This window comes from Octopus bimaculoides, chromosome 6 (assembly GCF_046866305.1).
Source record: "Octopus bimaculoides isolate indiv1 chromosome 6, ASM4686630v1, whole genome shotgun sequence".
In the NCBI taxonomy this organism is placed as follows: Eukaryota; Metazoa; Mollusca; class Cephalopoda; order Octopoda; family Octopodidae; genus Octopus; species Octopus bimaculoides.
In genome coordinates this window covers 113,264,923-113,334,956 of record NC_142933.1, presented here as the reverse complement: position 1 = coordinate 113,334,956, position 70,034 = coordinate 113,264,923, and the positions used below count along the sequence as shown (strand labels likewise).

At 37.0% G+C, this 70,034-nt stretch overlaps 1 protein-coding gene and 1 non-coding gene across 5 annotated transcripts; both read right to left on the bottom strand.

Moving 5' to 3' along the window:
• Nucleotides 1–9,316: 9,316 nt before the first annotated feature.
• Nucleotides 9,317–57,540, bottom strand: LOC106882300 (uncharacterized). Of its 4 annotated transcripts, none has more exons than XM_014932922.3 (13): nt 57,434–57,540; nt 45,919–46,099; nt 44,290–44,628; nt 33,240–34,705; nt 22,864–22,963; nt 22,312–22,533; nt 19,026–19,129; nt 17,274–17,407; nt 15,256–15,433; nt 14,268–14,483; nt 13,063–13,218; nt 11,692–11,796; nt 9,317–11,548 (listed from the first exon to the last, which is right to left on the bottom strand). In XM_014932922.3, exons 3-13 carry the CDS (start codon nt 44,607–44,609, stop codon nt 10,290–10,292), a joined length of 4,260 nt encoding a protein of 1,419 aa, XP_014788408.2. In that variant the 5' UTR covers nt 44,610–44,628; nt 45,919–46,099; nt 57,434–57,540; the 3' UTR covers nt 9,317–10,289. The 4 variants fall into 4 exon arrangements, with proteins under 4 accessions (XP_014788408.2, XP_089210571.1, XP_014788407.2 ...); XM_089354445.1 differs by having other exon boundaries at nt 45,919–46,009; XM_014932921.3 differs by lacking the exon at nt 45,919–46,099.
• Nucleotides 42,317–42,421, bottom strand: LOC128248215 (U6 spliceosomal RNA). The gene has a single exon (XR_008264504.1). It is a non-coding gene; the product is annotated as a U6 spliceosomal RNA (small nuclear RNA).
• Nucleotides 57,541–70,034: the final 12,494 nt, after the last annotated feature.

The following is a 70,034-nucleotide window of genomic DNA, read 5'->3' as shown; positions in this document are numbered from 1 at the left end:
AGTTGATAGGCCAGATAAGTCTAAGAGACAGGCTTGGAAAGCCTGTTGGCCAAGGAAGCTAATGACTTAATGAGTATCAAAATGATAGGTGTTCTCAGCTAAAAGTGAGTTAGCAAGAAAGAGATTTGCATGTATCCTGCAACAGAAGGGTCAGAGGTATGAAGTGTTCAGAAATATAAGATAATGTACGAGAAAGAACTGAGATGTTATTGGTGAGAAGTGTATTCGGAATGATGATGACATACTGCTGGTGTGGAACAAAAGAAACTGGCATGGAAATGCTATTAGGAAAGTCTGATGAAGTGTGAAGAATCCTTGGGATAAACAGGGATTACCCTAAGCTGATCCAAAACAGTGACCTGCAATTCATGTTGACATCAGTATGTTAAATAAAATAATAAAAGACATGAAAAGCAGGGGCTGATTAGGGAGAGTTGCAGACGTGCTTAAGAAAACTTCTCACACAACAAACCAAACTACATCTCTTCCTCACATTTCCACTTCATGCACTATGCTTATCAATCCTGTCCTCTTGGCCCCATCTCACTGTATCATTGCTATCCGCTAGACCCCCCACCCTCGACCTGTGTGTTCCACTCACACGTAATAAGAAAACTTTTCATACACCCTAACCCTAACAAACCACTCTACATCTCTTCTCTTCCTCACATTTCCTCCTTCATGCACTTTACCTACCTCTCACTCCCCACAGCCCTGCTTTGCAATCTGGTAGCCCCACCCAGCTTTTCCTGGATATACTACTCATTTCCCCTACCCACTCCCTAATCATGCTTCTTTGACAATATCCTGCCATTTATATTATAACATTCAAACCTCAAGAGTCTACCCTGACACTTGCCATCATTTCTCTCTCTCTCTCTCTCTCTCTCTCTGACTTTACTTGATAATCCCATTTATGTTCTGATCCCTGTCCCTTGTGTGTCCAGCACTTTGCCACCATCACTATCCTGCTGTCTCCCACTCTCTCCTTTTCCTGCACTTCCTTCTGACTGGGCAACCATGTAGCTCCTTTGTGGTAGCACACCTGTTTCTGTCCTCATTCCTGATCCCCCCGACCCCCCACCAGCTGGGTAACCTTGTACCTCCTCTACAACAAGACACCTGTTTTTGTCTTACTACCTTTCATCGTCAGACACAAGATCACCTCCCCACTCAAAAGATTTTTGCCTTGCAAGTTACCAGGTGACCCTGTGAGTGCAGGTGCCACTTAAAAAGCATCGAGTCCACACAATAAAGTGGTTAGTATTTGGAAGGGCATCCAGCAGTAAAAACCTTGCCAAAACTGACCTTGCTTGTGTTTATGTACTAAGCACTAAGTTCACTCTGTTGGGTGGTTGGTGTTAGGAAGGGCATCCAGCTGTAAAACCCCTACCAAAACAGAAGTCTGGTGCAGGCTCCTGCCAAATCGTCCCACCCATGCCAGCATCAAAGGTGGATGTTAAACGATGATGATGATGATATATATATATATATATATACAGAGAGAGAGAGAGGTGTGTTGGATTGTTGGTAAGGCTGTTATTGTATGTGCAGAATAGTTTTATAAGCCATCCATTTGATATATATGGTCGTTGCCAGTGCCATCTGACTAGCTCCTGTGCCGGTGGCACATAAAAAGCACCATTCAAGCATGGTTGATGCCAGTACCGCATGACTAGCTGCCATACCAGTGGCATGTAAAAAGCACCATTCGAGTGTGGTCGATGCCAGTACCACCTGACTGGCCCCAGTGCCAGTGGCATGTAAAAAGCACCCACTACACCCTCTGAATGGTTGGCGTTATGAAGGGCATCCAGCTGTAGAAACCTTGCCAGATCAGATTGGAGCCTGGAGCAGCCTTCTGGTTTGTCAGTCCTCAGTCAAACCGTCCAACCCATGCCAACATGGAAAGCGGACATTAGACGATGATGATGATAAAGAGTTGGTTGAATCAAGTCCAACATTAACCTCAGACAAGATATTTTAGAAAACTGAAAGATCAAAAAAAAAGTAAAGCTTTGAGTTTCCTCTTCTCTTTTACTTGTTTCAGTCATCTGACTGCAGCCATGCTGGAGCACCACCTTTAGTCGAGAAAATCGACCCCAGGACTTATTCTTTGGATGTCTAGTACTTATTCTATCGATCTCTTTTGCCAAACCACTAAGTTACGGGGACCTAAACACACCACCATCGGTTGTCAAGCGATGTTGGGGGGACAAACACAGACACACGAACACATACATATATATGTATATATACATATATATGACAGGCTTCTTTCAGTTTCCGTCTACCAAATCCACTCACAAGGCTTTGGTCGGCCCGAGGCTATAGTAGAAGACACTTGCCCAAGGTGCCACACAGTGGGAATGAACCCGGAACCATGTGGTTCGTAAGCAAGCTACTTACCACACAGCCACTCCTATGCCTATTCTTGTGAATATTCTCTGTAAAGGTCTTATGAAAATAAAATAATTTCAATGAATGCCCTTTCACATAATATGAAGCAAAGCTGTTATACTAACTAACTAAAGATATCTACATACATTTGTTTTTGACTATGGCTTATGCTAATGGAAGTTAATATTGAAAAACTTAATATTGAAAAACTTAAGATGAAGTCCTGAAAATAAAAATACACAACAGCAAAGATTTAGTGGCATAACTGTTTAACTCTTAAAACCAACCCGTTTCAGACCAACTTTAATTTTATCATACTATACTGCCTGTTTGGAATTTTTATTAAATTAAACCTTCCCCTCATTTTATCTAAGAACTTTTTTCTTAAGTCACACTATCAAAACATCATCATCATCATCATTTAACATCCCCCTTTCCATGGTGGCATGGGTTGGACAGCTCAATAAGAACAAATGCGCTAGAGAGCTCTAACTAGGTTTTATCTCTGTTTTGGCATAGTTTCTACAGTTGGATGCCTTTCCTAATCACTTTACAGAGTATACTGGGTACTTTTTATGTGGGATGAGCAATGGTAAGACAGCTATGTACCCACAAGATAAGACTCTCTCAAATGAGCGGGGTATACACTGAAGAAAAAAAAACTATAGGAGTGGCTGTGTGGTAAGTAGCTAGCTTACCAACCACATGGTCCCGGGTTCAGTCCTACTGCGTGGCATCTTGGGCAAGTGTCTTCTACTATAGCCTCGGGCCGACCAAAGCTTTGTGAGTGGATTTGGTAGACGGAAACTGAAAGAAGCCCGTCGTATATATGTATATATATATATATATATATATATATATATATGTATGTGTGTGTATATGTTTGTGTGTCTGTGTTTGTCCCCCTAGCATCGCTTGACAACCGATGCTGGTGTGTTTATGTCCCCGTAACTTAGCGGTTCGGCAAAAGAGACCGATAGAATAAGTACTAGGCTTCTAAAGAATAAGTCCTGGGGTCGATTTGCTCGACTAAAGGCGGTGCTCCAGCATGGCCACAGTCAAAAGACTGAAACAAATAAAAGAATAGACGGAAAGGAGCAGGTGTCTTGCTGAAGAGGTGAATGCATGGCTTGCACTCTTTTCTATTTCCATTCCATGCTGTACAACAGGTCGGGACAGTTCCAGTAGTTTATTAGCTTTTCTGTTGAATATTGTCGCTAGGTCCTCTAAATTTTGCCAGTGATCCCTTATAAAGATTTCTCATGGTATAAACCATATCTGAGAGAAACAGATAGCATTGGCTCATTATGTGTCTGGGATCTTTTTTTCCTTCTTTTGAATCCTTCAATATGTAAGCCAATGTTGCCACTGGTAGGATTTAGACTGTGAGTGAAAAGAGCTGGAAAATATTCAGCTAGGCAATAATAATTCCTTACAAAGTTTTGATTATTTTCAAAATCCATTGTAACATACTATATTTTATTAATAAGGATCGTGAAATGGTCAAAATGACTGAGCGCCACTTTACTGATAGCAGTCATCAATCACTAAGAGACAATGGTTAATTAGAACTCTCCTACAAGATAGTTTAATATTAATTAACTACAATTGTTAATAAAACTGCATCTCAAACATCTAAGAAAATGAAATGTTTGACAGGTCAACTGATTTTGAAAAGAAAAAAGAAACTTAGGCCTAAATGAGAAAAGCTGCAGTAGGAATGGAAGAGATTGAGTCAAATAACTTGAGTAAAATATAACTTACATGCAAGGCAACCAAAAGAAAATGATCCAACACTAGCAAAAGGTGAAATGAATCAGATCCAACAGCTGCTGTTGCTGTTAGTAGATAAAAAATATGATCATAACAAAAAACAATGCTTTGTATAGTAACAATAATTTTTATACATAAGTAAACTACAATGAGCCACTGTTTTCGTAAAAGTAGTCAACAATTCACTTTGCTGCACATTGGTCAATGGTTAAGAGTATAAATTGGTAAACAATGAACATTTTCCACTCAACAGTAGACAGAAGCAGGTAGTTTTATTTGGCTTCATAACTTTTAAAACAAACTTTTTCTTCCAGTAAATATCAGCTAATAGGATTCCATAAGTAAATGGAAGCATTGGAATGTCATAACTAACATTTCTTTCCAAAAAGTTTTGACTTATATAATATCTGCTTAAAGAAAACCATCAAGAAGACAGGAACCAAAAGTTTGAGAAAATCTTCATAGAGCAGGATAATGAAAATAAAAGGTAATAAAAAACACAAAAAAAAAACACCCTAATTGCCAAACTTAGTTGATCCAGTATAAAGAAGCAAACAAGATATAAACTGGGATCCAAACACAGGCAGTTGTTGTTGTTGTTGTTGTTTGGTGAAAGCCTATGAAAAGTACAACAAGCTGTACCAGTTTACAATCACAAGTGAATGGGGGAAATCTAATTCACATTTTAATTGTTTATTTATCCTTTTTATTTTGTTTATTTTTTACAAGAATATACATCATTACAGGCCAGCTAATTCACTTTGTAAACATTCATTATTGAGGATTCTGGAAGTGTCTAAATATTTACAAATTAGCTAAAAACAATATTGTTGAGATATCCTCAAGTGTATACAGTGCAGAGAGCTGCATTGTATAGACATTAAAGTTAGTCTTGCAAAGAACTTGTGAAACAGACAATTTGACATTAAAAAAAAAAAAGACACTTCAAACAGTCAACACTATAAAAAAATGGAGTAAAATTTTAGAAGAGACAAAATTCTATGTCCTGCCTACAGTAGATTAAAAAATAAAGAATAAATAAAATAGAAAGACAAAAAAATTCAGAGAAACAAAGATACAAAAAGATAATCTGGAAAAATACATAAATTGATATAAGCATATGGATATCAGAAGTATACAAACATCATCATCATCATCATCATAGAAAATGTTAAACTCTTATAATGAAAAGAAAAGACAAATAAATAGAACACTAATTCTAAGAAACAACCTGATATAAAAAGAGTATATTACTTTATGTTTGGGTTCATAGAAATATGTTCGATGTCCTAGCAAAACTATTTCTTACAAGGGTTAGAGTCTACAATATAGATGGTTATTAGCTAAAATTTGAAATTTCTGTGCAAAATTTCTTTTTATCACCTCCAAAAAAGCAGAGAAATTGACAACATCTGAAAGAACCAGTTGGCATTAATCTGCTCTAACTAGGCATCTGTCTTACTACAGAGTTTGCCAACGAAAGCATTTAATATAACATGCCAGTTTGTTTCAATCACAAAAACCCAACTGGACAAGCTATTTTGAAATCTAATCCTTTAATGCGTCATTAAAAAACTTTTGTATTTATAAATTAAATGCTAACAATATTACTTAAATCTTTTCCCATTGCATTTTATGAAAAACTGCATAAAATGTCAAGAAAAAAACTTAAACACCATATCTTTTTTACAGAGAAAATAAACAGGGTAATTATGCATTCTTTATCGAGAAGTTACATTTTCATATTAATGCATAATTTAAAATAAACTCCATTTAGCTGTTACAAAAAAAAAAAAAAAAAAATTACAACGAAATAAACGAAGCATGCAAAATATCTAGGAATAAAGTTTGATCTCATTATAGAAGAGTGACTTTATTCAAAATATTCTTACCTCTTGAAATTTCACTTTTAAAATATGAGTAAAACTGAAATGATTTTCTCTGACTATCAACCATTAGATGATGTGTTTTTTTAAAATCATGTGTGTGAGTGATGAGTGATGTTAAGATGCTCTGGTTGATTTATAAAGACATTATTGCATTTTCTTAATTAGTTATTTAATAATAATAATATCATCATCATCAGAATTATTATTATTATTATTATTATGCAAGACTGAAAGTGGTTTTAAAAAATGTTATGTAGTAAGAAAGAACTACATAACATTTCCAGTAAGGAATTATAACATCAATATGGTGACTAGAATCTAAAAACCAAGAAAAACTGAACTGAAGTATTTGAAGTTTAAGGTGATCTTCGATTAAAAAGCATCCTTCAAATCTGCTAAATAACTAAATTTACAATTATTAAATATAAAATAAATCTAAAAGGATTTGTTTGTTTCATTTTATCTTTAAGCCACAGGAAAAGTCTAATGATTTAAAAACTTGGAATGATCAAAGAGGTTGAATTGCTAAGAAGATATCTGATTGAAAAGAAAGTTTTCCTAAACTCTTATTATAATAAAGGTTGTTTAAATTATGAAATTTAATTATCATAAATTGACAGTTTTCAGGAAATATTTTTTCTAATTAATTTATGTTATGCAAGAGAGAAAAACAAATAAAATGAAAATAGTATTTTGATGAAGTTTTAAACAGTAATAAAGTAACATTTTGAAATAAAAAATAAATTAGTAACTACAGCATTAATTATGATTGATAAAACTAAGCAAGTTAAAGCAGTGATTAACTATTTGCAATAATAATAATAATGATAATAATAATTCATATAACACATTTCATTTGGTGAGACAAGAGACAAGGAGGGTATGGGAGAACAACTCACAAATAGCAAAAGCTCTTGCAGCAAGTTTTTAGTCTTTCATCGTCAGTTTTAAAATGAAAAGTTCATCACCTTAAAATGGGAAAGAAAAACATGCAGAGAAAATGGAAATGATTTATTTATGACATTAAACAAATGACAATTTCGAAATAGTTTGTCAGTTAAAAACAATAATTAACTGTGCTTCTGAAAACATTAGTTATTTAATGGCAGATTTACAACTAGATAACAGAGACTGAAGAAGCAACAAAAGGGATTTAATAAACTTTGTAACCTATTTATTGCATCTCCACTATCCCTCATACAAAAACAAATAAAATAAAATAATTATGAAAAAAAAAAAAGCTGTAGTATAAAGTACACTAAAGGGCTATGTTTGTAACAGTGCAATAATAATTGGCAGGAAGTTTTTTTTTGTTTTTGTTTCTTTTTTGTTTTGTTTTTTTTTTTTTTGCAAATAATAAAATGTGAAGAAATATATTAGAAACACAAGACAGTGAGGAAAAATAAATGTGACCAAAAAATAATTCTGTTAAGATATTTAATGTCAATAAGGTGATAATCATTAGGAACAGAAGCTGGGAGAAGAGTGTGGGGCACAGAAAAACATATATTAATGAAGCTGATGCCGAAAACTGACATTAAAAGTTTCCTTTCAGATACAAACATCTACTTGGAAAATGTTACTGATTTTGCCCCTCTAATATTTATTAAGAAAATAAATTATTTTTATTCAATTTGTGTAGAAGGAAGAAAGAATATCATAATATTACGGCAATCAAGGGATGCATTACATTTATGAATTAATTATATAACTAGAAATACAATATTAAAAATATTTTTAAATATATAGATATCAATATGGAATATTAAAAATATTTTTTTGCATTATTTCCATTATTTTAGCCAAAAAAAAAATTCATTGAATGATAAAAGCTGAATGTATTATATATTATGTCACATTATTTAAAAATTCATAATTTGTCCATTGGTGCTGAAAAGTAATTACTCCATCACTAAGTACTTTGATAAATAAGATGAAAAGAAAAGATATGGGCTTAGAGATCCATTGACATAATTACGTAATAAAAAAAAAATGGAACTAACTTATTAGAGAGTAAATTAATATTGAAATAAATTTTTCAGAAAAAAAATGTTAATCAAAATAAAAAATTTACAATGATATTAACTGAAATTATTCAGTAAATAAGTGTGTATGAAAACAATGGAAATTACAGTACTTTAATTTAAAAAAAAACAAATAATAATAATGGTTTCTAATTTAGGAAGAAGGCCAGTAATTTTGAGGGAACGGGGATTAGTCAATACTGTTGACCCCAGCACTTAGCTGGTCCTTTATTTTATCAACCCTGGAAGGATGAAAGGCAAAGTCAGCCATGGCAAGATTCAAACTCAGAATGAAAAGAGCCACAATAAACTACAGCAAACATTTTCCCCCCCTGGTGCTCTAACAACAACTCTACTAGTTCACTGCCTTCTTAATAATGGTTTCTAATTTAGATTAAGGCCAGCAATTCTGAGGAGAAAGGGCTAGTGGGTATCTTTGACTTCTTTATCAACCATGGAAAGATGAAAGGCAAAGTTGACCTTGGCAGGATTTGAAACCAAAATGTAAAGAGCTCTAACTAAATACCACAACGTATTTTGTTTGATGCTCTACCAATTCTGCCAATCTATATAATAAGTGTGTCTGATTTAGGTGCAAGGCCAACAACTTTAGGGAAAGAGGATTAGTCGATTAAATCAATCCTAGTACTTGACTGATGGTGGTGGTAGTAGTAGTAGTAGTAAAAGTTGAAGTTAGAAATTAATTTTAAAATGCTTACAAATCTTATTTTAAAGAATAAAATGAAAGAAAATACCTAAGAAATAGCATTTATTCCTAATTTAATAGCTAAGCAGTGATGACAACTGATGATGATGGTGATGATGAATAGATAGATAGACAGACAGATTAAATAGAAACATTTTCCAGTAGTGTCTCACAGCCTAACGGTGACTGTCAGAAAGCCCCAAACCTCCATTTTGAATAGAAGTTGTATTAAATGACAATTTGAGGGCTTTGCTTTTCTCAAGAGAAAATATGTCGACAAATACTAACATCAGTTCCAATGCAGCTCATGACAAAACACTGAGGTACTGTGAGTAATGAAAGAAGGTCACAAACGGTGAGAAAGAAAGTTGCCAAATAAATTATTGAATTCAATTTTTCTTTACACTATGATAAATACATAAATAGGGGTGGGATTATTTTTTGTATTTTGTATTTTTTTTATACTTCTTTTTTTCTTCTTTTTTCTTTTTTCATTTTTTTTTTTTTTCATTTTTGTTTTTTGCAAATTAGTTTATTACAGTATCCATATACCCAGTAAATTTGGATAAAAGGAGCAGAGGTTAGCAAGAAGAGACAGAGGGGAAGGGGTCAATATGTGCTACACTTGGTTTTAGTCATCTTATGCTCCCTGTGAAATACAGTAAGAATGAACTGAGCTACTGATGAAATAGCTTGTTTTCTTCAACCTTTCATGATATGATAATACATTTAAACACAAACCACAATAACAGAGTCCCCTCAGTGTATTATTCCAGTCGCTTCAAACATAGCAGATATTAGCAAAATAGGTTGTATTTAATTGATTTGCTTTGAAGGGCCCAAACCACCTGGAATATATATATACATATATGCACAATCATGAATGTGTATGTATTACATGTCTGTATGCATTTAAATACTCACACACATATACACACACAGTTCACACACGCAGTTCACACACACACAGTTCACACACACACACATATATGTGTATGTGTGTATACATAGAAAGTGTCTATGTGCAGTATGTAAAGATATGAAAAAATGTGAAGATATTTACAATGATGAAAAATGATGTGGTGAAGCATTTCTTAATTGTTAAGTTTGTCTTTTTATTCTTTTCTGATTAAACACTTTTCTCCATTTTGTTTCCTTTAAATATATTCATTGTGTTACTTATATATTTCCTCTGCTCAGTTTGGGTTTGTAGTTTTTACTTTTATCAATTAAAGATCTCAAATATTGATAGTAAGACTAGAAGTTAAGGATAGTCGTCTTCTTTGTTCTTTAGAACTAAAGAAAAGTTATGTGTGAATATCAATAAATTTATCATGGCTGTCTCCTGTAGTCTTACACATTAACTAAGATTGAGAAAGAAATAGTGGGGAGATGAAAAGTTACAACAGATAAAACTGCATGATATAGGCACCTGGAGGTGGATGATGGTGTTGACCAATCGGACACAGCACTGAAATACAAATATCACATTCACTGCTATGTATTTTCCCCAGATGAGTTCAATTGTGTTATAGAGCCAGGTTTTGCTCCTTGCTTCTTTTCAGTCCGTGTTCTTTGGGCTCCCCCATGGGAAGTCCCCATGGAATGTGGTAATGAAGTAAATGTCAAATCTTGTTTATATTCCCCTGAATCTAAGTGTGAATTTAACTGAAATTTAGCAGAGCTGCCAGGCGGTGGTCCAGAATCCATGTTCTGAACAAATGGTATTCTTCCTGATGAAGGCAAGCCATTGTAATAGTGAATAGGGATTCCAGCAGTCACTCCACCAGAGGACCAGATTCCAGGCCGAATAGAGCCACTTTGCATTGACAATAATGTTGGAAGAATGGCAGTTTGAGAAGATGGCATCTGAATACTAGTGGTAGTCAACTGAGTTGAGGTTTGGGAGTTGATGTTTACATGAACTGGCAAACCAGTTTGAGCTGATGTGACTGCTGCAGCATGAGCAGAAATGGTTCGCGTTCCTTCTTGGCAATTAGCTTGTTGTGATGTTGCAGCTGCTAATGAAGATTCAGATGAAGACAAAGGTTTTGGCTCAACAGAAACCTGCTGAGGTGCCATGCCTCCAAGTGAAGTATTTCCTTCTATGGCTGTTTCTTTAGAAGTGGTAGTCAAAACAGTTCGATTGTTTGAAGCAGACCTGTATATTGAAGAGGAAAGGTGTGAAACATTTGTTGAAAGTTGAGAAGATGTTAAGGCCAAATCTGAAGCTATAGATTGAGTAGATGCTAATGGTACATGCTTACTATTAATAAAGAGGTTGTTACAATTTGATAATGGTTGATCTGAAAGTGATGATGGCACTGAGGCCATGTTGAAATTAATCCAACCATATGGCAAAACTGAAGTTCCTCCATTTGATGTAGCAGTTGTAATGGAACCAACTGGCTGGTTGATCACTTGACCAGACATAGGCAGAGAATTAGCTGTTAAATCAGAACTATCAAGAACATTCAAATTATCTTTCATAAGCTCTGAAGCTAGACCATTCCCAGTAGTCAAAGTAGTGGCAGTGACAGGAACTGTATTAGGCTGGACAGAATTCAAAAGTGAATCTGCAATATGTTTGGTCCATTCTTCATCATTAACATCCATCAACTGGGAAGATTGATCACCAACTCTGGACAATTTATCAAGCTTTTCTTTAGCATCCCGAATATCTTTATAAGCTGCTGCTAATGCACGTTCAAGATCTTCAGATTCTTCCTTTGTAGGATCATATTCTCCATTTCGGCCTGTTGTAAAGAAAGCAGAAAAAGAGAGAAAATTCAAGTTTTTTTCTTTTCATGATTTACTTTGAAGGAAATATAAAACTTTTATTGAATATCAGCTTCAAAAATCATGATGACAGAACAATGGAATTATTGCTAATATTTACCTGAAAATATGTCAAATGTATCATTGTTGAAAACCTCTTGTAAATCTTGTTCTAGGAGCTTGGATGCTTGATCAAGTGGCAATTCAAAGGATTTATCTATGGAGTCTACAAAAAGAAAGAATAACGTTTATTCATTAAAAATTTCCAAAGTAACTTTACTTTAAACATGCTGAGACCCCCCCCCCCTTCGGTCATGACTGATTGCACCTAGGAAGTTCCCCTCCCAGGCACAAGTCCGGGCAAGGTTGTTTATGGAAGACCAGCAGTCACCCATGCATACCAGCCTCCCCTCTCCATGCCACCGATGTTATCCAAGGGAAAGGCAAAATGCGATACAGCTTGGCACCTGTGACGTCACAACTCATTTCTACAGCTGAGTGAACAGGAGCAACGTGAAATAAAGCGTCTTACTCAAAAACACAACATGTAGCCCAGTCTGGGATTCGAACTCACAACCTCACATCGTAAGCTCAACGCTCTAACCACTGAGCCATGCGCCTTCACACTTTAAACATAAACTTCAAATAAATATATTCAACCCATTTGTAAAAATAAGATTAAGATTGGTTTTTCAAGAATAATTGCAAAAGTGTTAAAAGCATATATTATATAGGGTTTACAGTGGTTATACTGGTGACTGTATGATGCAGCAATGTTGTTGTTGTTGGCACTCCGTCACTTACAACGTCGAGGGTTCCAGTTGATCCGATCAACGTGCAAGTGGCTGAGCACTCCACAGACACGTGTACCCTTAACGTAGTTCTCGGGGATATACAGCGTGACACAATGTGACATGGCTGACCCTTTGAATTACAGGCACAACAGAAACAGGAAGTAAGGGTGAGAGAAAGTTGTGGCGAAAGAGTACAGCAGGGTTCGCCACCATCCCCTGCCGGAGCCTCGTGGAGCTTTAGGTGTTTTCACTCAATAAACACTCACAATGCCCGGTCTGGGAATCGAAACCGCGATCCTATGACCGCAAGTCTGCTGTCCTAACCACTGGGCCATTGCGCCTCCACATGATGCAGCAATAATGTTAAATGTAAAGGAGATAAGGAGTGGAATGGGTGAACATAGAAAATGAAGTTAATTAGAGGAATAATTAGAACAAAATTAATACAAATAAAGTCAAGCTGGAAAGAATAAATACAGTCATGTCAAAAGTAATTAGACTATAAGGGAGAACTCACTGAAAAAATATTTTCTCTGTTTAAACTCCAAAATAAAGGAGTTCAAAAAACTAAATATTATAAAAACACAAAATTTCTTTGTACAAATATAGACGATACAAAAACAACCCCAAAAAGCTAGGAAATAGCTTTTTTTCTTTCTAAATTTAATTAAACTGAAATATAGAGAAGGATTGATCACCTGGAGAAAATCCACCATCTAGAACAGATCCAAGGTCCTGGAAATTTTTACTTAATTTAGCAAAGTCAATATGATTAAGCTCTGCACTGGAACCAACAGCTGAACTACTTGTGACAGGAGGAAGATCCATAGGGAGGTGTAGAGAAATAGATGTCCCTGAAAAATATTTAATTACTCATATACAGTGGCTATTACATCATCAAAATATCATTTTAACTCAAACAATAAAACATACTTTTTGAATGCCATTCTCACAAAAAAAAAAAAAAAATGCCCTTCCTAATGCCAACCCTCATACATTTCCAAATAAGGAAATGGGTGAGACATGTCTCAGAAGATTAGAAACAAAGAACATTGCTTATGTGATGTTGACATTCACAACTACCATGTAATGTCAAAACAAGGAGACAGTGACACATACACACACAGATGAGTGTGTGTATATGCATGCGTATACACAACATACAGATCATCATTGTTATTATGTCCATATCCTTTGTTTCATTTAACATTTGTATTTCTATGCAAGCAAGACTTTGATAGATTTTGATGGTTGGATGCTCTTCTTGTGAGTCCTTAACTGTTTTCCAAGTAATGGTGGTGGTGGTGTGAGAACAAAAGTAGATAGACAGAAACAATAGATTTGTAAGAGGAAATAGGGTTCTATAGAACACTTTAAAGAATGTAGAGAGACATACTTTTATACAAATATACATACATTACATCATAAACACAGACTTTCCCCACATATATTATACCCACGCAACATAGATATCCATGTATGTATGACAGAGAGGGAGAGATAACTAGAAAATAACACAGAGTACAAAGAAAATGTTGGTTAAATAACATTAAAAATCCTTTCTACTGAAATTTTAGGGGAGCAGATAAGTCAATTACATTAATCTCAGTATTCAACTGGTACTTATGAAAGACAAAATTGACTTCAGTAAAATTTGAACCCAGAACCAAGTCAGAAGAAATGAACCAAAGCATTTTGTTTGGCATGGTAACAATTCTGTCAGCTTACTGCCTTTAAATAACATTAATAACACAATGTGGTAAAACAACAGAGAGCATACAAGTGATGTGCATCTTACTTTCTATTTATGGTTTGCCTTGTACTCTGTGAAAAAAAGTGAAAAAAATACACATTGGAAATTATAAGAGATAATAAAAAGCAATAATTTATGACTATTTCTTACGTTTTGGGGGAGGTAAGTTTGGTAATAAATTACCAGTCTTTTCTGGTGCACTTAGAAGAGAATCCTGAAGTATACTAGATGTGTCAAGTACAGCGGTAGTAATTGGTGGAATTGAAGACTGGCTTGTAGTAACTACAGTTTTAGCTGCAGCAGTAGCATTATTGGCAGTTGCACTAGATGCAGAGGCAACAATATTTGGTGACTCATCCACTGAAACTGAACAAAACATTAATCCTAAAATGCAATTTCCATTTAATATAAAAATAACTCATGCATAACTTTATTTTTTTTAAATTTCAACTTGTAAACATTCTAATCTACTATCAAAAAGCTTTGTCTTCCTCTCTACAATACATGCTGCAGTTGACAGAGATAATTTTCTTAGCTAATTTGCTTTAAGTCCAATGACCCCTTATATTATTAAAACAGTGTGACCATCAAACAATATTTTTTACAGAAATCTAAAAATCTTTCTCATGTATTTGGAAATATTTTCTGAAACCAATTATTTTTTAATTAGTGTTAAATTTAACAATCACAATGATCTTTACTTTATACACATAATACATTCTATATTCCTTGACTTCTACTGGTTTTTGAAAGAGGTTCAACTACCTACAGCAAGAAAACAGCTCTTAATTCTATAAGACAACCTCTATGTTATTGGTGAAAATGAAACACACCATAATACTTGTGCATTTTTTAAAAATTACTGTTTAGAAAGAGGAATAGGCACAATACAGTTCCTTGTTCTTTGCTAATTATGAAGGGGTTCTCTAAGCAATATTTCTGTAGAAAAAGTTTCATCTGAAAATGGTGCTTTGAATCCAAAGGACAATGTATTTTGCTATTCAACTCTAAAGCCATGCATAGCAATTGACAAAATTCACACGTAAAGATTTAGGCAAAAGTTTTAAGTAGTAAACTGAACAATTCTCTCTTTTAAGAATACTAGAAACTCTAAGACTAAAAGATTGCAAATACTCACCTGGTTCAGTGTTCTCTAGCCTCTCAGCACGACGAACAGATTCTTGTGGACGGACATTGCAACGTTGATTTTTCTTCTTCTTCTTTTTACTCTTTGTCTTTGTGAGAGCAGCTGGTTTAGGTTTCTTCCTTGGTCTTTTGTGTTTAGATTCATTGCTTTGAACTTTTTGATAGTTGTCCTAAATGATAATTAAAAATCATTATTATTGAATAATTTTCAAGTATTATATCAAATTAGTAAAGATTGACTAAGACACCATTTCGAGCGTGGCCGTTTTCGTGCGGGTGACACGTAAAAGCACCCACTACACTCTCAGAGTGGTTGGCATTAGGAAGGGCATCCAGCTGTAGAAACTCTGCCAAATCAGATTGGAACCTGGTGTTGCCATCCGGTTTCACCAGTCCTCAGTCAAATCGTCCAACCCATGCTAGCATGGAAAGTAGACGTTAAACGATGATGATGATGATGATGATGATGATGATGATGACTAAATCAATGTGAACAAATATCAGACAATTGTAATGAGTTTAAAATGATATCAAAAAAAGCAATCTACATGACAGTGGCTATAGAACATAACCCTAAAAGAATTTTAAATCATTTGCTGGCTTTATTGCTAATGGCTCATATGTCTATTTGCTCTTTTATTCAATTGCTATCAGCTTAGTAGATGAGGAGGCTGATGATGACAGATGATGAAAACAAGTATCACAGAGTAGCCATATGAAAGTTATAGAGAAAGATATCTACCTAGGTGGACAAATGACTATAAAATTGGGTGGTGGGGAGGGATGAGTGTTACACTGGATTTTCCACTGTTGATTGTCATAGATGTTTGCATAAAAAATGAGATTTTATTTATTTGTTTGTTAATATTTTTATTAGCTTGTGATTGTGTGATGTGATCTTTAGAAGAGATGGGCATGTAATGTTTATGGGCAAATACAGAAAGATGAGAGAAGAAAACAATATGAGGTGAGATAAGGAGGTCAATGGATTTATCCATATTCTGGTGATTAGCACAATTATGTAGTGACTAACACTAGAGTGGGTAACAATTAAGAGTAAATGAAAATGTTTCTCTTCACACACTGCCAGAAATTCTTGCAGAAGAACAATAACAAGGCTTAACCTTGTTATTATTTACCAATTCAATTACACAAAATTACAATAAATTTATTTAAAATGTTTAATACAAACTGAGGAAGCATAGCAAAGATATGCTCCTGTTTCGATGAGAAAGCAATAGGTTTTTATTATACTTCAAAGATTGATGAGACCTCAAGAAAACGAATTAGAACAACTGGAACCATCTTCCCCTTCATGAGTGAGATAATCAAACCCCACAAAGCTTAAGTATTTAATGGGGATTTAGTGGGTTACTGAATGTGAACACACTAATTCCAATAAGCCTTGGCAACGTGTCACAGAGATGTTAAAAACTGTTTTAACAATAGCATTTAACAAAAACTGTTCAAGAGTTTCTAGTTTGAGGTCTAAGGACCAAAAGAGAACATTTCAAAATCCATTCTATTTAATAGAAGCAGAATTGAATGAATATAGCTATCTCCATATCATACTTAATGTAAATATATTGGTGTATTAACACTAAGTATGATGCACCAATGAGTTTTATAATTTAATTTGGTTTCTATTGCAAATACTGGATCTTTATTCAGCTAAGTGGCTATCCACAATACCAGTAAAAGTTTATTCATTATTTTCATATATATATATATATATATATATATATATATACATATACAATGGAGGTAGCAAATATTGTTTAAACATGTGACTGACCATGTTTATATGCCACTGACAAGGGCCAAATGCATCTAGTGCTCTCACTAGCCACTGCTGGAACGATTTTCGTCTTGCTCTGATATATATCGTATTTTTAAGCACAGCACATCCATAAGATACATAATCTCTGGACAAATGCTGCAGCAAGTTTGCCTTTCAACAATCATCATCATGTGTAATAATAATTAATTAAGAAACCATCAAATACTCACAGCTTTTGCAGCATGCTCTTGACAAAGAGGTAAATCATGTTTGATGTCAAAAACTGGAACACAGCATTGCGTATTGTCTGCAAATTTTGCTGTACAATAATCAAACAATTGCTGATCGACATTATACATGATATCTGTAGTACAATAAGGAAACAAAAGTGTTTAATATTCAGAAAGAACTTCATACATCAATGTATCTCTTGTAGCTTTATAGTCATTATTAGCTGCTTCAAAACTGGCACAGTCTGACATCACAATTTATTTAACCCCTTTGATACCAACTTGCCCAAGACTTCCACTGATTCTATAGTACAAATTTCATGATTTAAAGCAATTTAAATTAAAACCTGTTGAAATTTCATTTTAATCTAGGTTCACCCACATTGTACTTTGTGAGTATGTCCCCCAACACATCTCCACCATCATCTCTCTCTCCCTCTACCTTTCTCTGTAATTCTAGCTCTTTTCTCTTCTTTCTTTTCTTACTGGGTTAGCTAAGTATCTTCTCTTCTATAGTAAGACACCTCTCTCTATCCCTCTGTCATACTTTAACCTCACAACTGGCACAAAGCAAACTACCTCAATACTACTCATCCTCACAATTGAAGGGCCTTTGCCTTGCAAGTTACTTGGTTGACTCCTACCAGAGCTGGTGCCACATAAAAAGCACCCAGTACACTCTATGAAGTAGTTGGCATTAGGAAGGGCATCCAGCCATAGAAACTATGCCAAAACAGACAATGAAGCTTGGTCTAGCTGTCCATCTTACCAATTCCTGTCGAACTATCCAGCCCATGCCAGCATGGAAAATGGATGTTAAATGATAATGATATTCCAAACAGTAGCTTAATAAAGGTAAAGTTATTTTTTTAAATTTTTCTTTTATTCAAAATTCACTGAAATAAGGACATTGTTTTTTAAAAGAAATATAGTAAGAAAAGGCTAATCAAAGGATGCTAAAAGCATTAAGTGAGCTTATTTCTGTTTTACAGCTTCGGCTATTGTGGACTCAATGTTAATTCTATGTATACATAATGGACACAACATACTAAAAATGTAAAATTCCTGTAGAACCCAAACAAATCTCCTTTGTTAACAACTTGATATAATTATTGCCAGCTAACATCTGTTCAAAGAATGGTATATTAACTCTTTAGCATTCAGATTTTTCTACCAAATGTATTCTTATTTATTCGCATTGAATTAATCATGCATTATCTCATAGCTTTGAGATTTCAATAATGTGATTGTATATTTTCAGAATGACACTGTAGAGGAGGTGGGAGAAGCCAGATCTGGCCAGTTTGAGTATAAAGCAAAAAGAATATTTAGGCTAGATATGGCTGGTTTAAATGCTAAAGGATTAATGCACACCATTCAGCCTACTGTATAATAAAATGTAAAAACTTTTCATATATCGTGATTAACAGTAATATTTCCCAACAAACAATAAGCATGATTAACTTCATCTGTAAAAAGCCCACCCTTGCAGAATGGATTCAATATGATAAAAACAAAAACTTGGCTTCCTCATCTAAACACTTCTGTTTGCATCTCAACCATCCTTCTCTAGTCTCCACTCACTCTCCTTCAGTCGCCTATCACTGCAACGAGTTCCAAAATGCATGCTGGGGTTCATCAGAATGAGATGAATCACAATTAAGTATCACATAAAATTGAAAGAAATAAATTATACTGATAAATCAAAATGTCTTATAAAAAAAAAAAAGATTATTATTATTAAAAGGATACGTTTAATACAATGGTTTGTGCAAGGGAGAGCTTTCTTATTGCATTTACCATCATCTTCATTTCGATAGCAACAGAATCTCTTCCTTAAACCAGACATTTTGTGCCTGAAAGGAAAACTGAAATTAGTACAAAATCTACAGAAATATTCTGAAAAATAGTCATAGGGCTAGTTTCCTTGTTTCTGTGGTGTATATATTCCCCACTGTACAGGATGGAATGGACTTCAAAAATTTACATATCTAAATAATTTTTGTGCAAATTTTAAAAAAAAACTCCTACAAAAATTACCCATTACAAAGGGTGCTGCAAAGTTCCTGGCTTCAAGGGTAGAGCAGTTACCTTTACAGGGGAGGTAGGGCAACTAATATATATATATATATATATATATATATATGGCGAGACCAATCCTTATGACATGTCTGTTATCAAACACTCATTGAAACCATTTTTTTTTTCAGATGCTGAATAACTTTCCCCTCTCCATATCCCTTTCCAAGTTTTCAGAGTTGGCACTGCCAATGTAGGCACATTGAAAGGTAGGTCTTGAGATTGTTGGGATGCTTGAATGGAGAGCAGCATCAGCCAGGTTACTCACAGGCAAGACACAAAGGTATAAACACTTCAAGGTAACAGTGACGGGGGGGTAGGTGGTGTGGGCATATTCCTTGCAGATGAATGGGTGGGGGAGGCCACAGAGTATGTGATAGAGTACTTAAGCTCAGGTTACTTTTGCAGAATAGTACAGTGGCAATTATCTCTGCCTGTGCCCCACACGTGGATCTACCAAATGAACAAAAGGACCACTGTTACGATATCCTTCTACAGGCTACCTCAAAGATGAATAACAATGATCACATCTTCGTGGCTGGGGAGTTCAATGGGCACGTCGGGCAGCAGCCCAGTATCTTTCATGGTGTACATGGGGGCCATGGAATTGGTTCTCAGAACGAAGAGGGGAACAAAACTGCTGGAGTTTTGTGATGCAAATAACCTATCAATTTTTAACACCTACTTCAGGAAACCAACCAGCCACCTAATTACCTATGAATCGAGTGACCACACTAGCCAGATCAATTACATTCTCACCAGATAACAAGATACATGGTTGTTCATAAATGCAAAGATCTTCTCTGGTGAAGAATGTACCTCGCAACATAGACTAGTCATAAGTGACTTTAAACTTCAAGCCAGAAGGGTGCCACAAAGACCAATCTGGAACCTTAAGGATTCTCTGTATGATCAAAAATTTAGGGACATCCTAATTGAGAAATTTGATGAAGAGGAGGAGGAACTACAGATTTGTAACATAGAGGGTAGCTGGGAATTCCTTGGAGACAGCTTGCCATAGACAAAAATCTGTTGCTGGTGTAAAGTCTGATTCGACCTAGGGTGATGTGGTGGTGGAACAATGCTGTAGACAAGGCCATTAGAGTAAAGAAACAGGCCTGGAAGAGTGGAAGTAGCAGAAAGCTAGGAGGCAAGTATATTTAGCTAGAGAAGTAACAGAAAAGAAGAAGTTTGCTAATGTTCTGTGACATGAAGGCCAAAGACATAAAATGTTTTGGATTGAAAGACAGCATGTGAGAGAAAATCATGATGTGGTAGGAGAGAAATGTGTCCACATGGAAGATGGTTCACTTGCATTTAATGATTCCACAAAGAAAGAAGTTTAGAAACGCCGTTATGAAAGGCTGCTAAATGTGGAGAATGAGAGTCTGCCAAATGTTGACCCAATTGAGGGACAAGCTACCCGAATTGACAGTACCGTGGTAGATAAAGCAATTCAGGATATGAAGACAGGGAAAGCCCCTGGCTTATCAGGAATCACCACTGAGATGCTTAAAATATTTGGTGGGGTAGGTTATGGGCTAGCCATCTGTATAGTTAACCAGGTAGCAGCACCATAGTCAACTGTTACAAAGGTAAAGATGACACTTTAGACACAAATAAATACAGAAGTATCAAATTGTTGGATCAAATGATGAATGTCACGGAGAGGGTCATAGCCCAACTAATTGAAGAGAGAGTTAGTCTAGATGAGATGCAGTTTGGTTTCGTGCCAGGGAGAAACACTACTGAGGCTATATTTCTGTAAGGGCAGCTGCAGGAGAAATACATAGCCAAAGATAAACCTCTGTACTTGGCTTTTGTTGACTTGGAGAAAGCTTTGAACAGGGTTCCCTGCTCCCTTATCTGGTGGTCAATGCAGAAACTAAGGATACATGAGTGGTTGCTGAGAGCTGTACAAGCCACGTACAGAGATGTTGTCAGTAAGGTGAGGGTTGGCAATGAGTATAGCGAAGAATTCAGGGTATAAGTAGAGGTTTACCAAGTCCTCAAACCCCTTTTGTTCATCATAGTCCTCCAGGTAATAATAGAGGAATTTAAGACAGATTGCCCCTGGGAGCTCTTCTATGCTAATGACCTTATTCTTATTGCTGAATCACTACCAGAACTAAAGATGAAGTTTCGGGTGTGGAAGTAAGGTCTGCAATCAAAGGGCCTTAGAGTCAATCTAGCAAAAACTAAAGTCATAGTAAGTAGGAAGGCAGACGAATCACAAATCATTTCAGGTAGATGGCCCTGTTTAATGTGTAGGGAGAAAGATGTACATAGAAATTTCATAAGATGTATCCAGTGTAAGCTATGGACTCATAAGAGGTGCAGCAATATCAGAGGAAGGCTAACAGGATATATAGTTTTTGTGTGTGGAAGGTGCACAGGTACAATTAACACTAAAAATGTTCAGAAAACAGACTCTATCAAATGCCAGGGGAAAAATCTATAAGTAGTTGACAGCTTCCGTTACCTAAGTCAGTAGCAGGGGTGGATGCTCCGAGAGAGTAGCTGCTAGGATAAGAATAGGTTGGGCAAAGTTTAGAGAGATCCTACTTCTGTTGGTAATAAAGGGCTTCTCCTTCACAGTGAAAGTCAGATTGTATGATGCTTGTGTGTGAACAGTCATGCTACACAGCAGTGAAACATGGGCTGTAATTGCTGGGGACATGCGTAGGCTTGAAAGAAATGATGCTAGTATGTTTTGCTGGATGTGCAATGTCAGTGTACATGTACGACAGAGTGTAAGTGTCTTGAGAGAAAAGATGAGCATAAGAGGCATATTGTCTGTCAAATCATTTTTTGCCATAGATTTGTGAATTAGTTACATTTTAAAACAAAAATTACAAATGGCAAACAAAAAATTCTAATTTAATACAAATATAATTCCTGCATCTTGTTCTAATTTTATTTTTTCCCCGCAAATTCTTATCAAGCAAAAACAACTTACACATTACATTTCTTCTGCGGTTTGTTAAGCACAAAATGTAAAGACTTGAGAGCAGCAGGAGGCCTATCCCGTAAGGCATGAATCAAAGCAAGAGTTGCTTTATTCTTATTTAACTGAATATTTGCATTGAAGCAACCAGCAACTTGAGATTGAACAACATGACGCCGTAATCGTGCACGTCGGATGGCCAATTTTCTGCTCCGATAATGAGGGGACAGATTTCTAAAACAGAAATAAAATAAATAAATGAAAATTTATTGCTACTTTAATTAAAATTTATATATATATATATATATATATATACACACACACACACATTTCAGTAACAATAACTGCACATCTCAAACAATTTCATGAAGTTTATTAAATGTTTTCAAGTGAAATATTTCAGTAGTTAAAAGCTGCTTGGCATAAGAACTAGGTCATCATTCAATTAGTTTTTGATCTGTAACAGCAAAAAAAACATTCAATTTTTTACAAATGAATTATTCATGTTGACATCATCAGGTAGTCTTTCCATTGAAAAAAAATTTAAACGTCAGAGTTACTTACTCATCTTTAACATCTTCATCAGATGATAAAACTAACCAATCATTCTGCCAGGGTAAGTGTTCGTCCTCACTATTTTCTTCATCTTCAGAACTATTCAAGCCTATTTAAATGAAATAAACAATCAAATCATCTCCACGCTACATCATATACCTATATATATATATATATATATATATATATATATATATATATATATATATATATATATAATCATTTTTATGTCTAATTTCCCTGCTGGCAAGTTATCACAGTTCAAGTAATTTCTTACTGTGAGCTGCTGTTTCCATTGACTGGTGCTCTTGCATCCTATCTAACTTGGTTTCTATGATTGGATGCTCTCCTACTATCAACCACTTTATGAGTTGTACTGGGTGTATTTTTTGTGGAACCAGTATTAGAAAGAATAGCTAAATAGATTTCAGAACTCTACACATTTTCTGCTCATCTGCCAACCACTTCAGTGTGTACTGGGTGCATTTCATAGTATCAGCAACAGAAATTGTCTTACTCACCAATCACTTGTAACTAATGGGACAAGATAAGGAGTAGGTGATAGTTGGCAATAGAAGTACCTTGCAATGGCTGGTAATAGAGAAGGGCAAAGAAGGTAAAGGAGATGTACTAAAGAGAAGGAATTATAGAGGCATGAGGGAGATCCAGAGATCCAAGGCAGTCTCTTATACATAGGCCTTGAGGGTGGACCAATGCAATCTCTGAGGCATAGATCAAGTGAAGGGTGAGGAAGTTAGCTGGTGGAGAGAGGTGATAAATAAAGTAATGGAGGTGGCTGAAAGGAGGGGCAGCAAAATGTATGAGGTACACTAGTCAGAGTATAAAAAATCTCAAACTCTAAAACTCTACTTTTCTATCAGGATGTGTTTTGCTGTGGATGAAGTCTTCTTTGATATCTTGCTTTCATTAATGTGGAATTCTTGGTATTTCTTTAAGCAGCAGTTAGTTCCCACAAGCAGCCAGTCTTAAACTCCTCCGTGATGGCCAGTATGGGGCTGTGATGAATCAGTGGTGGCTGAGGACTCAGCCCTGTTACAACCCTATCTTTATGCTTTGTTGCTGAACTCAAGTTAACTCTCACTTTATTTATTACATCTTTGTACAGTAAGCTAGAAAAAAAAAATGCCATATGTATCTACAATTAACTATTGAAATGCCAACAAGGCAGAAAAAAAAGACATCCTCAGATATTGAAAAATATACTTTACTAGGGCAAAAGTTCATAAACAAGTTTCCAATCCCATTGTTAGAAAACAACAGAAGAATATATTGTGGTACTTGCTTATATTTGAGTTTGAAGATGGAGAAAGAGAGCTTTATTTGTAACTCTCAGAACTGAATGCCTGAGAACTGAATGGCATGAGTGTCTGGGAAAACTACATCACACAAACTAGATTGTCATTGAAGAAACACTAACAGTCAATCATTTTGGAAAATACTAGACAAATTCCAAAAAGCACCGTTCAAGTGTTGGGTCTCATATAGGCAGTGACAGGCAACCGAGACCTTTGACTATATACTGTGCCTGTGTAGACCTGTCAAGTCAAGTGAGATGGTAGTTGTGGTCAATGCCGGTGTCATGGCACTTGCACCCGAGCCGGTGGCACGTAAAAAGCACCCACTACACATTCTTGGAGTGGTTGGTGTTAAGGAGGGCATCCAACTGTAGAAACCTTGCCAAATCAGATTGGAGCCTGGTGCAGCTCAGCTTATCAATTTTCAGTGAAACCGTCCAACCCATGCCATAATGGAAAGCAGACGTTAAACAATGATGATGAAAATATACCTGACTGGCCTTGTAGGGTTTTCGAGTGAGATCGTTGCCAGTGCCCCTGGACTGGCTCTTGTGCGGGTGACACATAAAAGCACCCACTACACTCTCTGAGTGGTTGGCGTTAGGAAGGGCATCCAGCTGTAGAAACTCTGCCAAATCAGATTGGAGCCTGGTGTAGCCATCCGGTTGCACCAGTCCTCAGTCAAATCGTCCAACCCATGCTAGCATGGAAAGCGGACGTTAAACGACGATGATGATGATGATGATGCGCAGTAAAGAACCTCCCTAATTTTAAAATATTCCTTATTTTATATGCTTAGACTCAATCAACTACAATGTTACAACAAATTACTGAAGTAAAACAACATATTAAGAAATACAAAACACACTAAAACACTTACTATGAAAAGAATACTATTAAGAAAAGATAAGCATTGCAAAATTTGTTTTTTAAATACTTAAAATCATAACTTTTCTCTTAAAGATACTTAAAATATATTCTCCATGAAAAGCTCAGAGAAATAAAACAGAAAGATGACACTAAAAGTCTGATTTTGCATGCAAGCAATTGTGGAGTAGCAATCATCTGATGTTGACTTGGAAAAGACATCAGTGAACAATACCTTGAATAACCAAGTAACCCTTCTGAAGGGCAACATTGCTCCACATAGGGAATGGCCTGCAAAAGTTAGCCAAACCAAAACTTGTTACCATTTCCCAAGTTCACTAGATACAGCAAATAGACATCCTTAAATACAATGTAATGGCAACAAATAAACACAGAAAAGATATACACCTGCTTCAACAAGGTGTGCAAGAATACAATTGAGCATGCAGGAAAAGCATAACCATGTTCAGTATGCAGATTGCAATTGCCTAGAAAGGCATACTGTTCTGATTATTCATAAACTTTCAAGAGGAAAACAGTCTTCAATAACATGGTGTCTGTACTTTCTGTTGCTCTTACAAACCACAAACATCTTCCTAGAGTTGTAATTTCCTAAATAACCAAGTACCAGTGAGAGCCTGGATTTTTCATTTCTGGCAACAAATAGCAATACTACACATAGCACTTTAATGTATGGAACTTTCAAGAACTTCCATTGCATCTCTTAATGCTTGTGTACACTTACTGTTTGCACAGATTACTTTTACTTATTCCAGCATTATACAAATTTTTCCAGTGTTTCTATGCTTCATCTTCATGCATTTTTGTCAAAATATTTTTTTTTCATTCAAGATGGAAAAACAGGGTCCATACTTTACAATAAGCTGAATGGGGGGAAGAGGTATTTGGGGAGGAAGATGCAGAGGTAATGAAGTTCTATAAAATGAGAGGATAAAGCATTTTGTATAAAGTCTAAGAATTAAAACACATTGTGAATTTTGGTAGGAAGTGTGACAGATATGTGAAAGAAAGAGCTGTATAAAGAAGTTAAGAAAGGTAATTGGATGTAGAAATAACAGTGAAAGAGGAGATACCCTTTTGAATATGCAGTATCATCATCATCATCATTTAACATCCACTTTCCATGCTAGCATGGGTCGGATGGTTTGACTGAAAACTGCACTAGGTTCCGATCTGATTTGGCAAGGTTTCTATGGTTTCCTAACACCAACCACTCCAAGAGTGTAGTGGGTGTTATATACATACCACCAGCACAGGTGACACTGACCTGACACCAGCATTGGCCATGACTATGGCCTCACTTGCTTTCACAGGTATACACAAACACAGTATATTACCTAAGGTCTTGGTCACCTGTCACTGCCTCCAAGAGGCCCAACGCTCAAACGGTGCCTTTTACATGCCACTGGCACAGGTATCAGTCAGACAACATGGGCATTGGCCACGGTTACGATTTCACTTGGCTTGACAGATCTTCACAAGCATAGCATATCGCCTGACAATCAAAGGGTGCTTTTAATGGGCCAGTTATATGACACTGGCATCGGCCATGACTACAATCTCATTTGGCTTGACGGGCCATTCATATTGTATACTAAGGTGTATGATTTGTTCTTTTATTTTCTAGTGATCAGAGAATGTGCAGCATTAGAGAATGTAGAATAACCTATTGTATAGTGGAGGTGCATTACACAATTATTCAACTAACATTCCAGCTGAAGCAGTCTCAACTTTTGCTGTAGGATTTAAGAATGAAATACAATTGTTATTTCAAAAATAACAGCAAGAATGTTTAAGGAAACATTTTTGCTATCATCAGCTGTTTTATAGAATGTTCTTTCATAATCTGAAATGAAGGAGAGATTTTAAACTTATCCACCAGGTCAGTCCACATCCACAGAGAAATGATGAAAGGCATTTCATCTATCTCACCTTTTTCTCTAGACACAGTATATCAAGGTACTATACAAGGTGTTGTTCTTTTTCTAAAATGATAAGGAGAGTTTAAAGAGCGCTTAGCTGCTGTTTCTAAGAAGGCTAAGCTGGAGATAATGCTCTTAAATATTGAAACAATAAACAACTGAAGGCCTTGGCTTTCCCAAAATTGATACATTACAAAATATTGATATTTGTAGGAACTCTAATACATATAACTGATAAATCATTTTCTTTCATATTTAAGTACCAATTTCATATTTTAGTAAAAATAATATTTTACTCTTATGATCATTTAATGTCAGCTTTCCATGCTGGAAAGGGTCAGACGGTTTGACTGGAACTGGTAAGCCAGGGAGCTGCACCAGGTTCCAGTTTGATTTGGCATGGTTTCTACAGCTGGATGCCTTTCCTAACACCAATCACTCCCAGAGTGTAATGGGTGCTACTTTTACGCGCCACCTGTATGAGTGCCACTGACATGACACTGGCAATGGCTCTGACTACGATTTCACGGGTGCCATTTACATGACACTACAACAGCCATGACTGATTTCACTTGGCTTGATGAGTCTTCTCAAGCAAAGCATATTGCCAGAAGTCTTGATCACCTTCCATCACCTCCGTGAGGCCCAACATTCAAAAGTGCTGAATCACCACCTCATCCTTCACATCCAGGAGGCCCAACATTCGAAGCTCGTGCTTCACCAGCTTCTCCCTCACCTTCATGAGACCCAACATTAAAAGGTCGTACTTCACCACCTCATCCCATGTCTCCCTGGGTCTACCCCTTCCACAGCTTCTCTCTACAGCACTCCTCATGCATATGCATCACATGACCATACCAGTACATTTGTTTCTCTTGCGCACCACATCTGATGCCTCTTATGCCCAGTTTTTCTCTCAAAACACTTACACTCTATCGTACATGCACACTGACCTTGCACATCTAGTGAAGCATACTAGCTTCATTTCTATCAAGCCTTCGCATTTCGCTGCCATGGAACATGGCTGCTTGCACACAAGCATCATACTATCTGCCTTTCACTCTGAGGGACAGGCCCTTTGTTACCAACAGAAGTAGAAGCTCTCTGAACTTAGCCCATCTCATTCTTATTTTAGCAGCTATGCTCTCAGAGCATCCACCTCCACTGCTGACTTGGTCACCTGTACATCTGCCACACACAAAGACCTATTTTCCTTGTTAACCCTCCTCTGATATTGCTGCACCTCTTATGTGTCCATAGCTTGCACTGAGTACATCTTATAGAGTTTCTGCCTATACCTTTCCTACACATTGAGCAGAGTCATCTACCTGAAGTGATTTGTGATTTGTCGAGGACTATGATGAACAAGAGGGGGCTGAGGACTGATCCTTGGTGAACCCTTACTAGTACACTGAATTCATAGTTATACTTGTTGCTAGCCCTCACCTTACTGACAACATCTCTGTACATGGTTTGTATAGCTCTCACCAACCACTCATCTATTCCTAGCTTCCACATTGACTGCCAAGATAAAAGAACAGAAAAGCCTGTCAAAAGCTTTCTCCGTGTCAACAAATTATTTTTACCAGAAATTTAGCAACAGTGGTGCTTCTCCCTGGCACAAATCCAAATTCCATCTCATCTATACTGAACTCTCTTCTTAATTAGTTGAGCTATGACCTTCTCTTTAATTTTCATCACCTGATACCTCTGTAATTATTTCTGTCTAAGGTGTCACCTTTACCTTTGTAACAGTTGACTATGATGCTGCTACACCAATCATTGGGAATGACTCCTTTGTGTACAACCTGATTAACTTAGCAGATGTTTTCAGAAACTTTATTTTTTAAAACTAAAACTTTGAATACTTGCTAAAATATTAAAAAATCAAATACAGAAAAGTTTCTTAGCTTTTTATGTTTTGAAACAAGTAATAACATTGTCTCATAATATCAAAGAAAGAATTCGGATTTGGGTTGGTAACACTGTATAGCTGGGTTCAATCTAATTTCATAAGTCGTTTATTTAAATAGTGTTTACAACACCCATCTCTGTTCTAGAGAGAGAGAGATCATTATCATCATTTAACATTCATGATCCATGCTGGCATGGATTAGATTATCTCTATTTAAATAAGCAATACAAGAAATTGCCAGCAATTTATATTCTATTGTCATTTTCTTTTCAATCACTACCAGCATCTTTTTCCCCATTCCTCTCAATAAACTTTCAGACAGCTATTGTCATGTGCATGACCTATATACTATGACCAATGCAGAACAACTGCTTAGCCCTCCAGATTTTAGTAAGGTTAACTAAGGAATTCTCCTTTGCCATCAAACTGCCCACTAGTTTTGTACCTTCTAAGATATTTTGAAAAACAAGGGCTAGCAACAGGAAGGGCCATCTGGCTGTAAAACAATGCTTCAATATGTTGTCAAATACAAGGTAGCATAAAACAAACATACAATATATATATATATATATATATATATCGACGACTGGCCCCCATGCCAACGTCTCCTTCACTGGACACTAAACTCGGCTTGCGAAGACTTGTTGGGGCAAGCGAAAGCGAAATCAGGATGGCACCTGTACCAGTGGAGTGCTAAGAGCACCGTTCGAGCGTAATCATTACCAGCGTCACCTTCCTGGCACTTGAGCCAGTGCAGGTGGCATGTAAAATACACCATTTTGAGCGTGGTCGTTGCCAGTACTGCCTGTCTGGCCTTCGTGCCGGTGGCACGTAAAAGCACCAACTACACTCTTGGAGTGGTTGGCGTTAGGAAGGGTATCCAGCTGTAGAAGCTCTGCCAAATCAGATTGGAGCCTGGTGTAGCCATCTGGTTCACCAGTCCTCAGTCAAATTGTCCAACCCATGCTAGCATGGAAAGCAGACGTTAAACGATGATATATATATATATATATATATATATATATATATATAGATGTTTGTAGAATAGAATTGGGTGGAGGAATTTCAGAGAGCTATTACCTCTGTTGGCAATAAAAGGACTCTCTTTCAGAGTGAAAGGTAGACTTTATGGTGCTTGTATGTGAACAGCTATACTCCATGGTAGTGAGACATGGGCTCTGAATGCAGATGACATGTAGACTGAAGAGAAATGAAGATAGTATTCTCCGTTGATATGCAACATCAGTGCACAAATACGGCGAAGTGCAAATATATTGAAAGAAAAGTTGGGCATGTTACTATAATGGGCATTATGTCCATCTGTCTGTTCCCTTTTCAGGGTCAAACAGCTGGACCCATGATCACAATGCTTTTGGAGATTATGAAAGAGGTAATCAGGAAGATTTTAGCGAAAAAAAAAAAAAGTGAAAAAGTATGATTATTCAGTGGATATTGATTCTTTTTGTTAAAATTCCAGCAACAAGGATTAACTCTGGATTACGCCCCCACTCCCACCATATAGTTTGTGAATCTAGAGGGTTTAGATTTGCATTTCCCATTGTAGATGGGCAGATGTACTATCTTACTATAATGGGTGTTATGTCAGTCAGTCCGTCTCTTTGTCTGTTCCCTCTTCACAGCCAGACAGCTGGACCAATGGTTACGATAGTTTGGGGATTACAAAGATGGTTATCAGGAAGGTTTTTAGCATTAAAAACCCAGAAAATATGATTTAGTGAATATTGATTTTTGAATTGATAAACTACCTTTACAATTATATTAAAAATTCACTGACCATGAGTAACTCTGGATTTTCATTCTGTAGTTCATGGCCCCAATGTAGATATGAAGGGGGTTGCGAGGATGGTTAATAGCAAAAATAAAATGGGAAAAGTGTATGCGATTATTTAGTGGTTATTGAAGTGTGTCGGCCTCAAGCTGGATTCAATATGGCTAACCGAAGCAGCTGTTATTTACATCTCAGTTTTGTGAATCAAAATAACCCACGGTACTAAAACATCCAGACATTATTCACATAGAGCAGTGAGATAAGTCTTACTTTGATTCTTTGCAACCCTAAAGATTCTGCTCACACAGTCAAAGCAAACAAGTCACAAGGCCAGACTTTAGATTGTGTAGGTGTATTTTTACCCACTCCGATGTTTACACACAGCCAGTTACATGTCGCTATGAGTAGAGCAACAGACACCAGTAATTTGAAAATTAGTGTACACCACACAGAAAACATCGTCTACAAAGAAGTTTTCTAATCAAATTGATATTATTGAAAGAAATATGATTCATAATTTAAGTAAGGAAATTTGTGAACTTTGACTGTATAAGAGTATAAACAAGTGTAAAATAGTGTAAACATCTAAAATAAAAGTATATCTAAATAACATTCTTTTCTTAATACTTTTTATGTAGTGGTCATAACTACTCATGACACAGAGGCTGGGAGCCTATTGCAGTTGAGGAGTGAGTTGTCATTAGATGTCACTTAGTTGCAAACACGCCACATAGCTGCAACAGAATGCTGTATCACCAACAATAATGTGATTTCTCACCCAGTAATCTATCAAGTCCATTTACACATTTCTCAATACATACTGCTGTTATGACGTCCCTCCTTCATTTTGTGCCTCCATCGTAGGTGGGTAGATTTGCTAGTAAGAGGAATCAAATGTAGCATGCAAGAGAGAAGACTATGTTGGTTTGAACATGTGATGCGTATGAATGAGGACCACTGCATAAAGAAGTGTCGATCACTGAAAGTGGATGGTGCCTGCAGAAGAGGGAGACCCAGGAAAACGTGGGATGAAGTGGTAAGGACCAGTCTCAAGATTGGACCTCACAGAGAAAATGACAGTGGATCAAGATGTCAAGCAATATGAAGTTCTAGAGAAGACCCACCCATGTCAGCAAAACTAAGTTCTAGAAGTGTTGTGTGTCCCACCCACACTTCACAAGAAAACTTCTCACACACTCTACCACAACAAACCAAACTACGTCTCTACATTTCTTCTCTTCCTCACATTTCTGCTTCATGCACTATGCTTACCTCCCACTCCCCAATCCTGTCCACTTGGCTGTGTACCACTGAATCATTGCTCTCTGCTAGCCTCCAACCTGTGTTCCACCCACAAGCCCTGTCTCACTATATTATTGCTATTTGCTAGCCTCTGACCTGTGTGTTTCACCCACACTTAACAAGAAAACTTTTCACTTACCCTACCAGTCTACATCCCTTCTTTTTCTCACATCTCCTCCTTAATACACTATCCAATCCTGTCCTCATGGCCCTGTTCCTCTGTATCTTTGCTATCTGGTACCCCCCCCTCCAGATTTTTGCCACTTGCTCCCCCTCCACACTCTTTAATCACACTTCCTTTGCAATATCCTATCACACATATTATAGCATTTCAAACCTCAAGCGTATGCCCTGATGCTTGCCACCATCAACATCTCTCTCTTCCTTTACTCAACCATCCCATTTATATTCTGATCCCTATCCCTTGTGAGTATGCCTGGCATTTTGCCACCATCTGTATCCTGATTTCTCCCATTCTCTCTCTCTCTCTCTCGTCTTCTGTACTTCCCTCGGGTTGGGTAACCATGTATTTCCTTTGCAGTAGTGCACCTGTTTCTGTCTTCATTTCCAATCTCTTTCCCTAGCAGCCGGATAACCTTGTACTTCCTCTACAGCAAGACACCTGTTTCTGTCTCTGTCTCACTATAACCTTTCATCATCCGACACAAGATCACCTCCTCCAATGCCCCATTCCCTCTTAAAGTTCTTTTTTTTTTGGTCTTGCAAGTACTTGGTGATCTTGTCAGTGCAGGTGCCACTTAAAAGTACCCAGTCAACACTGTAAAGTGGTTGGTGTTCGGAAGAGCATCCAACTGTAAAAGCCTTGCCAAAACTGACCTCACCTGTGCAAGTGCCACATAAAAAAGCACTAAGTCCACTCTGCTGAGAGGTTGGTGTTAGGAATGGCATCCAGCTGTAAAAATCTTGTCAAAACAGTCACAGAAGTCTGGTGCAGGCTTCTGCGTGGCCGACTCTTGTGAAACTGTCCCACCCATGCTGGCATGGAAAACAGATGTTAAATGATGATGATGATGATAAATATATGTACACACACACACACAAAAAAAAGTCATGTCACTCAGCAGAACAGTTTAGAGTTTTCCTAAGTTGACACACTGTCATATGTTTACAGCCAAATGTGCAATATATATTATAGAGGGTTGAGGCACCAAACTTATAGATGAAGCAAAAGTAATTTTAAAAAAGCCACCAATTGTAGTAGATATTAAAAAAAATAATCAAACTGAACTTACCACAATTCAGCCAATCATGATTCTGAATGGCTTTCTTTTGGTGCATCATGTAGAATGCCATAGCAGATTCACTTTTCAATTTAGATATCACTTCTTTATTATCAGGTACATTGAGTTTATTAGGTTTTGTGTGTAATACTGAAAACTTAGGTTCAGCATGCTGTGGAGAATTGGGTGCATTATGTGAGGGAGACCACACGGTTTCAGACTTTGTACTATTTGGACATGGTGATTTTAGCTGGCATTTTAGAAGAGAAGGATGACCTGATGGTGACATTGGTGGAGAAGCAGGCTGTTTATGAGAAACTTTCGATTCAGATACAGTTACATTTAAAGTTGAATTGATATTTGAAGTAGACATATTCTGAAGAGAATCAGTATGTGAAGAAGCAGTAGGAAGAGGTGGTTGAAGTGGTGATGGTGGTGGTGGTGGTGGTGGTGGTGGTGGAGGTGGTTGAGAGGAAGGTGGAGTGGATATGGAAACTTGAGTGAGCCCTGGAGAAAGAGCTGCAGTAGGTAGATTTGTGGGAGATGACTTTACATAGGTTTCAGAAATAGAAAATCCATCATCTGTAACTGGTTTAGCAACAGTAGTTGTCAAAGCTACTGATGGAGATGGTTTCATGAAAGCTATAGCCACAGCAGGCTCTGATGCAGTTTTACAACAAGCAGAACTACTGAGATTCAAGGCTTGAGAAACAAGAGGTGTTGAAGACAAACATTGAGTTGTACTACCAGGATAATCTTGAGTCTTTTTCAATTTGTCTTTAATTTTGTTCTGAGCTATTTTCGTCTGCAACCGGTTCATAGTTCTTGAACTTTCCACTTTGCCTTTTAATTTTTGATCAGGTTTTTGAGTTTTTCGGCCTTCAAGTTTTTCTGCTAATTCTGGATAAAGTTTAGCTATGGGAGTACCAATCCCAGAACTTGCAACAGCCGTAGTGCTCGTTTCAGCTGATGATCGGGCCCACTGTGGAGGTTGGTGTGAAGCCACAGATTCCACAGGCTTTCCAGATGTTGAAAGCCCACCAGTACTACCACTCCCATTATTAGTGCTGCATGGTACTGCACTGGACACAGCAATAGTAGCAGCATTACCAAATATAACAATGTTGTTGTTATTATTAATATTGGCATTATTATTGTTAGTGGTAATTGTTGTTGCTGTTGTAGTGGTAGTAGTAACAGTAGTAACAGTAGTAGTTGTAGTAGTACTATTATGACTTGGATTTGTTGAAGTTTTAAGTACATCAACAGACACAGGATCAGGAAATGCATAGGGATCCTCAGGATCCTCAATTGAGTCCTCTTTGCCTTCACACTGTTTGAGATGAAATTTTGATTTAACTCTATCTTTGAAAGACATCCGGCTATCAAGGAAAATATCTCCATCGCCACGTTCCGTCTTTGCTTTTGCTTCTCTCTGTTGCAACATTCCATGAACTGGCACACTACTATTTCGTGACCTGTCAAAAAATTTTTAAATGTTATTTATATATAAACTTACAAAATTTTTTTACAGATATAAAAATAGCACATCAACATAGTTAATTAAAATTTTAAATAATAATAATAGATATATAATTGGGGTTTTATTAAAGTATTGAATAAAATTTACACATGGAATGACAAATCACTTATGAACTGTTAGAATAAAAGCAATTAGAAAATATTTCAACATTCAAATAGTGTCAGGTGTAAGCTAAATTTCAATTTTACTGTTCAGAGAGAGTCAAAGCAGATAAATGACAAATAAAAATATTCGCTTTCAAAATTTTAGAATATTTCCAGTTTTCCAAAATGGATAGCAATTTTCATTTTTAATCTTTATTTTTCATAACAACATTAATATCTGATATATAACTACGTAAGAAAAATTTCTTGCCTCAGAAAGTGTCTAGGTTGTAACCCCCCAAGAAAGCATGCACATGTCAAAAGCAGAGGATTGCTATTTGACTCATTAAGTCCCACCTTTAGTACAACTGAGACTTTAATTCAATCAATATCTACAATAAATCAACTGAGTGTAAACTTGCAATTAATGTTACAATGAAAATTATCATCACTATCATCATCATTGTTTAATGTCTGTTTTTCCATGCTGGCATGGGTTGAATGGTTTGACAGGAGCTGGCAAATCAGAGAGCTGTCCTGGCTCCAACTGTCTGTTTTGGCATGGTTTCTATAAATGGATGCCTTTCCAAATGCCAATCACTTTACAGAGTGTGATAGGTGCATTTTACATGCTACCAGCATGGGTGCACTCTACAGGACACCACCACGAGTGCATATTTTATATGGCACTGGCACTTACAAGACAGAGAATTCTCAGCTGGGAAAGGGAGTTGGGGCATGGCCATAAAGAGATATGTTTCAACTATCATGTCTCTAAATCTCTGACCACTCAGAGGGTCCTTAAGCTTCCAGACCTTTCTTTTCCACACTGGTTGTCTTCTTGAACTATTTCTAACCTTATTCTGAAATGACAATTGAAGATTATAACTGCTAGAGAGAGGATGTCTAACATCAGAAGAGTGAGTAGCAGCTAATGGTATAGAAGGATAATGAAAAGAGAAGTGACCCGAGTGAAGGAGATTAGTTTGTTGGTAGGAGAGAGCGAGAGACACTGAGAGAGTGGATATAGAGTACTGGATTCCACTAGATCTGATGCAACATGAATTATTCAGACAACTTAATGGGATTGAGACAGCAAGATCCCAACAAAAAGTAGGTGGAGGTTAGCAGCATCATCAGTCATACAAGATACCACTACTTGCCTTGATATTGTGCTCTACGAGCTGTGAAGCTAAGCATATTGAGATCTGACTACACTATTTTTGACATTTTTTTTCACTCAGCATTCATCGTGTTCTCATCAAATATCCATATCAATGCAGACATATTTCCTGGATACATTGCCTACCATCAATTATGCTCAGTTGTTCCATCTCATACTACTATATCTTTCATTCAGGTTACCATTACTTATCACACTTTCATTATAACTATCCTCACACAAATTTCATCATCATGTTTACAAAACTACCAAAACTGTGTGCACGTGCACATTTATCTACTTTATATATATATATATATATATATATATATATATATACATATATATATATATATACAGGGGTTGGACTGGCTCCTGTGCCGGTGGCATATAAAAGCACCAGCGAATCAATTTAGATGAGATGCAGTTTGGGTTCGTGCCAGGTAAAAGCACTACTGATGCCTTATTTCTAGTGAGACAGTTGCAGGAGAAATACCTAGCTAAGGATAAACCTCTGTACCTAGCTTTCGTTGACATGGAGAAAGCCTTTGACAGGGTCCCCCGATCCCTAATCTGGTGGTCAATGAGGAAACTTGGGATAGAAGAATGGTTAGTGAGAGCTGTGCGAGCCATGTACAGAGATGCTGCCAGTAAGGTGAGGGTTGGAAATGAGTACAGCAATGAATTCCGGGTAGAGGTAGCCCCCTCTTATTTATCATAGTCCTCCAGGCAATCACAGAGGAGTTCAAGACAGGTTGCCCCTGGGAGCTCCTCTATGCTGATGACCTTGCCCTAATTGCGGAGTCACTATCAGAACTAGAGGAGAAGTTTCAGGTGTGGAAGCAAGGTCTAGAATTGAAGGGCCTTAGAGTCAACCTAGCTAAAACCAAAATCCTAATAAGTAGGAAGGTAGATAAAACACAAACCCCTTCAGGTAGATGGCCCTGCTCAGTATGTAGAAAAGGAGTAGGTAGTAACTCTATAAGATGTACCCGGTGCAAGCTATGGACACATAAGAGGTGCAGCAACATCAAAGGCAGGTTAACTAGCAAGTTAGTTTTTGTTTGTGGCAGATGTTCAGGTGCAATAAAGACTGTAAACAAACAGGAAACAACTTCTATCTCATTCCAGGGTGAAAAACTAGAGATAGTCGATAGCTTCCGCTATCTGGGCGACCAAGTTAGTAGTTGGGGTGGGTGCGCTGAAAGTGTAGCTGCTAGAATAAGAATAGCCTGGGCAAAGTTTAGAGAGCTCTTACCCCTGCTGGCGACAAAGGGACTCTCACTCAGAGTAAAAGGCAGACTGTATGACGCATGCGTACGAACAACCATGCTACATGGCAGTGAAACATGGGCTGTAACTGCTGAGGACATACGTAAGCTCGCAAGGAATGAAGCCAGTATGCTCCGTTGGATGTGTAATGTCAATGTGAATACCCGTCAGAGTGTAAGTATCTTGAGAGAAAAGCTGAACATTAGAAGCATCAGTTGTGGCGTGCAAGAGAGACGATTGCGCTGGTATGGACATGTGATGAGAATGGAGGAGGATAGCTGCGTGAAAAAGTGCCACACCCTAACAGTTGAGGGAACCCGTGGAAGAGGTAGGCCCAGGAAGACCTGGGCTGAAGTGGTGAGGCAAGACCTTCGTACATTGGGCCTCACCGAGGCGATGACTACTGACCGAGACCTTTGGAAATGTGCTGTGCGTGAGAAGACCCGACAAGCCAAGTAAGATCGTTGCCAGTGCCCCTGGACTGGTTCTTGTGTGGGTGGCACATGAGATGCACCATTTTGAGCGTGGCCGTTGCCAGTACCGCCTGACTGGCTCCTGTAGGATTTTCGAGCGAGATCGTTGCCAGTGCCCCTGGACTGGCTTGTGCGGGTGGCACATAAAAGACACCATTTCGAGCGTGGCCGTTTTCGTGCGGGTGACACGTAAAAGCACCCACTACACTCTCTGAGTGGTTGGCGTTAGGAAGGGCATCCAGCTGTAGAAACTCTGCCAAATCAGACTGGAGCCTGGTGTTGCCATCCGGTTTCACCAGTCCTCAGTCAAATCGTCCAACCCATGCTAGCATGGAAAGCGGACGTTAAACGATGATGATGATGATGATGATACACTCTCAGAGTGGTTGGCTTTAAGAAGGGCATCCAGCTGTAAAAACTCTGCCAGATCAGATTGGAGCCTGGTGTAGCCATCTGGTTTAACAGTCCTCAGTCAAATCATCCAACCCATGCTAGCATGGAAAGCGGACGTTAAACGATGATGATGATGATGATTGTCATTAGACTGTGGCTATACTGAGGCACTGCTTTGAAGGGTTTAGTTGAACAAATCAACCCCAGTACTTTTCTTTTTTTTTTTTTTAAGTCTGACACTTATTCTATTAGTTTGTTTTATAGAGCTGCTAAGTTATGGGGATGCAAACAAACCAACACCAGTTGTCAAGCAGTGGTAATGGATAAACAAAGAGATACACGAGCTTCCAGTTTCCATCAACAAAATTCATTTACTCAAGGCATTGTCAGTCCAGGGCTATAGAGACACTGCCCCAGGTGCAGTGCAGTGGGACTGAACCCAAAATCACATGGTTGCAAAGTGAGCTTTTTAACTACAGACAGGCCTGACCAATAGAAAAACAGATTTTCATAATTGCCTCCAAATCTATTTCATCATTCCACTCATTTTGAAGGATACTAGCATCAACTTTAAAAGCAGTGGTTCTGATTTTTTGAATGGCTTTCAAAGAAATAGACATAGAAAGTGAAAATTTACTAAAACCAAACCACCTGGTTCACTTCAAACTACATCTATTTTCAACAATGGTGATATTAATTCAAACACTGATACACATTGTAAAAATAAGTCCTTGAACAAGCTGGGAATAACTTTTTTTTCTTTCATAAATTTTAAACTCTTTAACCCTTTAACATAGTCCACTTCACATCACTAACCCCGTAAGTCTGAACTCCACAATATACGCCTACATCTTTATACTTGAAGTATATTCTACAGATATTCATTACTAAACATCCCTCATAAATAAATACATCTCAATGTGCAATTTTATTAAAATTTCTAAATAATTTTTAGCTATAAATGTGGAATAAACGGTGTTTAAGGTACTGCTAAATTTTATTGGCTTGAAAATAATTCTTTTAATAAATATAAAATCTTTAGCAAAACAAAGCAATATAAAATCTGAATACATACAACAAACAAAAATGAAAACCTTAATAGCAAAAATCTTGACTGAATATGTAAATTTCCCATTTAATATCCAGAAAATTGGAAATGCATGGCTGATCTGATGAGGAAATCCACTCATAAGCTGAAGCATCCTCTCTGCTGCAGCAAAATAATTTATTACACTGTGAGCTTTTTATAGATAAACCAGCATACCTGTATTGTCAAAAATGCCAAGTCTTATTAACGATAGAAAATGGCATTATCAAAACAATGAGAGAAACCACTGATAAATGTCAACAATCAAGTAAATATATGTAGATACACAGAATCGAAGCACTTCAACAATCAGATAAAAGATGTAATATCTTGGTTGAAAATAATGGGCCACGTTTGTTTGTGTGTGTGTGTGTGTGTGTGTGTGTGTGTGTGTGTGTGTGTGTGTATGTGTGTGTGTATATGTATATATATATATATATATATATATATATATAAGCACACACACACACATATTCTTTTGTTTCAGTCATTTGACTGCAGCCATGCTGAATCAGCACCTTTAAATAGAAGAAATCAAATCCAGGACATATTCTCTGTAAGCCTAGTACTTATTCTATCGGACACTTTTGCCGAACTGCTAAGTTACGAGAATGTAAAGACACCAACATTACTTGTCGAGAGATGGCAGAGGGACAAACACACACACACACACACAAATACATCCATATGACAGGCTTCTTTTCAGTTTCTGTCCACCAAATCCACTCAAGGCTTTGGTCAACCCAAGGCTATAGTAGAAGACATTTGCCCAAAGTGCCACACAGAAGGAATGAACCCAGAACCATGTGGTTGGGAAACAAGCTTCTTTACCACACAGCCATGGCTGTGCCTATGTGTGTGTGTGTTTGTGTGTATACTTCATAAATGAATAAATAATCAAAACATATTTATGTAGATATTATTATTATATATATATTTCATAAATGAATATTCAAAAAATATCTTTATATTATTAATTATTATTATTAGTAGTAGTAGTAAAATAAATAACAACTATAATATAAGTGGCCAGCAAGCAAAAGCTGATAAATGGCCAATCCAAAATTTTATAATTAATTTATAATTATAATAGGTGCCAGCATTGCTGTAAAAATCAGAGTCAAAAAATGCTCTAATAAACCATAAATCGCTGGAAATACATCAGACACAACAGAACTCGGGTGATGAACGAAGAAATTAACTTATCATTTCGGCAGAAAGCCTCAGAATGAAGAAATGGAACAACTGATTTCGAATTTTGAGATTAACTCTCTTAATTCTCATCAGCAGATCTTGCTGATGAGAACACCTAGGGTTAATATATATATATATATATATATACACACACACAAACACACATATATTAAGTTGTCCGGAAAGTTCTAAGTGTTTTTAAGTTAAATCTTTTAACGCTTCATTGAACACACCTGAAACGTAACACAGTTAAGACTTTGGCGTTGCTTGAAGTGGTTGTGCATCTTTTCTTTGTTTCTGACTAAAAATAGATTTATCTAACATTCCAGTTACCCTCTATTGACATTTGAAATGGATAACCAAAAATTTCATATTCACATTGTAATGCTTTTCTATTTAAAAAAAAAGTAGAGAATGCTACAAAGACATGCAAAAACATTTGTGGAAGTTTATGGTGATGACACTGTAGGTGAATCAACTGTTCAAAGGTGGTTTGCAAAACTTCAGGCTGGGGAGTTTAGCTTGGAAGATGACAGTCGCAGTGGAAGACCTTCAAAATTGGATGAAGATGTTTTGAAGACAAAAAACTCAAATATCATGACTAGAGAACTTGCAGAGAAGTTGGAAGTTTCTAAGAGTATGGCTCATGAGTACCAACCAATAGAGCTAGGATACATTTCTCACCATAACATGAGTCCCTCACAAATTCTCAGAAAAGAATTGCTTGAACCGATACTCCATTCATATGCTTTTGAAACGGAATGAAAGCATGCCATTTTTTAAATAACTTGTGACTGGAGATGAAAAATGGATTGTGTACGAAAACATAGTGCAAAAAAGATCCTGGAGTTTGCGTATGGATTCCCCAAAACAGCAATCAAAGATGAATATCCATGCCAAAAAAGCTATGCTTTGTATTTGGTGGGATCATAAAGGCGTTATTTATTATAAGCTTCTCCCACAAAATCAGACCATTAATTCTGATGTATAGTATCATCAGCTGGCTAATTTGAACCAAAAAGACAAAGAATTGAGGCTGAAGATTGCCAACAGGAAAGTAGTGTTCCAACAAGACAATGCCCAACCACATGTCTTTGGCTACCCAAACAAAATCACATGAATTTGGCTGGGATGTCTTATCCCATCCACCATATTATCTTGATATTGTTTTTATCTCTACAGAACTCATTTCAAGGAAAAACAGTTAACAAGTTAGATATAGTCAAAATGCATCTAGATTATTCTGTTGTGTCTGGGGAGAGTCATTTTCTTTTTGTGTCTTATAGATAAATTTTTTTTCTTCAAAATTAGTCAAACTTTAACCTGATGAAATATTTAAATCGCCTGATAGATGGGCAAAGGTCATTAATAATAATGAAAAGTATCTCAATGAATAAAATTTATTGCAACATCAATTATTTATATCCCATTTTGCATATTGAAAAATGCTCAGAACTTTCCAGACAATGGTGACCGGATGCTCTGAGAGCATAGCTGTGAGAATAAGATTAAGCTGGGCAAAGTTTAGAGAGATCCTACCTCTGCTAGTAACAAAGGACCTCTCCCTCAGAGTGAAAGACAGATTGCATGGTGCCTGTGTGCGAACAGTTATGCTACACAGAAGTGAAACATGGGCTTTGACAGCTGAGGACATGCGTAGGCTTAAAAGAAATGAAGCCAGTATGCTTTGCTGGATGTGCAATGTCAGTATGCATGTTTGACAGAATGTAAGCATTTTGAGAGAAAAGTTGAGCATAAGAGGAATTAGGTTGGTGTGCACGAGGGCCAGTCCGGCGGTACTGGAAACGGCCACGCTCAAAATGGTGTCTTTTATGTGCCACCCGCACAAGAGCCAGTCCAGCGGCACTGGCAATGATCTCGCAAAAATATGGAACGCTTCACGAATTTGCGTGTCATCCTTGCGCAGGGGCCATGCTAATCTTCTCTGTATCATTCCAATTTTAGTATATCAGGAAAATTATTCTTATTTAGACCAAATGATGCCTTAAAGACAATCCAACATTTGTCAACGCTGCTGTTATTTATGTGACCAGATATTAAAAAATATTGGTTTCAAATTTTGGTACAAGGCCAGCAATTTCGGGCGATGGGGTAGGTTGATTACACCAACCTCAGTGTTCAACTGGCACTTGTTTTATCAACCCCGAGAGGCATCTGAAAATAGAATGAAGACAGAAGAAATGCTGCCAAGCATTTTGTCCAGTGTAGTAATGAATCTATCAGCTCACTGCATGACATAAAGAAATATTAAGTACTCAATATGAAACAAATAGATTAAAAATTTAGTTTCTTTCCAGGCCAGACCATACACCAATATCATTATCATTTTTTACATCCACTTTCCAGGCTGGAGTGGGTTGGATGGGTTGTCATAAGTAATTTCTTATTGGGTGCTATTTGGTCTCATTTTTACAGCTGCATGCCTTTCCAGTAGCCAACCATCAAACTGTGCAAAAACTCTATTAAATATAACTTGTATCAACTCTTAAATTCCTGTTAGAAACAAGATTTGGATGGAATGCTTGTCAGTTCAATATAAAAATCATAAAATTATCACATGAATTTGGGTAGATCTTGCTGATACAATGTAATGATTGTTGGTGTACATTGTGAATGTGGGTTTTACCTGTTATCATATCACTTCCACATGTTCAGGTGGGTTGAATACAGGTAAGTTTACAACACATAGGTGCTTTCACATAAATTTACAAGATATCAGTTCCTGTCTCAAAGCTGACTTTATGTTCCAGTCATCTTAGTAACTTGCAAGTTGCACAACTCCTATATTACAAAAAGCAGTCCCCAAGCGCTATGTGTGTGTGTTCATAAAATCTCCATCGGTTTAACAAAGGTGGTGTTGCTTTGTTAATGTGAATACCTTGTGGTCTCATCATTCATTCCAACAAAAAAAATTCTTCAAGAAAAGGCTGAAGAAAATAAACAACAGGTTTTGCTTCAGAGTTCCACAGTTTTGTAGGGCCCACACCACTAACTAAAGTATCAATGCAATGGTCAGATACTTGATCACTCCACTTCTGATCAGAATCAATAAATTTCCAAAGCACTTAGATCACAGCTATGTACAGATGATACTGAAACATAGAGGTCCCTGAGTATTTTCTTAAATTTCAAGCTCTCTCCTCTAAATTAAATCACTAAGTTAATAAATAAATCAATAATACTTGCTATGATGCTTGAAAATTACAGTGAGATAAAAAGAAAACTCCTAAGAAATTCACTGAATAAACAAGGAATACAAATACACATGGTATAGACAAGAAGTTCTTTATGAAATGAAGCTAAACGTTCTTTTCTGTTTCTCACACAAAACAGTGACTAGTTCCTGCTTAAGGCCTCAAAAAATGCTTTATGATTTGTGGTTTAGGACTCAGCAACAGTTGCAGTTACTTGCAATACAGGACTTTAATCAGTTAATTTTATTTATTAAACACTAAATAGGATTTTAGAAATATGAGAAAATAATTCATCTATAACCAAGGTAACCCTGGTTCAATTGCACCAGAAAAAAAACTGTCCCCCTTCTCTTAGTATTTATTTATAATCTAAGCCCAATTCTACTGCCTCAATAACATGGTATACCTGCTCTAAGACTAAACTTCTCAATCTGCCATACAATGTTTAGTTTTAGTTAAAATGAGGCATAACAGTACAAGTTAATTTAATTTATTAGAAGTTTTCAAAGTGAGATACAAAAGTTAAACTCAGTATATGAATTTTTATTATTTCCCAAACTATATCAGTTTCGAGCAATACATAAATAGTAAGGTGTATATACATGTGAAAGAGAAAGAAAGACAAAAAGTTTAAACTTACTTTCCCTTGCGTCTGTTTGTTGCTGATATTTTGGTTGGAAGCTGAGTGGGCTTGTCAGCTTGCACCTTGGCCACAGTGGATACATGACATTTTGTAAATGCAGAAGATGGCTTGTGTAACAGGGTTGAGGAAGAGGAGGAAGATGAAGAAGAGGACAGGTCCTTAAAGCATACGACCTGTCGGCCAAGGTTGATGTTGCTGCAAGAGGAGCCATTCAACATGCATAATTTTTCATGGGGACCAATGTACACGGAAGCACTGTTTACAACTGAGCAATGGCTACCTTCATACATGACCCTGTTACAGCCACCACGGCACATGGGGTATTAATCAAGAGACCTGGAAAAACACAGATCAAGTAGATATTTTATACTACAATAATTATTTAACAAATGTTAATCTGTTAAATTTCAATAAAATTAACAAAGCATATTAAAAATGGTTCTAATAATATTGTTTCTAGCATTCCTTAATAACTGTTCACATGGTATCATTCTTAATTCAATACAAAAACATTTTATAAGCTATGAAAAGCACTGAAGGACTAAATATTTTCATTTGTCTGTTACCAGTTCTAAAATATCCAGAAATTTTTTTTTAATTACACTTTAATTAATCAGTTTCTTACATAAGTATAAGACAAGTCTTTGTAAGTAAATATGCATTGACTGGACTAATAATGTTACTTGTATTACTGACCCCATTAATATATGGAAGGCAAAACAATGCATATAAAGTAGAAGGAAACAACTAAATACTAAAAGGCTTGGTTAAGTACCCCTATTTCTGCTAAGTCACAGCCATCTTTATACACTAATTTTCTTTTGACTAAGTGCTGTGAGGGACGAGCACAGTTTATTGAAGCAACTTCAGTATTTAAATCAACTCTTTACTTTTACTAATCATAACATTTCAATACTTCATTAAATCCATTTGGTCGGATGAAAGATTTATAATAGAATTACTTTGTTCAATCAATTTTTCTAAAAAAGAATTGTGAAATGTATAGAGTCCTAAATGAAACTAAAAACATGTCCCATAGATGACTTATAGGAATAAGACAACACATTCAATTAGTTGAAACTTCAGGACATCTGTGGAGCTTGTTAACCCTCTTGTTTTTTAAACCAAAGTATGTCTTACACAATCTGACATTGTTACAACATAAGTATTCTTTCTTTTGGCTACTTCACTATTTTCTTTATTGATCACATCTGAGGTAGATGTATGAAACATATACATCCTTTCTGAGTGTACAGTCTATACTGTTATGTGTCCTGCTAGGATGTTTTCTTGACATTTTGATCATTTGATCCTTGCCCATATTTCTGAGAATGATCCCCTAGCATGATAGAATATCAGGTGTTGTCTTTCAGGAATATATTGCAAAATAATTCAAATGGTGCTTATAACTTGCACATGGCAGTTTCTGATGACAGTATGATAACTGGTTATAAAGGCTAGTTGAAATTTTAAAAAGATATTCCATTAAAACCTACAAAGTGAACAAGGAAATTTTAAAAAGATATTCTATTAAAACCTACAAAGTGAACAATCAAAGGCCTGAGCTCATGATGATCACACAATATCAATGAAAATAACTGAAATTTTTACTAGAAAAAGCTGTACCTCTGAAGTTGTTTAGCTGCAGATCAGCTCTGATTGAGCAGACTATGATCAAAGGTATTCTAGCTGTGACCATTCTGTTTTTTAGGGGTACCTAGAATATGCAATGGATTTAATAGAACCAATATTCTACTTGCGCCACCATGTTTACTGTGATGGCTTTTTCTCATCTCTGGATTTATTCCTGAAAGTGTGGGAGACAACATCAATATTATGAGGAATAGTGCAACAAAACAGTGTCAATAAAATAATGTGAAAATATCAAAAAGGTAACCTTGTTACAACAATTTGGAAAGACAAAGAATTTAATGTTGTTATCTACAAATATAAATGAAGTGAAGTATATTACATTTCAACAAAATGACAAATGCTTGAAAAGAAATCATTTCCCTCAAGTTGTCAAAATTTACAACAAATAGACATATATATATATATATATATATATATATATATATAGAGATAGATAGATATAGATAGATAGATAGATAGACAGGTATAAATTTCACTGATCAGTTATGATGATGCGTAAGTAGAATACGTAGGAATAAGTAAAGGTATGTATCTATTTTTCTGTTAACTAAATCTGTAGCAGATTTAGAAAAGAAATACCAGGAGTGAAAGCAAAACCTGATCTCAAAGGGCTATAAAGTTAACTTACAAAGACCAAAGTCTTGGTAAGAAAACAGATCTCTGCTTCCATTAAGCCTTTAGCATTCAGATTATTCTGTTAAATGTAACGCTTATTTATTCACATTGTATTGAATTAATCATGCACTATCCTGTAGCCCTGAGATTTCAATAATGTGATTGTTTATTTTTTGAATGATATTGTAGGGTAGGTGCGAGAGGCTGGTTTGAACATAAAACAGGTAGAATATTTGGGTCGGATTTGGCTAGTTTAAATGCTAAAGGGTTAAAAATATGGCTTTGCTTGATGTTGAGAAAAGGAGTGGATAGAAATTCCACAGGGTGCACCCAACACAAACTATGGACACACAAGAGATGCAGTGGTATCACAGGAAGGTTAACAGAGAAAGTAGATTTTGTACGTTGTAAATGCTCAGGAACACAGAGGAAAGAGATTTTCTCATACATTGAGGAGGATCCCTAGAAGCAGAAGACAGCTTCTGTTACTTAGGTAGCCTAATTGACAGTGGAGGAGGATGTTTTGAAAGTGTAGTTGTTAGAATAAGAGGCTGGTGAAAGTTCACAGAGCTATTAGTATTGTCAGTAATAAAAGGTTTTTTTCTCAGAATGTATGATGTTTGTGTATGAACTGCAATGTTACATGGTAGTGAGATGTGGGCCATGAATGCAAACGACTTGAGAAAACTGGAAAGAAATTAAGATAGCAACAGTGTTCGTATATGACAAATTATAAATGCACTGAGAGGAAAACTGGATATAAGAGAGATGTAGTGTGCAAGAAAGAAGACTGCACTGGTCTGGACATGTGATACATATATACGGGCACAGCTGTATAAAAAAGTGAAAATCACTTAATATGGATGGAACTTGCAGAAGAGAAACATCCAGGAAGACAAGGGATGGTGTTGTAAAAGCTAATCTCAGGACTTTGAACTACATAGAGGAGACAACAGAAGACTGTGAGGACTAGTGATATGCAGTGCTAATCTGCATCAATGAAATGATGCAGGTACTATCAACAGACCCACCCACCTTGGCAGAATTGAGATTCTACAAGCACAATGTGTGTGTGTGTGTGTGCATATATGTGTGTACACACACACACACAACTGGTCCCCTTGCCCAATTTTTGCCTCATCCATCTCTTAACCACTGACCCCCCCCCCCCCCGCCAACTGCAGATTTTTTATCTTCTTTTTCTGTGATAGCAGTTATTTTTCTCAGTTTCCCAAACCACTTCACTTATCCATTTTCCATTCTTAATACTGTCCCTATGCATTCATATTTTACATTGATCACCTGTCTGTACAACCAAGTCATCTCTCCTTAATCATCAATCAGCCCACCAACATACAATCTTCCTTTCTCTCAGCCTTCACCTGTCTCCTCCATTATTACTATTCAACTGCTCCTCACTCTCTTCTGTATTATCGTTCATCACCTACTCTCTCCTGCCTATTTCCAACTCATGTATCACAATTACTCCTCCCCTTTGCCCACCACTCACTAGATCCACTCCTCAACCCTTCCCAACTTCTACAGACATTACCTGATTTTCCCTACCTTCCTTCTTTTACATTTGCCTCCTCATCACTGCCCCATCTTTAAACACCCCTCTCTCTTTCTCTCCAGACACCCTTGCAACCTCTGTCCACCCATACTCTCTGTTCTTCTGTCCCCACTCATTTCTATTCCCCTTCTTGTACCTTGAGGGCCCAACCTGAAACCTTGTCACCACTATTTTATCTCACTTTTCAGGTCCACCCCACTTACTACCACCTTCTCCTCTCTAATGCAAGTAGCCCTGTAGCTGTTCTACAGCAGGAAAAACACTCTTCTGTTCTGACCCCTTCTGCCTTACTTTAACTTCTTATCTTTTAACATAAAGCCAACCCCCATTCAACTGAAGCCAAACAGTCAAGGGTGGGAGGTGGGGGACCCTTGACTTGTGAGCTGCATGGTAACCTCACTAGGGGTGCTAGCATGAACAAAAAAAAAGGCACCCAGAATATACGGTAAAGTGGTTGGCATTAGGAAGGTGATCCAGCCATAGAAACCATGCCAAAGCAGACATTGGAATACAAAGCAATCCTCACATCAATTAGATCCTATCAAACCATCAGCATGGTTGATGATAATGATATCATCATCATCATTTAACGTCCACTTTCCATGCTAGCATGGGTTGGATGATTTGACTGAAGACTGGCGAACCAGATGGCTACACCAGGCTCCAATCTGATTTGACAGAGTTTCTACAGCTGGATGCCCTTCCTAACGCCAACCACTCCGAAAGTGTAGTGGGTGCTTTTACGTGCCACCGGCACGAAGGCCAGTCAGGCGGTACTGGCAACAGCCATGCTCAAAATGGTGTATTTTATGTGCCACCTGCACAGGAGCCAGTCCAGCAGCACCGGCAATGACCTCGCTCGAATGTCTCTTCACGTGCCACAGGCACAAGTGCCAGGAGATATATAACCTATGGGAGAAAAAAATGATCAATAACAACGAAAAACAAGTGTTCCACAGAAAGCTAGGTCATCAGCCTATCAAAAATTTCAGATATAGACAAAAAAAAAAGTTGAATCAAGGTTTTCAACAGTGAAAACAACCGTGTAACATGAAGGGGGGAAAAAAACTGAGAAAAATGCTCAAAGCATGAATGAGTGATACAATGAGGCTAGTTTTCTTCATATTTAAAGGATGTAAATTTTTACTATTTTTGTCATTAGTATTTGGATTCTGTGTATATTGTTGGTATTTAGGTTCATACTGTTTGTTTAACTTAATTTTACAATTTATTCTTTGGTCACATACAGTATAGGAAAAATCAGATTTTCAAACAAGACATCTTTAACAATATTTATTCTTGAAAATTTTAAAAGTGTTGTAGTTTTGATTAAGATCAAACTGATTGAGTAAGCATCTCAGTTATGACCATCGGCATTTTTTTTTAAGGCATATACATCTAGGAGTACCTTATCCAATGTATCCTTATACATTAATGTGATTTAAGTGAAAGTTCGTGGTTTCAGGCTCAATTCTATCAAGGGGTGCCTTGGACAAATGTTTCTCTTATAGCTTTGAATTGACCAATGCCATTTGAGAAGAATGTTATAGTTGGAAATTGTGCTGAAGCTTATTGTTTATATATCCACATCTGTGTCATGTAATGCGGAAGTTCAACAAAGAAAGACAGAATTACTCCAGCATGGACACAGTTCAATCATTAGAGCCAGTAAAGCATTCATGGACACATTTTCTTCCTGATTGGAGATTTTCAGTATACAGAAGGTGGTATCAAAATGTTCCCAGACTAGTTCTGTAGCATACCAACAGATGGCAGCACACGGTTGTGTGTGCAGTGAGTGCTACCAGTGACCTTCACAAAGTAGTGTGCCAAGTGACATCACTGTGTTCACTTTGTAAGTTGTGAAATTTGTGATTTTCTGATCACGTGTATATTGTAGTCTGCGATTTTGTCATGGTCAGGAAGTTGGAACAAAGAGCCAACGTGAGATTTTGTGTTAAGCTTGGGAAGTCTGCTACAAAGACATTGAGCATGCTTCAAAAAGCTTATAGTGATAAGGCAATGGGTCATAGACAATGTTCCGAGTGGCACAGGCACTTCAAAAGCAGAACATCCCTGGAAGATGATGAGCAATCTGGAAGACTGGCTACAAGCGTCACCCCTGGGAATGTGATATGGTTCATCAAAAATTTGTCCTCCAGGGCCAGACCATCAACTGAGTTCTACTGCAACATTCAGCATAAGTGACTGGATCTGTGGAGCACAAAGAATTGGATTCTTCACAACAATGCATCCTGTCACCAAGCTCTCCTCATTCGTGAGATTCTCACCAAAAGCAACATGGTATCATTTCCACACCTGCCCTATTCACCAGATTTAGCACCTGTGAACTTCTTTCTTTTCCCCAATATAAAAATGCTGCTCAAAGGTTGCTGTTTTAACACTGTTGTCGAGATTCAGAGTGAATCACAGAAGGTGCAGGTCGGATTCCAAAAGTGGCAGGAACACTGGGACTGGTGTATTGCTGCACAACGTAAATATTTCAAAGGAGATAATGCTAAAACTTCGGAAAATAAGTTATTTTTTATCAAACATAACTAGCCTGGGAACTTTTTGCTACCACCTGGTATTTTGATGGGTAACAAATTGGTAAAGAAAACATTCTTTTAAAAGGGGGTATTTTCCTTTCTACTATCCTTTGAACAGCCATGTATCTCAAATTTTTAATGTTTTGCAAATTTTTACTATCCTAAATATTATGATCATTTGTAGCAAAGAATAATGAAGCCATGTTATTTCTCCAAGGTACCAAGTTGATCCATACTTTGATCCATGCAGATTTTCCACCAAAATTTAGTAGCATAAAACATATACACATCATAACATTCATTATAATAAAAAGGTATACATGCATAAAGAGCTTACACACAAATACTTGCATACTAAAGAGACATACAACTATTATAGGAGTGTACATACATCCATAGAGACTTGTACTAACATCAAGCAAAACCATGTCAATTTGTTAGTGACTAGCTTAGGATTATTGAGACCCTGACTTACCACCTGTCATAATTTTGTAAAAGTAGACATCAAAATATTAGAAATGTTATATTACAATTACAATCCAGTTATGGAAATGAACATCATTTAACATTTGTTCTCCATGGGTTGAATGACTTTACAGGAGCTGGCAACTCAAAGAGGAACTGCACTAGGCCCCAAATGTCTGTTTTGGCATGGTTTCTTTGGCTGATTGCCCTTCCTAACACCAACTACTTTACGGAGTGTGGACTGTGCGCTTTTAATGTGGCACCAGCACAGGCACTTTTTACAAAGCTAAATACATTTACACACAAGTCAAAATATACATTTACAAATATAATAACATTCATGCATGCACAGATGCATACATGCCTACCTACCTGATAACTCAATCTTAATGAAATAGCCTTGTTTCTCAGTTAAAAACTAGGTTTTTTTAAAATTATTCTATTTATTTTTCTATTCTTTTGTTGAGAAACTTAAAAATACAACCAGAAAAACATTTATGGTACATACTATACAGTATGATGTTACTCCAACAATGAACAATGTCAGCTATAGGAAAGACTGTCCTGGCATAAATACAGAGAACATTTGGTGTACATTTCCATTAAAACATCCACCCAAAGTAAATATAACAGGTATCATATAGTTAATTTCGAAAGAAAAGAAACATTATATACTGTTACAGAACTCAACCACTCTGCAGATGTGAACATTTCTTTCAAAGTCAGTGACAGAAAGAATATTCAGAAACAACTGCTTCAAAACCTACATCTCAACCAAACTATTAAATTCACCTTTCACTTAAAATAATGGGTACATTTTAGTTACATACTAAATGTCTAAGAGATAATCCAAAACATGAAAGACTTCTTTCTGTTTAGAGCATGAGCTAGACAGTTCAACAGGAGCCAAGGCAGAGAATTGCACTGAACTCCAATGTCTGCTTTGACATGCTTTCTATGCCTAGATGCTCTTCCTAGTGCCAAACACTTTACAAAGTGTATTAGGTGCTGCTTCTGTAGCACCAGCACTAACAAGATCACCAAGTAACTTGTATGAGTTAATAAGTCCCTCAATTGGACAAGAGTGGATGCATGGTCAATGGTAAATATGCACTTGAGGAGAGAAAGGTGCTAAGTGGCTGTGCTTGTGAGGGAAAGTGCCCAAACCACTTCTCACAAGTGGAAGCACTGCAAGACAATATGTTGGGTTGTTTTTCAAACCAAATTTTCTGAATAGTTCCCAATCACATGTGGATTGAAGCAGGGTTGTATCCTTCTTATACCTGTGACACCTTTTGGACTCCCTCCAGACAATCCAGGTGATGACACGAGATACCATTTTGCTGGTAGACTATTTAACATAGGCATATTTTGATCTCATTGACTCCTACCAACATTCAGTGCATCTCAGTCTCAATACACAGATGACCATGTTACTCTTTATCACACATCAGGAACCTCAGCAATCAGTCAACAACTTCACCAGTTAATCTGATTATTTCAGCCTCACAGTAAATATCAAGAAGACTGAAGACTGACCTCTCTGATTTCAACATCATCTTGAATACTTTTCCTCACTGCAAGTTGACCACTTTCCCTATTTTAAAGTATTCTTTCCAATAAATGTGCTTTGAAAAAGGATGTAGAATAGTACCATTTATCTTTCTTTTATTGTTTACTTATTTCAGCCTGTAATTGTGTCCATGTTAGAGGACTACCACTGGTGGTCCTAAACTTTTACTGATCCTCATTCTTTAAATAGTAGTTAGGAAATGAAGGAGTTTAAAGTTGCTACCCTCAGTTGTGTTTCTTGCCTTGAAGTAGGTCATCTGGAATTCTATATGGTAGAAGACCCAGTTGCTTTTTGAAGACATCTATTTTCATGCCATGTAGGTCTCTCAAGTCTTTTGGTAGGATACTGTAAAGCTAAGGGCCTTTGAATCCTAAGCTATGATAGTATTTGGACTTAAATCTGGATGGCAAGGATGGGATCTTTGGCACTATGCAGGGGTGTCTTGTTCTGGAATTAGCATAGCTTTTAATGCCAAAGTTTGGTACAAATCCTTCCAGACATATATTATTGTCTATCTTTTCTGTCTTTGCTCTAGGAAGCAGAGTCTTAACTGTTTTCCCAGCAGCTGATCTGCTGCATCAAGACAATCCTCTTAATGTAGCAACATTAGACTGCTTCAAGTTCTGCCATTAATTTTACATTATGTAGTGACTACAATTGGGAAACGTTCTCCAAAAGACCATCATAGTTTCCTGCCCTCTTTTTCTGAAAGTTTTTTGAATCCATCTCCCAAGCCATCAACATTGCTTTGCTTCATTATTCATGTTTTTGCCCAGGTCATGTACTGATAGTGGTGTTGAGACTGCAGTCCCTCCACTGCAGAGTATTTTGTCTGCATTGCATTTAACTTTGTGTGCTGATAGTGGAGGGTTTGAAACTTTTCAGCATTAAATTGATTATCATTTTTTTTTTAGTCAACTTATAAATAGCCTTTAGGTTATGTTACAGGTGTGTAACGAGTTCTTTATCACTTGTGATACTTTCTTATCGTCTGCATTGCTAGCATAGATGGCTGACTGTATAGCTGATGGCAAGTCTGAGAGAGCCACTACAAAACAGCAGTGACCCCAATCAGTACCCCGTGGGACTCCACTCACTATTATCATTTCCTGGGGGAAGGTCCCATTGGCTATTACTGACCGACTTCTAACTTTTAAAAGTCATGCAGCCATTCTCCAAGCTTTCCAACTATGCCTTGAACATGTAGTCAGTGACATATTCTATGATCAACTTTATCAAAGGCTCTTGCAAAACTAAGATAAATATATCCACATTGCTTGAATAGTTGCACAACAGTTTTAACAGCCAGTCATAATGTTGTAGGAGCTGTGTCAGACAGGTTCTTCCTGATCAAAAACCGTGTTGGGTGTAAATTAGCAAGTAATTTTCTTCAAGGAATGTGATTAGTTACCTCCTGACATTTCATTCTACGACTTTGCTGCAGTGAAGTTAGAGATATGTCTTTAATTTTTAACATCTCTGTTTCGACTTTTATAAATAGGGATATAGTTAAGCCTTGATTTAACACACTTAGAAGCTTGCTAATTACAAGGAAACTCTGGAAGACACGAGAATCTATTAGGGCTAGTTGCTTATTCAATATTCGCTTATCCTAGTGGGGCTTGCAGTTTCGGGAGCCATTTTCTTGAAAGAATGATCCTACCCTGCAAGGCTTTGGGGCTGTTTCTTTAGCAAATTTATAGAAAGCTTTAAGGTTTGTTTTACATTGTGTATAACCCTGCCTTCTTTTTCTGCTCTTTCTTTTACACGGGAGTATTGCAAATTTTTCTTAATCTCCAGCAATGTCGTTTTACGATAGGATTTTTGGTTGTTTATTTTGGTGGTTTTCAACCTTTGTTCTTCATAAGAACTTTCCTCTCACTGGGAATTTTGTTCTTGTGCAGTCAACTTTTCTCTCTAGGACAAATTTTATGCATTACTGACATAAATTGCTTATAGATGTCAGGTGTGGAGACAGTTCTACCAATTCTCTCCCTAGAGTCTGGATACTTCTTATAGATTGCATACCTGCTGCTTCCTTTAGCCATACATTGTCAGCTCTATTACATTTGTGATCCGAGACTAGCATCAGTATCACTTTCACATTATGAAGAAGTTCCATATTATTTGTGAAGCAGAGATCCAGGATATTGTTTACCTTGTTTGGGTGGAGAACCACTTATCCCATAAGATGCTGGTGAGAATGAGGATGGGTTCTGCTCACTTTTCTTCACATCACACTCTCTCTCATATATATATGTATTATTGTATGAATGGGTAGATATATACATATGTGTAAGCACAGTAAACAATATATACATTTACATGCACCCGGTCCATTGCCTAAAGTTTTTAGCGTTGGGAAGGGCACCTAGCCGTAAAAATTAAGTCTCAATTAAACTTACAAGAGAAATGTGATTCCCTTATCAGTCAACTCATGCCAGAATGGAAAGCGGATGAAAAATGACGATGACAATAATCAGGATGTAAACAGGTAGAAATATCATTCATATATATATATATATATATATATATATATGCGTAAAGATTTACAAGCGTGCGTGAACGCGTGTTGCGTGTGTGTATACACACACACATACATATAAATAATTATATATATAAAGAGAAATATATGACACTGGCCAACGTCTTCGGTTATTAGGTTGCTTCCCTTTATATTGTGAGTTCAAATTCCGCTCAAGCCCACGTTGTCTTCATCTCGAGGTTTGCAAAATTAGTACTGAATCTGATATGATCGTTTTTAGCCTCAGAAGATGGAACCCGAACATAACCAACATCTAATGACTGAAGCTAGTGATATATAACAACAAAATATATAGATATACAGACACATATTCATACATATACAACCGTGTGTGTGTCTATACACACATCTGCTAGCGTATCTACTACGTGTAACGGTTGAGTTTGGTGAACAGTTATTTTTGTAAATAAAGCTATTGTGACGACGAGTTTGTTGCAATTTAACAGCTTTAAATATACATAGTATGTTTTCGATATAGGTACAGAAACTACTTCGCATGAGTGGGGGGAGGGGGAGGTTTACATTGTTGTTTATGTTATTGGGTTAGAATATCATTAATAATGTAATGAAATACTGTGTAAAATATTAAGTTAGCTCAATGGTGACGTTTAATGTTGATGAAGGCAAACTGATTGAGTGGCGAACAAAATAACAACTAATATGAAACAGTAAAGGAAATAATGTAGATAAAAAAATATCTGTTCTAGATTCACAGTCCAACTTCAATAATAATAATAATAATAATAATGATATTTTGTAGATCAGCGACACAATAACAGCATAATACTATGTTTGAAAGTGGTCAAAGAGACTAAAGTTGTGGTGTTGGTGTTCAGTTTCAACCCCACCCAGTTTTTTTTTTTTGTTTTTTTGTTTGTTTGGGTGTTTGGTATGGTTTACTTTTTTTAATTACTTGGTATTGCAACGACCAAAGAACCTTTACAAAAACAAAACTAGAAGATTATTGCTAATGAATAGCGAAATATAAAGTGAAGTTAAGGAATAAAATGTTGAAGTAAAAGGAAGTCGAAGACAATGTTATTTTAGTCTCCAATATACAAAGGACTTCCTGTACACACACCAACAAGCACAGTCGACAGTAAAAGACATAATAGTCATTAAATTTAAGTTAGTTGATCTTTAATTACTTCATGGAAATATGAATTAATTCCTTAATATCAATGGACAGAACTAAAAAGGAAATTATTTAAAATTGTAGCCTTTCTAAAACACAAGAGCCTGTCACCATGTGGCGTAGCTTAATAATAATAATAATAATTAACCCTGTAAGGAATAGAGAGAAATATATGCGGGAAAATAGCGATCATTACGTGAAATAAGCAACTTAAAACATTTGATATGGATAGAAGAGAAATATTATATGAGATATGGTTAAAGATTTAGAAGGTGAGAGAAATTACAGACGGTCTACCATAGATTTAATAACCGAGTGGAAGGCAATAGATATTTGTTCTATAACAGAATTAAATGGTATCTAACAGAAATTATTTTAACAAACAGCAACAGCTGTAACAATGTCTAATGACTAATAAAGCTTTTAACACGGAAGTACACATGGAAAGCACACGTCGACACGACATAGGTGTATCTTTGTCGATGTTGTTGGTTCTAATATAAACAAGACATCATTATAAAGACATATACACACACTTCAATATAAACACACACACACATAAATATCTGTATATACACAAGCACACACACTATTTAAAGCTTCAAGACGTTTATAACTATCAAGATTATTCAGTTTTCCAGAAATATAGACAATAATAATGATAATAAACAAATAATTGAAATTGCAGAAACGTTTCAAAGCGGACAATTATTAATTCGTTATTGACGAATTTCAATGAAACTCATAAACTGATTGATAAATGTCCAAAGTTCTCTTGATAAAAATAATTATTGGTGTCTAGTAAGAACGAATATAATTCAAGGAGCTAAACTATAATTTAATGAACACAAAATATAAATCGATCAAACGAAAAATAACCGAATAGAGAGAAATCGCAACAAATTTTCTGGACGCTTTTCGGTGAGGTTATTTAATGGTCTCTTTTTCAGTGGCAATAATTATTTTTAAAGGCGCTTACATCAAATTTTAGTGATAATATTTTTTTAACTTAAACCCATGGATTTGAGCTTACCTTGTGTTAAATTTCGGGCCATTTCTTATCCGAAATGCTACTCATAATTTTCGTTCACGACTAGTTGCCAGTAAAAATGGCCGCCATAAGCTGTGTATAGAAACTATGAAGATTTGTTAGCGTGACCCAGAACAAAGCAGAGTCGACACTTCGGTTAGGAGATGCGGTTCACTTACAACCACCTAAACATACCAAATCAGCCCATTTTTTACACTTTCTAACATTATAAAGTACGAAAAGATACTTTTAGAAAAACAATTCTTAAGAATAAAAGTATAAAAATAAGTACAATTCATTATTTTTTAGATGTTTGCGTAGATGTATGGATCATACTGCGCAGTTGTATATGACATTCCTCCGCCGAAAAATTAGTTTTCATTTTCTCTTCAATTAAGCTCTTGTCAAATACTTGTATGATAAATCACAATAAAATGAAATATGTTACTGGTATTTTATAAATGATTTTATATGAAAAGAAGCCAAACCAGAAAAAATAGATAAAAAGCTTGAAGAAAGTAGTACCAAAGACTGCTTACTCAAGCCCTTGAGTTGATGAATGAAACCCCTGCATATAATAGTAGATCGTTGTCTGAAAATAAAGATAAACTCACTCCTCACTTAAATGCTAACCTTCTAAGTAAGACAAGGTAGCTTTAAATTTTACACAAATACTACCTAAATTGCAAAAAAAATTTTATCCCCATATTTTATTGTTTTTATATTGGCAAGGTAACGAAAAATAGCTCTTTTATACTATCAACTACAACAACGGGCTACGTGCACAATTCCTAATTCGTCATGTTGATTAGTCAATGGTGAAATTATAAAGCCGAATAGATATTTTGATTGGTTAATACACTTGAACCTCATTAAACATTGGCTTAATCAGGAAATGGCAATTAAATTTTCTCAAAGATTTCGAATTCTTCCAAAATATTTATGACAACTTTTCACGAAATATTTGTATCTTTTTATTAATTTTTTTGAAAAATTGACTATAAAAAGTTATATTATTTCAAACAATAATTCATTCTTTTACACACACACATACAAGCACATACATACATACGTATATACATATTGTGGACGAATTTTTGGCAAATATCTGGCCAAAATCTTCCAGAATTATCACGTTAAGAAAAACCGTCATCATTTCTATTTCTGTCAGCTTTTCCAAGCTGACATGGATTGGACTGGTCATCATAGTTCTTATTCTGTACTGACTTCCTAATGGTACAGGGACCACGTCTCAATCGTGCATTATATTTTTTACATGTTTTCTATTGCTGGATGCTTTTCCTATCGCTAACCACTTCACAGCATCCACTGGGTATATTGTACTGTAGTACCAACACTAAAGAGGTTACTATGACCTCCGCGACACTAAAGAGCTCTCTCTATTCTCAGCTGTGTCCATTTGTACACCAACCAGTGAGTACCAAGTGTTTTTTTCTTTTTTGTAAAAGTGAAGTGTTTTTTGTTCAGCTCTTGGAAATCTAATACTGGCTTTATGCTTCGTCAGCTGCACCACTGCCATCAGTTGTAGCACTCCAGTCTCCATTTCCTCCTTCCAAGGGATCAGAATACCTTCCTTGATCTACTGTTCCACCTCTCCCTCGAACTCACTTCTGGTATCCCCTTTCAGGGTATGCTGATAGCAACCTACTGTGTTTTTAAACATCGGAGGATCTCCCTTCCAGAACCATTCCATTGTCCACTGCCAACTATCAAACACAGCCCGAAAATCCTTTTCTGTAATAGTATGTGCAGCATATTTTTCTTTGCAGCTCTCACCACTCTCCTGTTGCAGACTCATGGCACATAGCGCCCCTGCATCACTGAACACTATACCAACTTCATTGACTGTGATACCTCCCAAATGGACTATGGTGTCCATCCCCATCGCCACATCAACTCTGTCCACCACACGGTTGATCACAATCACATGCAACCTCAATCTCGTTTCTTGTACCACCATCTCCAAGTCGCTACTTCCTCTGCATTCAACTTCCATATTGTCAACAGCCCTTACACGACTCACTCCACTCCATTCTTCCACCACCTCCGGAGTCATTAGGGTTGTTGAGCGGCCCGTGTCCACGAGGGCTTGTTACACCTTTCCATTCACCATGACATCTATTACTGGCAACGACTGCATACACGCCTCTATTTTTTTGAAAGGGTCTCCCTTAGACCCTTTCCCTGAATGCATTCACTGGTGATGTGGCCTATTTTTCAGCATTGATAGCAAAATTACTCCAGGCCTGTGTTCCTTGCAGTCTCTCACCATGTGTGAACCCTGACACTGAAAACACTGCCCTTTGAAGGGTCACACACGTTTCTTGTTTGATCCCTTCTCATTGTTGCAGTTGCTGCTAAAGATGTCATACTGCAACACGAATTGATGACTCTGGTCCGAGATATTACCTCTCCCATGGAGTGAATATTTGGCAGCTTTTGCAGTTTGACCGACATGTGGTCAGGAAATCCTGTGACAAATGCTAATTTAACTGTTCCAAGCATCATCCCTGTATCCCAAGAGTCTAGCCAATCTCCTGATTTTGTTGGCAAACACATCGACCTGTTCACCTTTTCACCTGTCCACTTTGCTTTCCCCAGTCAACCATATGCATAAATGGCCCTTCTGTAAAAGCCTTCATCAGCTGGCCTTCTATTTTTTCTGCGCTTAACTAGTCCTTCTCCATTTCCAGGTATAGCGCCAATGCTGATCCATTGAGGTACAACAGTATGAAACTCGCTAGGTAATCTATACCTTGGAGTCTTGCCACCAACTTAATTTTTTGCAGCCAAGCGGCGACATCTCCTTTGCCACAAAATGGCCTAACCGTCTCGTTCAAAACACAGACCATACCTGTCATTTGGGGGGGGGGGGGGGCAGGCAAAATAGCTTGTGATGCGAAGGAGGAAAAAGACAGAAGCAAAGAGAGAATTGTAATAGTCTTACCTATCGGTCTGTAAAGGGTCGCTCACAACATCCACATGCTCTGTTTCGATCTGGAAGATTCGTTTAACGTCCACATGCTCCGTCCATCACCGTACTGTCTAATACACCTGCTCTGATGCACTGTCTGCTGCCAACTGACTGCTTGCGCCTCGCTGACTCCACATGTTCACCGCAGCCCTTCTGGTGGAACCCACAAGCCCCACTTCCAATAGGACATGCCTATTCCCTCACTTCTAGTCTTTCCCTACAACACAGCCTGGCTCATAACCCACATTTTCTTCAAAAACTAAATGGAGAATTTATTTATGCCATGCCAAATGAGATAAATGGATGTAACAAACAGAGCCAATGGCTTACTTTTTTTTTTTATTAATGCTATTCCTCAGTTATTCAAGACACCTATTGATCTGCAAAGTTGAAGAAATGAGGAGTTATGATGCTCCTGTCTTTCCCAGTAGTATTACTGGAATTAGTGTAATAGCTAATGTTAGAAATCAAACCTTACCCTCTCTTTACCAACACAAAATTAAATCTTCTAAATCATCTCTCTCTTGTTAGGTGTTACTAATGACCTCTCCTGATAATTTCCTAACGTAACAAAAATTAAATCCCAAATACTAACTTTGTTCTTAAAAGACAGAAAATATTGAACAATTAGCTAACTCTCCACAAAGCTCAAGAGAGACTCACAATGGAATACTGTTCTTACATCTTAGAAGAAGTTGTTGTTACATACAAAAACATCCAAGGCCTGATCTAAAAGAAGGTCATCTGATTGATTTGCAAGGACTCATACTTTACCCTTTGGTGCATGTATTTGTGGATCATCTCTCTATCATTTACACTATAACTTCAACAGCATTTACTCTTCTGGATTAGATAGCTGCATCCAAGCCCATCCTCTCATGCCAATTCTAGCCATTATACTTGATCATTTCTCACCAGAACAACAAACTTCTGAAATTCACTTCCTACCCTCATTTTACCTTCACCACCAACTAGCAGAAATTCTAGGTAAACATCAAGTGCATTAATCTAATCATACTCAAAGAATCTCTCAAGGTCATAGGCACACTCCTTTTTCCTAAATAATACTTGTTACTTATTGCTGTATTTAAGCAACCTTATTTAAATGAAATAGTGTGAGTCAGTTCCCAGTAATGGCTGCTTGATTATTAAGCCATATATAAAGTCTCCTCTTATGTTATCTAGTTATCTATATAATCATAACACAACGTAGCATTAGCATAGAGAAACCTTGTGTCAATGATTCCATTTACAAGAACTTTACTATGTATTTCACAATGCTCACCATTATTCAGATAGAGATATTACTCTCTAAAAGAAAAACGTCCAACTAATTTCATAACATAATTCAATTTTTCATAAATACTAAACTCGTCATCATCATCATCATCATCTGCCTTCCATGCTGGCATGGGTGAGACGGTTTGAAAGGAGTGGTCCAGGCAGAAGCCTACACCAGACTTCTGTGTACTGTTTTAGCAGGATTTTTACAGCTTGATGCCCTTCCTGGCACTGACCACTCAGCAGAGTGAACCGAGTGCTTTTTACGTGGCACAAGCAGAGGTCATTTTTGGCAAGGTTTTTACAGCTGGATACCTTTCCAAATGCCAATCACTATACAGTGTGGAGTGGATGCTTTTTAAGTGGCACCAACACTGACAGAGTAACGAAGTAACTTGCAAGACAAGCATCCTTTGAGAAGAGGTGGGGAGCATTGGAGGAGCGGATCCTGTGTCAGATGATGAAAGGTTATAGTGAGACAGAGAGACAGAAAAAGGTGTCTTGCTGTAGAGGAGGTACAAGGTTACCTGGCCGGGGAGAAAGATCAAGAATGAAGACAGAAACAGGTGTGCTGCCACAAAGGAGATACATGGTTACCCAACCTGAGGGGAGTGCAGGAGAAGGAGGGAGAGAGTGGGAGACAGCAGGATAGAGATGGTGGTAAGTGACAGTTCTTACTCTTGAGGTTTGAAGGTCATAATAATATGCGGCAGGATATTGGCAAAGAAGTGTGATTAGAGAGTGCAGAGGGGAGGAAGTGAATGGTGAAAACCTAGGCATATATAGAGCTGGGGGTGGGGGTTACCGGACAGCAATGGTACAGAGAAACAAGGCCATGAGGACTGGATTGGGGAGTGAGAGGTAGGCATAATGCATGAAGGAGGAAATGTGAGGAAGAGAAGAAATGAAACGATGTAGATTAGTTTGATGGGGTAAGGTGTGTTAAAAGTTTTCTTGTTATTTGTAGATAGAACACACAGATCGGGGGGGGGGGGGCTAGCAGATAGCAATGATACAGTGAGACAGGGCCAAGAGGAGAGGATTGGGGAGTGGAAGGTAAGCATAGTGCATGAAGTGGAAATATGAGGAAGAGAAGAAATGTAGAGATGTGGTTTGGTTTGTTGCGGTAGGGTATGTGAGAAGTTTTCTTGTTAAGTGTAGGTGGGACACACAACCCTTCTAGAACTTAGTTTCGCTGACATGGGTAAGTTTTCTCAAGACCCTCATATCTCCATACATCTCAGTCCATTGTCATTTCCTCTGTGAAACCCAGCATCCTGAGATCAATCCTTACCACTTCATCCCACATCTTCCACAGGTACCATCCATTGCCATTGTACTTAGATTTTGTTGACCTGAAGAAAGCTTTCAACAGAGTCACCAACTCTGTTATCTGATGGTCTCTAAGGAAGTTAGGAGTAGAAGAGTGGCATTTTAGAGTTGTACAAGTCATGTACAGTGGTGCTGTCAGTAAGGTGAGAGTCGGCCATGAATACAGTGGTGAATTTAGCGACAAGTAAGGGTTCACCAGGGTTCAGTTTTTAGTCTGCTCTTATTCATCATAGTCCTCCAAGCCATAGCAGAGGAATTTAAAACTTGCAACCCATAGAAACTACTCTATGCTGATCACCTTGCTCTTATTGCAGAATGTATAGTAGTATTGGAGAAGAAATTCCAGGCATGGAAGAAAATCTTGGAATCAAAGGGTCTTAAAGATAACCTAGCAAAGACCAAAGTTGTTGTTAGAAAGAAAGCAGACAAGACTTTCTGTCAGGTAAATGGCCTTGCTGAATATGTAGGAGAGGGGTTGGAAGCACTAGCATAGCTAGAGTGTGCGCTGCCCCCAGACCCCACAAAAAACACATATTGCTTATAGCTGACCCAAAAGTGGCACCCCTTTAAAAGTTCCACCTGAGGTAGACTGCCCCTACCACTCCTCCCTAGCTATGCTAGTGGTTAGAAGTAATTCCATTCACTGCACCCAATGTACACTATGGATACATAAGCGGTGCAGTGGTGTCACAGGTAGATTAACAGGCAAAGCCGTCTTTCTGTGTTGCAGATATGTAGGAAAAATATGCACTCAGAACACATGGGAACTAGACTCTCTGAAATGCCCAAGAGGTTCTCTTGAGGTTGTAGATAGTGTTTGTTACCTAGGTGACCAGATTAGTTAAAATTACCCAAATACAAAAATTTAACATGAAATAACTTCTAAAATACAAAACTTTGTCAAAAATGTTGAAAGTAGATCGTGTTCAGAGTGAGCAATCACACCAGTATACGTAGTTTCAAACTGTTTAGTTAAAAGAGAATAATTTTTAAAATCTGTGAATGAAACTGAAGAGGTCCCATCTCTTTGATCTTGGTCACCAGTTCAGCCTTGGTGATGCAGGCTAGGTCATAATTTTTTGCTTGGTCAGTCAGCCTATTTAGCAATAAATGAACACTGAGACTGAGCTTTTGATAGTCAAATGACTGAATTATCACACACATATTTGACATTTTAAATGAAGAAAAGTTTTGAAGGAAATATTTCTAAATGTAAAATTTTTAGTGAATGCAGAAATGGCAGTTTGCAAATGTGAAAGTAACTAAACAGAATAAACTAGATCTGCTGGAACCAGTCCCAGATATTAATGAACATCAATCTTGATAACAAAAATATAATGGTGTATGCTGACTCATCAAAATATTATATTTTTTCCAAACTACAAAGTCTTCCGTATTTTCTGACTTATTTTTCTTGTCTCAATGAATTTAATTCAAAGAACTTTACTTTGTGGGAATAAGACTTTTTAAGACTGGGAAATTTAAGTATATAACAGTGAAAGCATACATTTATTTGTCTGCTGTTCTCTCTTCCATCCATACAACATTCAATAAATATACCACCACCACCACCACCAACGTCGTCATCATCATCCTCATCATTTAATGCCCATGTTTCACATTTGCATGGGTTGGATGGTTTGACAAGAACCAATGTGTCAAAGGACTGCATTAAGCTCCAATTTTATCTTTAGCATGATTTCTATGGCTGGATACCTTTCCTAGCACCAACCACTTCACAGTGTGAACTGGGTGCTTTTATCCTGTCATCCACCCTATTGAGGTTACCATTCAATTTGCAGAACTACAAGCCCTTAGGTAGATGTGGAAGGTGCAGCTTCATGCTTGGGGATGAGGGGATTACTATGAGAGAGGGTTTCTGCAGATGGGCTGCTTGGCTACTCACATCTAGTATGGACAAAAAAAAAAGGGGGAAGGGGAGGGAATGATCAGTAGGACCTGCAAGGTATAGAATGGTGTTAAGGGGCCCAGATGGCAAAAGTTGAGTAGAAGTAGGTGGGTGGATGGGTCATTTGTAAGGTTGTATAATGAGGTGAATGAGGGTGGTAGGGTAGACTGCCAAAATGGGTAGGGTTGAAAGAGGATAAGACAAGAGCCAAGAGGTATGGATGATAGAAGGCTGCAGAAGAGGAGGGGCAGCAAGTACATCAGTAAGTACAATTTGTTGGAATCAGTAAATGTTTCCTCTCAGATTCATCTGGAATACTCTCAAACATATCAATAATAATTAGTATTACCTGATAGATTATTTTCAATTAATTAATAATTGATAGAATATAATCTGTAATATATAATACCAGACATACTTTTGGGTGATGAATAATGGTAAAAGCCTTTGATTAAGGTTACCTGTGTAAATGTGATTTCTGTGCGAAGGAGACGTTTCTTGTTTAAAATGAAGAAAATATGGGCGATTGCAAATCTCTCAACAACATTTTATCTGAGAGCCTTCTCTGGATATGTCAATGAACAAAGCCACAATATTACAATATTTGTTCCATCCATCAAAAGTACTCATGATTGAAACCAACTCATGTAAAAGGGTGAACAAGCTGAAAGAGGGAAAATATACTTTTCTTTCAGACTACACTTTCATACTTATCAGCATTGAACCTCATAACAAATATAATCTTCTTGCTGAAAAGTTAATGAACAATACAGTCAATAGACTCCTAATAAAAGTATGAGAGATATTTTCTGGTCAAAGGATGGCCATTAATATTCATCAAGGAAATTCAAAGGCTGATAATTCTTACTGTAATTGTAAAATAATTAATATAATTAAAAAAAGATATAAAAATGAATGATTGTTGAATATTAGAAAAGAATTATGACCCACTGTCATTCTGTTGAAGAAGTTGAAAGTTAGTGGTAAATCCTGTTTTTCATCATTTGATATGGTAGATTTCAAGGAATGAGTCATCTCCTTATGGAGGGAAAGCAAAGCAGCTAGACAGTGATACAATAAAACCATATCACAACTTCATACCAGCATCAAGAAGTGAACTATCACATAGCATTACACTACTTCCTCTTCTCCTTATCCTCCTTTATGCTCTTGCAGTCACTTTTGTAACATTAAAAAAAAATAATTTATGTCTTAAACAAATATGTGGCAGAAAAGTTTCATGGAGTTAATACTTCTGCTGACAAAAAATGGATTTTCTCTGAGTGGAGGGCAGATTGTATGATATTTGTGTGTTAAGTGTGATAGCGTAAGCTAGTAAAACATGGACATTGAATGCAGAGGATGTGCAAAATCAGGAATGAAATGAGGCAAGAATGCTCTGCAAGATGTGTAATGCGAATTGTGAATGAAGAGTGGAGGATAAATGAACAAAGAGAAAAACTGGGTATAAGAAAAACTGATGTTAGTCTGCAAGAGAGTTGACAATGTGTGTATGTATGGACAAGTGAGTTGTAAGGAGGACGACAGTTTGGTAAAGAAGCGCCAGGCAATCTAATTGAAAGGAATTCATAGTAGAGAAAGATGAAGAAAGAATGGGTGAAGGCTTATCTCATCATGAATGAGATGATATGTGATCATAAGTAACAAAATGTTGTGCTGGTGAAGACTCATTCAAGCCCCACAATCATGGGAAAAAATGGATGGAAAATTATGATGACAATGACGATGATGATGCTTTGTAAACAATAACAATATTGGTTGTAGGTTTTGAATGGACCTCTGCATTTCTGACAGTAAAAGAGACAGAGGGGTGTTGGTGAAACTCAGGGGAAATAAATAATAAAGTTTTTCTGTTTGAGACTCCAGTTTATAGACAATTTTGAGCAAATTTCTCAACCACAAAGTCATATTTGTATTGTTAATTCTTTTATTTGCTGCACAGTTTAAAAACCTACTTTGTTTAAACACTTGACACCTAACAGATGCAGACACAGCTGTGTGGTTGAGAAACTGTGGTTAAGTGGCTTCTGGTATAGCCCTGGGATGATCGAAGCCCTATGAGTGAATTTAGTAGAGGAAAATTGAAAGAAACTCATTCTGTGTATGTGTGTGTGTGTATGTATGTATGTAGCAGGAACATTAGCAAAGTCCCAACCACCAACAGATCTTAGCTATATATATATATATATATATATATATATATATATATATATATATAAATGGTCCATCTGTTAATCAGTGGTCATATCACTACCAACATTAATAGCTGCAGGAACTTATGCCACTCAACGATGGTTGCTAGTCTGCTGACGCTCATCTGTCACAGACACACACAAACTGATTCATCATGGCTTTATATCCCTATCTCTTTCTCTGTCATTGTAAACATGTGTATGTGTGGGTATGTGTGTTTTTTTGTCTTCCTGTATTAGCATCACACACTGTGAGTGTTATTATCATACAAATGGTGTTTTCATTTCCAAATTTGCATGAAAATGTTTCCAGTAATGGGAAAATATTTTACTTGGAAACAAGTGAGGCAACAAGAAGGGCATCTGGATTTAAAATTATGTTCAACTTTTGAAAGCATGCTTTGTGGTTGAATGAAATCTATTTATTTTCATGAAAATTATGGAGTCTGTTAATTGTCAAAGGAATTACTCTATATTATAAAGTATTTTTGGATTATAATCTGCAGAGAGAATATACAGGCCCAACAACTTGATGATTACGATTTCAATGGATCATCATCATCATCATCAACTTCATAATTTAATCCCTATTTCTCCGTGCTTGCATGGACTAGATGGTATTTGTTGAGACAGATTTTCTACAGGTGGATGCCCTTCCTGTTGCCAACCCTCACCTGTTTCCAAGGAAGGTAATATTTCCTCCAAGACCAGACTTATTTTTATGGAAGACTGGAAATGAAGGATACGGCTTGTTTGATGGTAACATTCATTTACAACCATCGCATGAAGCCAAGGCAAGGAGACAGTAATACACACGCACACACATGACGGGCTTCTTTCAGTTTCCATCTTCCAAATCCACTCACAAATTTTTGGTCTACTATACCAGAAGACACTCACCCAAGGTACCACACAGTAGGACTGAACCTGAGACTATGTGGTTGGGAAGCAAACTTCTTACCATACAGCTATGCTAATGATCTATGTTTATGTATTCGACAACATTCAGAATATATGACTTGGCAATGGAGATATAGGAAGCAGAAGCTGAAAGAAGTCAAGCATTCCACCAAAGCCACAAATTCTATATATGACTATATAGCTACTAGACTTGTTCTAAAACAATTTTGTGATAATAATTCCTAGAGAGAACATACAGGTAACTCTGAAATGACCATTCTTTGCTAGTTAGGTTGACATGACTCAACTAATCTTGAAGCTGTTGGTGAGTCTAAAGATCATGGTGCGGACATTGATAAGGGTGTAGTGGAATATTCAGCAATCAACCAATGTCGTGATTCACTGGAATGTTGCTTACATAATCAGCAAATTTGACCAGTTGCAACTTTGCATGTAAAGAAAATTACGCATGTGATCAACAAAATCTGGCCAATCATGACTTCATGTCGAAATGGGCTGCAGCAACCATATCAACTTTTGGCATGTTCCCTTCTGAGCCGATCAATAGGTATAAAATGACACACACATGCAACTGCAATCCAGAGACCTATGGGATGTAGCTGAGATGACAAGGTAGACTGATGGTGCACAGGTACAGGCTGAGCTAATGTCATTGTAATGAGCTATCTGCTGTAACACAACTCACTGTAACTTTTTGAATGCTATTACAATAACACTCAAACCTTTTCAATAAGAATTAAAGTGTGTTCATAAAAACCACAATAGATATCGTCATCTTCTTCTATGTACAACTTTTGACTTCCAACGCTAGAAATAACAGCCAGCACCCCAGAACTAACATCCGCAGTCACATACAACTCCTAGCAGTTAGTGATTCAGCACAAATACAAGTGTTCACGACACATCCTCCAACCACAAGGATTTTGTATTCTTTCATGCCTTGCAGCTACACCGTTCTCATTTGCTAACACCATAATTGGATTAAAAAAAAAACAACTTTAGAATTAATAAAATTTGGGGAAACAGTTGAGACTATTTTAGCTATAAGCATGGGTATGGCTGTATGGTTAAGAAATTTGATTTGTAATCATGTGGTTCCCAGATCAATCCCACTACATGGCACTTTAGTGAGTGAAATTGGTTGATTGAAATTGCATAGAAGCATGTCAGATGAATAGTAATGAGTTATAGTTTCTCATTCCTATCAGCTAACACTGGCAAAATCTTTGGAAAAGGTCATGGCCAGTGTTGTAGTGAACTTCCTCTCTCTATTATATATAAATACTTATGAATGTAGCAGGTAACAGCTAACCTTTGGGTGCTGTTTTAGATCCCGTTGTGTCTACCACTCTGATTGGTTGGTACTGGCGCTATTTGTCTCTTACTCTATCACATGCCAAAATGCAACCCAACCAATCATAGCCTCCAAGTAAGTCACGTGAGACAGTCTTTTCTAAACAGCATTTGAGCCTACCATTAGCTATCAAAATCTCGAGGTCTGTTGGTTTCAGACTTTCTATAGTCTAACCACTGACCGCATTGCAGTGATCTCCATCTTCATCACCACCATCATGTCTCTCACCAATGTTGTCAACTATATCTACACTGCACCGGTTCTAACATATCGCTGTTCGTGAGTTTTCCTCACCAGGGTTAACAGCTAACATACAACCCATGCAAATGCATGTAGATATCTGAATAAATGTCCATCAACCACTTTCATTCAGCTTGTGTATATATATGTGTGGCCACAATAAACGTATTTAAAGTTATCACCTTTGTTCCATGTATTTCTTCATCGGGGTTTTCTACCAAACGAGATTACAGCCTTCTGAGTGAGTCACATTAGGTGGCTCAACAACAACATACCCATCTATAATGATGACCCCAATGTAACATGGACACTTATCCTTCTAAAATGTTGACCCCGACACAACATGGACACTTATCCTT

Bases quoted from the DNA above. Each gene is read 5' to 3' on its own strand.
- LOC106882300 (XM_014932922.3), bottom strand. From the start codon at position 44,609: ATGTGCCGTGGTGGCTGTAACAGGGTCATGTATGAAGGTAGCCATTGC. The intron at 34,706-44,289 runs GTAAGTTTAAAC...ATTTTTTGACAG, and splicing joins ACAAACAGACGCAAGGGAAA to GTCACGAAATAGTAGTGTGC. The intron at 11,797-13,062 runs GTGATCAATCCT...TTCTTTTTGTAG, and splicing joins AGATGGTGGATTTTCTCCAG to ACTCCATAGATAAATCCTTT.